The 64281-nt window shown below is 34.3% G+C and overlaps 1 protein-coding gene and 1 long non-coding RNA gene across 3 annotated transcripts; both read right to left on the minus strand.

Annotated features, from left to right (window-relative positions):
- Positions 1–31000: 31000 nt before the first annotated feature.
- Positions 31001–33074, minus strand: LOC127148416 (uncharacterized). Of its 2 annotated transcripts, XR_007819407.1 has the most exons (3): positions 32797–33064; positions 31551–31710; positions 31001–31320 (listed from the first exon to the last, which is right to left on the minus strand). It is a non-coding gene; the product is annotated as an uncharacterized LOC127148416 (long non-coding RNA). The 2 variants fall into 2 exon arrangements; XR_007819406.1 differs by lacking the exon at positions 31001–31320 and having other exon boundaries at positions 31431–31710; positions 32797–33074.
- Positions 33075–57890: 24816 nt separating this feature from the next.
- On the minus strand, positions 57891–60730 carry LOC127148589 (uncharacterized). Its single transcript, XM_051082671.1, has 8 exons — positions 60638–60730; positions 60457–60516; positions 60122–60202; positions 59915–59974; positions 58995–59054; positions 58534–58884; positions 58103–58165; positions 57891–58022 (listed from the first exon to the last, which is right to left on the minus strand). Exons 1-8 carry the CDS (start codon positions 60728–60730, stop codon positions 57891–57893), a joined length of 900 nt encoding a protein of 299 aa, XP_050938628.1.
- Positions 60731–64281: the final 3551 nt, after the last annotated feature.

Here is a 64281-nt window from a genome sequence, read left to right on the forward strand (position 1 = left end):
CCATTGCTCTTCTTCTTCTTCTTCTTCTTCTTCTTCTTCTTCTTCTTCTTCTTCTTCTTCTTTTTTTTTTTTTCCTGCTTTTGTTATTTTCTAACACTCAAAAACATACAATCTTAATTTTGGTTTTCATTTTTTCTCATAGAAACAGTGTACTTTTTGTGTGTTTGGTTTTGCATGTCTCAAAGTCCTTGTATTTTGGCTTTCAAGGAATCCAGTTACTGGGATTTTTTCATTTAGGTAAACATGTAAACAATATCTTTAATATTTACACCCAACAGAAAAAACAAATCTCCTTTCTCTCAACTTTTTATATTAATATTTTGCATTTTTCGAAGAGTTCAATTTCAAGTTAAATTTTAAAAATTAATTTTTTTTTTTTGTTTTTGTTTTAGTTGCAGTTTTTTAAAGCATCTATGGATAACTAAAAAGTAAAGGAGGAATGAGTATTAATAGATTTGATTTTTTTACATAAAAAATCAAAAGTTTGCCAAATTGGGTTTTAATAATTCAAAATTGATATTTGAAATAAAAATCCAACGAACATGTAACATGTCAAGTTAGAAAATGGATATAGTTTTATGCTAAATGATTACTAAAAATAATTTGTTGTCTACCGGCAAAAATGAGCTTTACTTAATTATAAATATAATTCACATGGTTTCTACAAGTCATAACTTTAATCATTTACCCACAATTATTATACATATATTGATATGTTAATTAAAAACAATATTAAAAGAGTTGAATGACTCAAATAAACTCTTTGAAAATATTAAAATTAATTTGAAAAACAAAAGATTCGGTTTGGTTTCTTTTAATTTCTTACCTTGAATTTACCATAATTTGAATTTTTCCTTGAATTTTTTAACATTGAATTTACATTTAAAAAAAAAATGTAAAAGAAGTGTTTATAATCTAAATTACTAAAAAAGAAAAAGAAACAAAATCATCATAGCCAAAATGAAAATGGATGGATGAAAATAGAATCTAAATTAAACCAAGCTGGCGGGGAAGCAACATATGAGTACAAAGTACAACAACCTTTCTTTTCTCTAAATTATCTAAACATCTGTCCGAACTCAACTACACAAGATTCCCTTCTTCTAAGAAATCAAATTCTTACAAAAACTATTACAATAATGGTTAAATTTTATAGAACGTAACAAAACATTAAAATATTTATGGTTCATATAACAAAAAACAAAAAATTCATAGAGCCGGTAAAATATTTTCATAAATTTCAGATTTACCTTTGATATCGTAGACGATTCGTTACATCTCTTCCTTCATCTTTTTTTGCTATTTATTCATCTTCTTTTCCAAATTTCTTCGGCTCCTCTTCCAAATTTTCTTTCTTCTATTTTTATTCATCTTCTTTTTCTTTCATTCTTCATCTTCTCTTTCTTTCTTCCAGGTTCTTTTCTAGAATATCAAGATTATTTAAATATCATTTTGTTATGATTTAAACGATCGGTTACCTAGTCAATATGATCGTTTAGCATGGTCAACGCGATCGTTTAGATTTAAAGTCCTTTTCCCATCATTTAAAAAGAATTATACGAAGGTGTGGATATGATCTAAACAATCGCTTACTATAGTCAATACGATTGTTTTAACGTAGCTAACACGATCGTTTAGATTTGAAGTCATTTTTTCGTCATTTAAAAAGAATTACATGATTGTGTGGATATGATTTAAATGATCGCTTATCGGGTCAATACGATCGTTTAATGTGACCAACACGATCGTTTAGATTTGAATCAGTTTTTCTATCATTAAAAATAACTAGATGATCAAGTTGATACTACCTACATAATCGTGTATCGTTTCCTACATGATTCCGTATCATGATCGTTTAGAAGAAGAATCACACACACGCTTGTGGCCAAGTAATCACGTGTTGATTGGGGCATTTTTTGTTGTGGGCTTATGAGCTTTTTCCATTTTGAAAAATATTCTAAACAGTGTAAATATTTTACCGGTTTGTTATTTTTTGAAAAACCCTTGAAAAATGGAGTGAGACAATCAGATCAACCTCTAGTTAATTCTAAAGTATTTAACAGTTGTAATAGCTAAAGAGACAGTAGAAGAAAAGAACACAAAGACCTTTGGTAACCAAGTTTGGCAAATGTTGCTTACTTCTGGGGAGCTGCGCACAACCCTAATGAGTAATATTATTATGATTCACAGTAATCAATATACATCAATACAGCAAATGAACTCTACTCAAATATATGACTGTTTTAACATGCTTATTAGCTTAAGACTTCAGGCTCCCCTTGAATATATGGGTGAATCTTCTTGACGATGTCTTCATACTCCCCTTGAGTTTAAGGTGACCACTTTGATCACAACTTCGTCTTTCACTTTACTCATCGTAAGAATCATCACAGATCAACACGTTGCTACCATAGATAAAAGGTCACACTACCTTCTTTAAGCTCGTAGCTTTTGCAACCAAAACCTCAACTAATCTTCTGTAGGAGATTAATATTTTATTCGTCGCACCGAACCCACACGTTCCATGTAAATTTATAAATTACTTCATATATAATCACAAAAGATATTGATACAAGATTCTTAAAATAAAGGAAGATGATAATCTCATAAAATCTTTTTGACAAAAACCCAACAAACTCCCCCTTTTGTCAAAATAAGGAGATTTCTTTTCAAGTTCAAGATAGCGCTTCTCTTATACTTCATCGGTTATTAACTATCCATAATCAGCCTCATAACAGCTCATCAGATTAGCACACATTCAACAACAGAGTAGCCAACCACTTCTGAAACTTATCATTTCATTTCACTATGTTGTAACCATCATAACAGTAAAAAGAAATAAACATCATACTAACTTCAATGGTCTAACAAAACTTCAAAAGAACAAACAACTATTTAAAAAAAACACTTTAAAACAACATCACAACTTCAGCTTTAACAAAAAAACAAACAGCTCCAACCAACAAGCTCCAACTCCTCCTGCTTGTCTTACTACTTCCTCTTTGAACATAAAAGAAATATCACTCTTGATCTTGAGCAATAATGTTGGGGGAAGGAATCAGTATTTTCAAATGACGAACAAATGAATCAACCTCCAAACGCCTATCAGAAAGCAAGTTAATAGAAGTAGAGAGAGCGCGAGACTCAACTGTAAGTGTATTTATAATTTTGGAGGCTAAGTCTCGATGAATGAAGAAGCCTTCAACACTTTCATCTACAGAGGATGGGCTTTCGTGAGAATGAACTGAAGTGACAGGATCAACAGTTTCAAAATGTTCAACATTTAAGAGTAACCCTTTCCTCAACAATCTGACTAAGGGAACATCATCACGCTCATCCGAATCCATCTCAGAAATATGAGACCCAGAAACACTTGGTGCAGTTTCAACACTCTTAGCAGCACTATCGCAATATTCTCATCATGCACAGGAACATGAGAAATTTAAAAAATATTCACCTGAGATTTTTCCGACGGTAGGTGATACAGTCTTCAGGTGGGAGTGCTTTTGAAATGGTGACCCCTCATCCGTACCTTATACATGTTAGTTCGGGAAACAGGGATCTTATCAATGGCTTTGGACGAACGAGCTTGATAGTTACCTTTTCGAGTATTCACCATTGTTGACTTCGAAGGAATAATAACATTCAAGACATAAAAAAATGTGTACTCTAAGTTTCTGAAGATGAACAATCGTCTTTAAAGCTATTGAGTCTTAAAATATCAAACACTTCCCACTCAAAAAATGATGTGCCCTTTATTAATGTCTATTACGACACAGACATGCCCATTAAACCTGATCATGATTTCTTTTCTCCGCCTTTTTCGAAATAATAATAATAAATAAAATTAAATTTTACATACTTCTAAACCAGCTCTCAAATGCTCAAATGAATTCGCATCTAGTGGTTTAGTGAATATATCTGCCAATTGTAGATTCGATCAAACATGTTCCAGCGTAATAAATTTATCTTTGATAAGCTCTTTGATAAAATGATGTCTGATGTCAAGATGCTTTGTCCGACTATGCTGAATTAGATTTTTGGAGATATCAATAGCACTCATGTTATCACAACATAATGTCATAATATTCTACTAAATGCCATATTCTTGCAACATATGCTTCATCCATATAAGCTGAGTACACCCACTTCCTGCTGCAATGTATTCAGCCTCAGTTGTAGAAAGTGATACACAATTCTGTTTTTTTTACTAAACTAGGAGATTAGATTGTTTCCTAGAAACAAACATCCCATAGAAGTGCTTTTCCTGTTATTTGAGCATCCAGCTAAATCAACATCACAATATTCAACAAGGATGGAATTTGTGTCATAAGAATATAGAACTCCAAAACCGCTTGTTCCATGCACATATTTGATTATTCTTTTAACTATAGCTAAATGTAAAGCACGAGGATCAGATTGAAACCTATCACATATACCAACAGCATAAGCAATATCTAGCTTGCTAGCTGTTAAATTTAGTAGACTCCCGATCATGCTTCTATATAACTTGTGATCTACAGTCGCACTAGTAGTATCTTTAGTGATTTTGACATGTGTTGTAGCTGGAGTCCTCTTTTGTTGAGATTTTTCAAGGCCAAATTTTCTAACTATATTCTTGGTATATTTCTCCTGAGTGATAAAGATGCCCTGTTTCCTTTGCTTGATCTGAAGACCTAGAAAACATGACAGTTCACCAACCATACTCATCTCAAATTTTGATTGCATGATATTATTGAAACTTTCAACAAGTTCTTTAAAACCTCCAAATATAATATCATTTACATAAATTTGTGCAATGATAAGATCATTGTCAGGTTTATTTACAAATAATGTTTTGTTAGCACCTCATCTGGAATATCCCTTAAGGCCAAGATAAACAGTTAGATGTTCATTCCAAGCTCTCGGTGCTTGCTTCAACCCATATAGAGCTTTATTGAGCTTATAAACATACTGCAGATACTCAGGATCAATAAAGCACTTTGGTTGGGTGTCATAAACTTATTCGTTCAAGTACCCATTTAGAAAGGCATTATTGACATCCATCTGATATAATTTAAACTTACGAATGCATGATATGTTGAGTGAGATGTATAGCTCTGAGTCTAGCAATAGGTGCAAAGGTTTCATCAAAATCAACTCCTTCTACCTGGGCGTAACCCTGAGCCACTAATTGTGCCTTGTTCTTGTTACATGTCCTTTCCCATCAGTTTTATTTTTTAAAGATCCACTTGGTGCCTATAATATTTTCTCCGTGAGGTTTAGGAACCAATGTCCACACATTGTTTCATTTAACTGGAGTAATTCATCTTGCATTGCGTTTATCCAGAATTCACCTTTAAGAGCTTCATTCACAGACGTAGGTTCAATAGATGAAGTATAGCATAGATCAATAATCATTTTTGTATAATCCACCTTGTCCTTCTTCCTGGTGGTAACCCCCGCTGAAGGATCTCCAATTATAGTACTTGAAGGATGATTCTTTCGAACGTGTGAAGATGGAATAAGTTCAGTCTCCTCAACTGTTACTTCCTTCGGAGTTGATTTTGAGTCATCTTTAAAGTTATTTATACTTGTATTGGCTATAGGAATGTCAGCAACAGTAGCTTCAGGGACTATAGTAACTTTAGGCACTAGTTCATCATCATCATCAGTTCGTTTATATGAGTGCTCATAATCATTCACAACCACATTAATCGTTTCTATAACCATTCTGGTTTTATTATTAAAGACTCTGTATGTCAGACTATTTTGTGTATAACCAAGAAATATTTTCTGTTCCTATTTAGCATCCCATTTTCTGTGATATTCTCTATCAGCCAGGATGTAGCAAGTACTACCTAAAACATGGAAGTATTTGACATTAGGTTTCCTACCCTTCCATAACTCATACAAAGTGATAATTGTTTCAGAATGAGTAGTAAACTTGTTGTGAATATGACACACTGTATTAACAACTTCAGTCCAGAAATGCAACGACAAAGATTTGACATGAATCATGACTCGAGCCATCTCTTGTAAGGTTATATTTTTCCTTTCTACTACTCCATTATGCTGTGGAGTTATCAGAGTCGAGTATTCATGATATATCCCTTCCATTTTATAGAAATTATTCAGTTCTTCATTTTTAAATTCCTTTCGATGATCACTCTTTATTAAAAAAATATTCTTTCCTTTTTCACGTTGCGAACTTAAACTTAAACTGATGTAGACTTTTGCACTATCTGATTTACCTTTGAGAAACCTTACTCACGTGAATCGAGAAAAATCATCCACGACAACAAATACATACTTCTTCCCTCAAAGGCTCTTAGTTTGCATAAGACCCATAAGATCCATGTGTAACAATTCTAAAACTCTATTTGTGCAACACTCTTTCACACTTTTGTGAGAAGCTTTGATTTGCTTCCCAACTTGACAGTTGCCATAAAAGATTTTGCTTTTTGAATCAATATTTGGAATTCCTATGACACCCTCATTTTTTACAACTTTATCAATACTCCTTAAACTAGCATGTCCCAGTTTTCTGTGTCATAACCAAGTCTAATCTTTTCTGATTGAGTGACATACATCACAATTATTGGATATCCAATGGTAGCAATTATCAGCCTATCTACAGCCATGCATAAGAACTCTCATATTTTCATCAATTACTACACAATTGTCTTTGCTGAAATTTACACTGTAACCTTGGTCACATAGTTGACTGATCCTGATTAGATTTGCCTTGAGTCCTTCAACATATCTAACATCATCTAGGTATGGTAGATTATTTTTCATAATATTACCTTTTGCTATGATTATCCCTTTCGCGCCATCTCTAAAGGTAACATGTCCAGATGCATTCTTTTAATTCAGAAAAGAAAGATCTGTTTCCAGTCATGTGTCTAAAACATCCACTATCAAAATATCATGCATCAGTTGAGGCTTGAATAGTTGTAAAAACAATATTAGAGTTTTCTGATAGCTTTACTCTCCAAACCTTATAGCTCATCCTTCCATTTTGATTGAAAGAATTAGATTTATGCCTCTGAGAACGATTACTGACCTTCCATTGATAAAGTTTGTCTCTCTGTAACGAATAACAGAAAGGGTTAATATGACCTCTCTTACAATAGTAATAACAAACCCAACTAGTAACTTTTGATGAAAAGCTAACAACTTTTGTTGCAGCAAGTAGTTCAGATTTGATATTTACTGAAGCAGGAACATACTTGATCCCAGTTGCTTGACTAGTATTTTTTACTGATGAATCAAAACCGAGACCATATCTATTGGAGCTAGACTGTCCTGAACTCAATATTAGATCTAAATTATCAGACCCTGAATTTAACATCTTTACTGATTTCATTGTTTGATCATATTCATTCTAAACTTCCCTAAGTTTTAGCTTTTGAAAAGATATGATAGACAGTAATCGTTCATTTTTTTCATAAGATATTGAATCTTTTCTTTCTGTATAGCTCTGGCTTCGGAATCTTCTTTCCACAAACTTTTATCTCCTCAATCATTTTCCTTACTATCATCAGTATCCTTATCTGATAAAGTAGCACGAAAAATTTTCTTTTGCTTTCTTGAAAACGTGGGATTCAACCCGATAATGACCAATTCCACTACATTCTCTACATCTAAAAATTCTGTCTTCACCATCTCTTTTTCAACCATAGTCACCATCCCTTATGTTTGAGCTTTCATTAAACCTTCTGTTATTATTTTCACAATCTATTCTTCAATAATTTGTCAGATTTCTAAAGTTGGATCCTGTAGCATTCAAATTCTTGAACTTCTTGACTACCTTAGAAAACTGTTTCATCAAAAGGGCTATAGATTTGTTTATATTTGCTTCACTTTTAGATTGATTGACTGTTGTCTCTTCTTCATATATTGATTTAAAAGCAATGTCCTTGTCTTTTAACATTTTTAAGGCTTCAAACTTTGATGTTACCAACTGTAATCTGGATATTTTAACTTTCGTAGTGCCTCTTTGGTTGAACTACAAGAATTTATCAGTTTAAACACATTCAAATCAACACCATTAAATATAACATTGAGAGCTCTAGCATTCCTAACTGACGCTTATTCTTCAACATCAGTCTAGTCAACTTCTGATTTTGGAACTGATACACCATCTATAGTGACCATCGGTGGTTCATATTCAGCCACAAGAGTTCTCCAAGATCTCCAATCTAAAGTTTTAATAAACGAAATCATATGAGATTTCTAGTATGAATAATTTTTGCCATCGAGGACAGAAGGGTGCAAAGCTGAAGGTCCTTCCCTGATTATCTTCATGGATTTGTCACCCGTTCTGATACCAATTGAAAAACGGAGTAAGACAATGAGATAAACCTCTAGTTAATTCTGAATTATTTAATAGTTGTAATAGCTAGAGGGACAATAGAAGAAAAGAACACAAAGAACTTTGGTAACTCAGTTCGGTAAATGTTGTCTACGTCTAGGGAGCTGCGCACAACCCTGATGAGTAATATTATTATGATTCACAGTAGTCAATATACATCAATATAGCAAATGATCTCTTCTCAAATATATAATTATTTTAACATGCTTATTAGCTTAAGACTCCAGGCTCCCCCTAAATATATGGGTGAATCTTCTTGATGATGTCTTCATACTCCCCCTGAGTTTAAGGTGACCACTTTGATCACAACTTTGTCTTTCACTTTACTCATCATAAGAATCATCATAGATCAACACGTTGATACCATAGATAAAAGGTTGCACTATATTCTTTATGCCCGTAGCTTCTGCAACCAAAACCTCAACTAATCTTCTATAGGAGATTACTATTTTATTAGCCGCACCGAACCCTTACATTCCATGTAAATATATAAATTACTTCAGATATAATCACAAAAAGATATTGATACTAGATTCCTAAAATAAAGGAAGATCTTTTATCTTTTTGGAATTTAAATAACTTATTAATAAAAGATAATCTTATAAAATCTTTTTACAAAAACCCAACACCCCTATAATAAAAACCAATTTTAGAAATAATAATTTGGTATATAGTAACATTTTATTAAAAATTGCAAATGTAGTAAAATTTTATAGTTCTTTTGGTCTATCAATGATAGACCAATATTTTCAACATGGTCTATAAGTGAAAGACTCGTTTCATTAATAGATTTGAACAGATTTTGCTATATTTATAATTAAATATTGCTTACATATGTAAATACTTTGAATTTATAGTTGCAGCTATAAAAAAGAGAAAACCGTCAAAATAGAAAAATATTGGATAACAAATAAAAAATAGCAAATACAAAGAATAATTTGATTTATAGCAAAACCGGCTGCTGAATAGTTTTTTAATTTTTTTTGTTCGAATATACCTTTACAAAGGACAATTCCTTGCATACAGATACAATGTATTTGTATAGGTAAAAAACCAGGCAAAATACCACAGAGCACGAAGACAGTGTATTTGTAAACACATTCACTTTTGGTAAATCTTAACTAAATAAAAAATATTCTCTTACTGTAGAAGATTGCACCAACATCCCCTAAAATTATGGCTTTAGTTTCAACTAGATTTGCGAATTATTATGATTTAAATCAATTAATTCACAATTTTTTATATTTCATATTATTTATCAAAACTTTATTAAATAATACATATTACATATTTTTAAGGGGTCTTTTCAAAAATATAAAAAAGCGACAAAATATTTACATTCTATAGAACAATTTCAAAAAACAGAAAAAACCCAGAGGCCCACCGTGTAAAATACCAAAAATGCCCCGTCAACCATGCCGTCAACAACGTGCGCCTAATATATTTGCGATTGTTTAGATTTGGTTATTGATCGTTTAGATATGGCTACAATTTATATGCAATCGTTTAGATATGATTACAACGCGATCATTTAGATACGACTATAATTTATACGCGATCATTTAGATATGACTACAGTTTATACGCGATCATTTAGATATGGCTACAACACGATCGTTTAGATATGGCTACAATTTATAAGCGATCGTTTAGATATGGCTACAATTTATACGCGATCATGTAGATATGGCTACAATTTATATGCGATCGTTTAGATATGGCTACAATTTATATGCAATCGTTTAGATATGAACTTTTCGATTTCATTGTTTAATTTTGTTACACGATCCTTTAGATTTAGGTCTTTAGTTTTGGGAACCCAAATCTAAATGTTTTTTTTTTAAATTTAGTACGCAATTTTTTTAATTCTTTTGGTACACGATCGTTTAGATTTCTTTACACGATCATTTAATTTTTTTTACATGATCGTTTGCTTTTGGCTATTCCAATCCAAATGAATTTTTTTCAATATTTTTTATACACACGATCATTTACTTTTTTTTAAACGATCGTTTACATTTGGCTACTCCAATCTAAATGAATTTTTTTCAAGGTTCTTTATACACAATCTTTTATTTTTTTTACACAATCGTTTACTTTTTTTACACGATCGTTTACATTTGGCTACTCCAATATAACTGATTTTTTTTCAATATTCTTTATACACGATCTTTTAGATTTTGCTATTTTTTTACACAGTCTTATACAAGGTTGTTTAGATTTGGTTACCCAAATGCAAACGCGAAAAAAAAAAACAGAAGAAAGGTGATGGAAAGAAATCGCAACGAAAAAAAGAATAGGAAAAGTAGAAAGATGATGGAAAAAAATCGAATCGAAAAAAAAGAAGAGGAAAAGAAGAAAAACGATGGAAAGATTAAACGACGTAAATAAAGAATTGAAAAATAAGAAAGATGATGGAAATAAATCGCAGAAAAGAAAAAGAGGAAAGAAGAAAGACGAAAGACGAAATCGCAAAGGAAGAACGGAGAAGACAAAATAGAGGAGGAAGACGAATCGCGAGGAAGAAAGAAAGATGGAAGGGCAAATCTGGAATATTTAAAAAATGGCTAACTTTATGGGCTTTGTTACAGAGGCCGTAAATAGTTTGGTGTTTTGTTACATTTACAATGGTTTCCCTATTTTTAATAACAATTTGAATCTACATTTTATATCATCTCTAAAATCGTCAATTTGAATTCAAATTTTACATTGTATTCCTAAAAGAATGTCAAAGATAAATTCAACTATTTCACATTTTTTATTCTTCAAACTATTTATCAAAAAAATAGACATAAATAATACATAATACATAATTGATATTTATTAACATTTTAAGTTTAGAAATATATATCTCACCCTAAAATCGTTAGTTTTAATTCAGATTTTATACCTTAATTTTAAATCCAAATTTTACACCTTAATTTTAAATCGTTTGTTTGAATCCCTAAAATTATGCTAAAAATACCAAACTTAAGTTTGAGTTAGATTATCATCCCTAAAATAATGCTAAAGATAAAAAACTTCATTTACGGCATCTTCATCCTCCAAATTGTTATTTTGAATTCAAATTTTATACATTATCCCTAAAATCATGCTACATATGAAAATTTGATTGAATGATTCAAAAGCTAAAAATAACAATTCAAAATTTATTAATTTTAATTTGTTTCGATAATCTTCAAATTTATTTATTTATTAACAAAAAATTAATAAATTCAATTTATTCCAAAATATTTCATTGAGCCTCTTAAAAATATTTTTATGGTTAGTAAATAAATATATTTAATTAAAGGAAACTTTCATAAATATAACAAACTATTAAAATATTTACGGCCTCGTGTAACAAAGCCCATAAAGTTAGCAATTTTTTAAGTATTCCAAGTTTGCCGCTTTCATATTTCTTCTCCTCTACTAATCGTCTTTCCTCCTTTACCGTTCTTTTTTTTTTGCTGTGCATCGTCTTTCTTCTTTTACTTTTCTTTTTTTACGTCCCAAATCTGATTTCTTTCTATTGTCTTTCTTCTTTTTCTCTTTTTTTCGCTGCATGCATCGTCTTTCTTCTTTTCCTTCTTTTTTTTATGTCGTTTAGATTTGGGTAACCAAATCTAATTTCTTTCTATCGTCTTTCTTTTTTTTTGCTGCATGCATCGTCTTTCTTTTTTTTTTCCTTCTTTTTTTTTCGTCGTTTAGATTTGGGGGTAATCAAATAAAAAAGATCGTGTATAAATTTTTTTTTGAAAAAAATCATTCCAGAAGAATTAAAAAAAATCGTTTAGCTAAATCTAAACGATCGTGTACCAAAAGAATCTTGAAAAAAAAAAAATCTTTTAAGCCAAATTTAAATGATCGTGTAACCAAATCTAAACGACCAAATCTAAAAGATCGTGTAACCAAATTAAAAGATAAAATTAAAAAAATAAATCGTTTAGATTTGACTATCCAAATCTAAACGATCGTGTACCAAACAATAGTCAAATCTAAATGATCATGTACCAAATATATTACGCGCATTGTTGATGGGACATTTTTGGTATTTTCCATTGTGGGCCTGTCGACTTTTCCGTTTTTAGAATTGTTCTATACTGTGTAATTATTTTGCCGCGCTATTATATTTTTTAAAAGATCCCTTTAATTAAACTACTTAAAAATATTTGTTTGGAAAATATAAGGGAAGTATAAATTTGAATATATTTAATTTGTTCATTTTATTTTATTGTTTATTTATATTGTAACACCCCAAAATTTGGGATGATTTAGTTTTAATTATCTTAAGTGTAATTATTGAAATTTTGGGTCTTTTGAATTAATTGATTTTTGAAGATTCGATTTTTATTAGATATTAAGAAAATATCTAGTGGTAGTAGTGTTTGGGAGTTGTGTTTTAATTGGATGTAATTGAGGAAACTTGATTAATCATATTTTTGGTTGTATAATTAATTAAGTTTTGAGGATAATATAATTATTTATTTGGATAATAAAATTGGTAGAGATATTTGTTTGAAGATAAAGATGATTGGGTTGAGGAGAGAGAAAATTGATTTATTTGGTTAAAGATAATGGTGATATTTTATTGGAAAAAAGGTTGATGTGTTTGGTTGATTTTGAATTTAAAAAAGAAGATTTGGTGAAAATTGAGGAGATAGAAGATTTGTTTTGTTGGTTTAAAATAAGGAAAAGGAAAGAGAAATTAATATTGGTTTATTAATGGTGTTTAAATAGGCATAGGGATCCGTGCACAAAAGGAAAAAAAAGAAGAAACCCTAATTTCTCCTTTTAAACCCTAGCCGTTGCGCCGCCGCCTAGCTCTGCCGTAACCCGTAGCCCTAGCAGCGGAGTTGTTCGCCTTCAGCCACCGAACTTCGCGATCGATCTTCTCCGCTTGCCCTTCTGCCGAGCAAAAGGACCGTTGTAAGTAGCCGAACTTTCCATCGTCCATTTTTGCCCCGTCGTAGCCCTAGCCATCAGCTGCCGTCGATCCCCTTCGTTCGTCGTCTGGTTGCGTTACCCAAGCCACGTCGATCGTCACGCCTCTTCACCAAATTTTATTCAACGCGAGTCGTTTCGCCGTCGCCCAAAGCACTGTCGCTTCGTCTGTCATCGTCCGTCGGAGATCACCGCAACCTAAGTCGCATGCGCACTCGACCCGAACAGCCACACCCGCGCTCGTATCCATCAACCGAGCCATTCGTGTGCGCAAGACCGCACCGAGCCGCATTCGCATCCATCTGCCGAGCTGTCCGCGTGTGCAAGTCCGCACCGAGCCGCACCCGGGCCTACTCTCAGCCGAGCCACGAATGCCTCCAATTGCGAGCTGCGTCTTCCATCCAACCAAGCTGTCAAGCTATTTTTGAGCCACAAGTCTATTTTGGGTTTTTTCACCTGTTTTGGTAAGTTAATTGGGTTTTAGAATACCCAATTAAGATTAAATTTTTGGATCTTAAATAATTTAATTTTGGGTTAAATTAAATTACTTTTCTTAAAAGACAGTTGAGACCAAGTGATTTTGGAGCGTGAGATTTTTCCAATTAAGGGTTTATTCGTTACAACCTCGACCTCGGGTAAGTTATTTCAACTGAATTCTTGGGTCCTTGGTCAATTGATGGTTAAGTTATGAAAATTGGTGTTTTCTAACCATTTAGGACTTTGCTGCTTGGAAAGTTTGATTTTTGCTGTTAGAACTCGTTTGAGCAAATCTCCAGGTAAGAGATTCTACTACTAGACCTACGAGTGGAATTAAGAGATCGCATATATTTTGAGTTGTGCATATTGATAACTAGATCGCATAACGACATGACAATTAATAACGATATGATATGACATGATGATGTGATGACGATATGTTACGTGCATGCTACGGTTAGGGTGTATGTTAGCTTATCCTTTTAGAGTCGTACCTGCATGGGTGTCCTTCGGGATCACCACCTTTTTAGGACTGCGTAGTCCGACAGGACCGCCAGTCTGGCATTGACATAGACATGATTTGAGTGATTTGACTGGATCGCTCGCCGCCTGATTGTCTTAGTGTTTCCTCCGGGTACACTACAGACCAGTTTGTCCTAGGTGTTCCTTTGGGATCACCGAAGACCAGTTATGTTCCTCCGGGATCACATGTTGCACGTGTTCGGGAACGTGCCAGTTCTTGGGTACCACTTTTCAGAACTCTAATAGGAAGTTAACAAGCACCTAGCGAGACTAGTAGTGGGTCCCTTACTGAGTATTTTATACTCACTCTTTCCATTTCTATTTTTCAGGTAGAGGCAGAGGTAAGAGCAAAGGCAAGTTGGCGAATGACTAGAAGTGACCGTGGCAAGCCATAGGGATACGTTGCTTCCGCTTTATGTCATAGTTCAGATTTGAATGTTTGCATTTTATTTTATTCTTTATTTGTTATTTTATTTCTTTAAAATTAGATAGAGCTCGAGTTAGTATTTAATCTTTATACTTATCTCTAATCACATTTGTTTATGCTTTAAATGAAACATTTTGAGGTTTTGTTTTATCTTTATCTTAATTTCACGAATTTTATTTATCTTTTAAATTAGTAATGGCTTCGACTTAGTATAAGGAGTTGGGTCGTTACAGTTGGTATCAGAGTCTATGTTCTAGGTTTTGTAGACTGACTTACGATGTAAGTCTTTGTTTTGTTTCGTTCTTACCCCTATGGCTATACAGTCCTTCGTCACTCGCCAGGTATGTTTTAAGACTTTTGCTAATGTTATGATTATAACCTTGCCTGAATAAAAATAGATAGTATGAATGTTATGATTATTGTGGTGAAAAGTTTCTATTGGTGAAATTTAGGAAAAATGCCGCCGCATAGAGGTACATGTCGAGGGGGTGATAAGGGAGGTAGAGGAGCTGGACGTACCCAGCCAAAGGAGCAACTTGTTGTGCAGGCAGCCAACCCTATTGCACCTGTCACTAGACGGATCTTGCCGCGATGGAGCAGCGATACCAGGACATGCTACAGGCTGCTTTAACACCTTTTCATGCTACCCAGCAGACCCAAACCGCCCATCCTCCAGCCCCAGTGGAAGCTCAGCCCGCGTCGGATCAACTGTCGGCAGAGGCCAAACATCTGAGAGACTTTAGGAAGTACAATCCTAAAATGTTTGACGGATCCATGGACAACCCTACCAAGGCCCAGATGTGGTTGACCTCTATAGAGAAGATCATCAGGTACATGAAATGCCCTAATGACTAGAAGGTTCAGTGCGCAGTTTTCTTCCTGGAGGATAGAGGTATCGCGTGGTGGGAGACTGCTGAGAGGATGTTAGGTGGAGATGTCAGCAAGATAACCTGAGAGCAGTTCAAGGAGATTTTGTATGTTAAGTTCTTCTCTGCTAACGTAAAGTATGCGAAGCAGTAAGAGTTCCTGAACTTGGAACAAGGCGACATGACTGTAGAGCATTACGACGCTGGGTTTGACATGCTATCCCATTTTGCCCCTGATGTAGTGAAGGATGAGGAGGCCAAGACCGAGAATTTTGTTAGAGGTCTCAGACTAGACCTCCAGGGTATTGTCTGAGCCCTCAAGCCAACCACTCATGCTGATGCTTTATGCCTGGCACTAGACTTGAGTCTGCATGAGAGAGTTGATCTGTACAAGGCTGCAAGCAAAGGGTCAACCCTTGGTCAGAAGAGGAAGACTGAGTCGCAGCCGGACTTGGTATCGCAGTGAAACCTGAGGTCAGGAGGTGTCTTCCAGCGGCATCGTCGGGAGCTTGCAGCAGTCGGGAGAACCTTGAGAGAGCTACCTGTTTGTCATAGCTGTGGAAGAGTTCATGAAGGTCATGGCTTGGCCGGGAGCGGAGTATGCTTTAGGTGCAGGCAACCAGGGTATACCGCTGACGCTTGTCGTTGGAAACACATTGAGACTACCCCGCACCATCCTCCCGCTTCTCAGCAGGGAAGAGTTTTTACCACTACTCGTCAGGAGGCCGGGCGAGCTGGTACAGTGATGACAAGTACGCTCCCGATCTTGGGGCACTATGCTTTTGTGCTGTTTGACTCTGGGTCGTCCCATTCGTTCATATCCTTTGTATTCGTTCAACATGTTTGTTTAGAGGTAAAACCGTTGAGTGGTGTATTGTCTGTTTCTACTCCATTTGGGGAGGTTTTTTTGTCTAAAGAAAAGATAAAGGCATGTCAGATAGAGATAGAAAACCAGATGTTAGATGTAACCTTACTAGTGTTAGACATGCAGAAATTTAACGTAATCCTAGGCATGGATTGGTTGTCTGCTAACCATGCAAGTATAGACCGTTTCCGTAAGGAACTCGTTTTTAACCCTCCCTCTAGAGCTAGTTTCAAATTTAAGGGGGTAGGAATCGTATGTATACCCAAGGTCATCTCAGCTATAAAGGCTAGTAAACTACTCAGCCAGGGTACTTGGAGCATCTTGGCAAGCGTATTAGATACCAGAGAACCAGAAGTTTTCTTGTCCTTCGAACCAGTGGTAAAGGAGTACCCTGATGTATTCCTTGACAAGCTTCCAGGACTTTCGCCAGAGAGATAGACTTCGCCATCGAGTTAGAGCCAGACACTGCTCCTATCTCAAGGGCCCCTTACAAAATGGCTCCAGCTGAGCTAAAGGAACTGAAGGTGCAGTTGCAGGAGTTGTTGGACAAGGGTTTCATTCGACCCAGTGTGTCACCTTAGGAAGCACCAGTGTTGTACGTGAAGAAGAAGGATGGGTCGATGCGCCTTTGCATTGTGCATTGACTACAAAGAGATGAACAAGGTGACAGTCAAGAACCGCTATCCCTTGCCTAGGATTGATGATTTGTTCGATTAGTTTCAAGGAGCCACTGTCTTTTCTAAGATCGACCTATGATCAGGCTACCACCAGCTGAGGATCAGGGATAGTGATATTCCTAAGATCGCTTTCCGTTCCAGATACGGGCATTACGAGTTCATTGTGATGTCCTTTGGTTTTACTAATGCTCCTGCGGTATTCATGGACTTGATGAACAGGGTGTTTAAGGATTTCTTGGACACGTTTGTTATAGTTTTCATTGATGACATTTTGATTTACTCCAAGACTGAGGCTGAGCATGAGGAGCATCTGCACCAGGTTTTGGAGACTCATCGAGCTAATAAGTTGTATGCCAAGTTCTCCAAGTGTGAGTTCTGGCTGAAGAAGGTGACTTTTCTCGGCCATGTGGTTTCTAGTGAGGGAGTTTCTGTGGACTCAGCAAAGATCGAAGCGATTACCAGTTGGCCTCGACCGTCTATAGTTAGCAAAATTTGTAGTTTCTTGAGTTTGGCAGGTTACTACAGGAGGTTCGTGGAAGACTTCTCTCGTATAGCTAGTCCCTTGACTCAGTTGACCAGGAAGGGGACTCCTTTTATTTAGAGCCCATCTTGTGAGAGTAGCTTTCAGGAGCTTAAGCAGAAGCTTGTGTCTGCACCAGTTCTTATAGTGCTAGATGGATCTGGAAGTTTTGTGATCTACAGTGATGCCTCCAAGAAAGGATTTGGTTGCGTGTTGATGCAGCAAGGCAGGGTAGTTGCTTATGGCTCCTGTCAGTTGAAGAGTCATGAGCAGAACTATCCTACCCTTGACCTAGAGTTGGCAGCAGTAGTTTTTGCACTGAAGATATGGAGACACTTCCTGTACGGTGATAAGATACAAATTTTCACTGACCATAAAAGCCTAAAGTACTTCTTCACCCAGAAGGAGTTGAACATGAGACAGAGAAGATGGCTTGAATTAGTGAAGGATTATGATTGCGAGATTTTGTATCACCCAGGTAAGGCAAATGTAGTAGCTGATGCACTGAGTAGAAAGGTTGCACATTCAGCAGCGCTTATCACCAAGCAAGCTCCTTTGCTCATGGATTTTGAGAGAGCCGAGATTGCAGTCTCAGTAGGGGAAGTTACCTCACAGTTGGCTGTTGTCAGGGCAGCCGACCTTGAGGCAGAGGATTATTGTTGCTCAGCTAAATGATCATTATCTGGTCAAGAAGCGTCGTTTGGTAGAGGCAGGGCAAGGTGAGGATTTCTCCATATCCTTTGATGATGGCCTTACATTTGATGGACGTTTGTGCGTGTTGGAAGACAGTGCAGTCAAGGCAGAGCTTTTGACTGAGGTTCACAGTTCTCCATTTACTATGCACCCTGGAAGTACGAAGATGTACCAAGACTTGAGGCGTGTCTATTGGTGGAGGAACATGAAGAGAGAAGTGGCAGACTTCGTCAGTAGATGTTTGGTGTGCAAGCAGGTGAAGGCATTTAGACAGAAGCCAGCAGGGTTGTGGCAACCTTTGAGTGTGCCAAGATGGAAATGGGAGAGCGTGTCGATGGACTTCATTACATGACTGCCCAGGACTCTAAAGGGCTATACAGTGATCTGGGTTGTTGTCGACAGGCTCACAAAGTCAGTCAATTTCATTCCAGGAAATTCCACTTACACTGCCAGAAAGTGGGGACAATTATATATGATCGAGATAGTGAGATTGCATGGAGTACCTGTATCCATCATTTCTAACAGAGATGCTCGTTTCACATCAAAGTTCTAGAAAGGACTTCAGCTTGCTTTGGGCACGAGGTTAGACTTCAGCACAGCTTTTCATCCTTAGACTGATGGTCAAACAGAGAGGTTGAACCAGATTTTGGAGGACATGCTGCGAGCTTGTGTGCTAGAGTTTTCAAGGAGTTGGGACTCCCATTTACATTTGATGGAGTTCGCCTATAATAACAGTTATCAGGCCACCATTGGCATGGCGCCATTTGAAGCTCTGTATGGAAGGTGTTGTAGATCTTCTGTTTGTTGGGGAGAGGTCGGTGAGCAGAGACTGGTAGGCCCTGAGTTAGTGCAGACCACCAATGCATCCATACAGAAGATTAAAGCTCGTATATTGACAGCACAGAGCAGACAGAAGAGTTATGCTGATGTACGGCATAAGGATCTCGAGTTTGATGTGGGAGACATGTTTTTTCTGAAGGTAGCACCTATGAAGAATGTTCTGAGATTTGAGAAGAAGAGGAAGCTAAGTCCACGTTTTGTAGGGCCATTTGAGATATTTTAGCGGATTGGCCCTATTGCTTATCGTTTGGTGTTGCCCCCATCATTTTCTGTAGTGTATGACGTATTCCATGTCTCCATGCTGAGGAAGTATGTCACAGACCCGGTGCATGTAGTTGACTACGAGCCATTGCAAATTAATGAGAACTTGAGCTACGAGGAGCAGCCTATTGAGATTTTGGCAAGGGAGGTCAAGGTGCTCCGTGATCGAGGAATTGCACTGGTCAAAGTTCTTTGGCGAAACCACGGAGTGGAAGAGGCCACTTGGGAGAGAGAAGAAGACATGAGAACCCAGTACCTTGAGCTGTTCGAGGATTAGAACTTTCGAGGACGAAAGTTTCTCAAAGGAAGGAAGATTGTAACACCCCAAAATTTGGGATGATTTGGTTTTAATTATCTTAAGTGTAATTATTGAAATTTTGGGTGTTTTGAATTAATTGATTTTTGAAGATTTGATTTTTATTAGATATTAAGAAAATATCTAGTGGTGGTAGTGTTTGGGAGTTGTGTTTTAATTGGATGTAATTGAGGAAACTTGATTAATTATATTTTTAGTTGTGTAATTAATTAAGTTTTGAGGATAATATAATTATTTTATTTGGATAATAAAATTGGTAGAGATATTTGTTTGAAGATAAAGATGATTGGGTTGAGGAGAGAGAAAATTGATTTATTTGGTTAAAGATAATGGTGATATTTTATTGGAAAAAAGGTTGATGTGTTTAGTTGATTTTGAATTTAAAAAGGGAGATTTGGTGGGTTTTAATTGAAGAGATAGAAGATTTCTTTTGTTGGTTTAAAATAAACAAAAGGAAAGAGAAATTAATATTGGTTTATTAATGGTGTTTAAATAGGCATAGGGATCCGTGCACAAAAGAAAATAAAAGAGAAGAAACCCTAATTTCTCCTTTTAAACCCTAGCCGCCGCGCCGCCGCCTAGCTCTGCCGCAACCCCCAGCCCTAGTAGCGGAGCTGTTCGCCTTCAGCCACCGAACGTCGCAGTCAGTCTTCTTCGCTCGCTCTTCCGCCGAGCAACAGGACCATATAGGTAGCCGAGCTTCCCATCGTCCGTTTCCACCTGGTCGTTGCCGTAGCCGTCAGCTGTCGTCGATCCCCTTTGTTCGTCGTCTGGTTTCGTTACCCAAGCCACGCTGGTCGTTACGCCTCTTCACCGGATTTCCTTCAACGCGAGCCATTTTTTCGTCGCCCAAAGCACTGTCGCTTCGTATGTCGTCGTCTGTCGGAGACCGCTGCAGCCCGTGCTGTACGCACATCCGACCCAAACAGCCGCGTCCGCACCTGTATCCATCAGCTGAGCCGTCCACGTGCACAAGTCGGCGTCGAGCTGTGCCCACGCCTACTCCAAACCGAGCCACGCTTGCCTCCAACCGCGAGCCGCGTCTACCATCCAACTGAGCCGTCAAGCTATTTTTGAGCCACAAGCCTATTTTCGGATTTTTCATCTGTTTTGGTAAGTTGATTGGGTTTTGGAATACCCAATTAAGATTAAATTTTTAGATTTTAAATAATTTAATTTTGGGTTAAATTATATTATTTTTCTTAAAGGACAGTTTAGACCAAGTGATTTTGGAGTGTGAGATTTCTCCAGTTAAGGGTTTATTCGTTACAACCTCGACCTCGGGTGAGTTATTTCTACTAAATTCTTGGGTCCTTGGTCGTTTGATGGTTAAGTTATGAAAATTGGTATTTTCTAACCATTTAGGACTTCGCCGCTTGGAGAGTGTGATTTTTGCTGTTAGAACTCGTTTGAGCAAATCTCCAAGTAAGAGATTCTACTACTAGACCTACGAGTGGAATTAAGAGATCGCATATATTTTGAGTTGTGCATATTGATAACTAGATCGCATAACGACATGGCAATTAATAACAATATGATATGACATGATGATATGATATGATATGATGATATTATATGACATGATGATATGATATGACATGATGATGTGATGGCGATATGTTACGTGCATGCTATGGTTAGGGTGTATGTTAGCTTATCTTATTAGAGTCGTACCTGCATGGGTGTCCTTCGGGATCACCACCTTTTTAAGACTGCGTAGTCCAACGGGACCGCCAGTCTGGCATTGACATAGATATGATTCGAGTGATTCGACGGGATCGCTCGCAGCTCGATTGTCTTAGTGTTTTCTCTGGGTACACTACAGACCAGTTTGTCCTAGGTGTTCCTTTGGGATCACCGAAGACCAGTTATGTTCCTCCGGGATCACATGTTACACGTGTTCGGGAACGTGTCAGTTCTTGGGTACCACTTTTCAGGACTTTAACAGGAAGTTAACAAGCACCTAGCGGGACTAGCAGTGGGTCCCTTACTGAGTATTTTATACTTACTCTTTCCATTTCTATTTTTCAGGTAGAGGCAGAGGTAAGAGCAAAGGCAAGCTGGCGAATGACTAGAAGTGACCGTGGCAAGCCATAGGGATACGTTGCTTCCGCTTTATGTCATAGTTCATATTTCAATGTTTGCATTTTATTTTATTCTTTATTTGTTATTTTATTTCTTTAAAATTAGATAGGGCCCGAGTTAGGATTTTATTTTTATACTTATCTCTAATCACATTTGTTTATGCTTTAAATGAAAAATTTTGAGGTTTTGTTTTATTTTTATCTTAATTTTACAAATTTTATTTATCTTTTAAATTAGTAATGGCTTCGACTTAGTATAAGAAGTTGGGTCGTTACATATTCTTTCTTAATTTAACAAAATTGATTTATTGGTTAAATCAGTAAGGTTTGATTGTGTTGATTTTCTATAGAGTCACAGTTGTACATATTACATGACAATATTATTCTTTTCATATTAGATCCACAATATTTGATAGAATGTATAGCATATGTTACCGGCACGATTACATTGTAATTTATATTTTAAAATAATTTGATAAAGTATTCGTTGTATATCATGATCACATATTCAAATATTAATATTTATTTACTCATATAATCATATGCTTTTCAAATCCAAAAAACTTAACATTAAGATGGATTTGTTACAAAATCATAAATAATAATTATTTTCTAAATAGTGTCATTGAATCATAATAATGGTTGGTTAACTAAACGAACTTTAGAATAACCAATAGAATTAAGATTTTCCAAACATGGTATATGTTGAGTATGAATAATGTTATAAACAACGTATTTGGGACACACGTAAAAAGGTTAAAGATTTGGTCATCAAGATATAGTATCGTTCCCCTGAGTATAGGATAATTCATATATTCCAAATACAATGTATTTCAATAGCTAAAAAAAATGAGACAGTATTGGAAATAGCACGAAGACAATGTATTTTGCAAACATCATTCAAATTTGGTAAATCTTAACCAAATCTTCTATTTTGTTGCTGGACAAGATTGCGACAACTCACCCTATAGTAATGGCAAATATATATACAAGATTTTCAGTTTTGTTATATTTTAAATAATTTATTGAATAATACACAAGAAATATTTTTAATAACAATTTGAACTTAAATTTTAGATCCTCTAATAAAATAATATCAAATATAAATACAAGATTTTCAGTTTTTTTTTTTTTATATTTTAAACAATTTATTAAATGATGCATAATATATATTTTTAATAACAATTTGAATTTAAATTTTAGAATTTTAATTATGTCTCAATGGCGTTTTTGTAATTATTTGAATATTTTTATTTTAGGTTTTATTTGAAAAAAGAAAAGAAGGAGATTGAGGGGAGGGAGGTAGCTGACTCAAGAGACAAACATTAGAAGGAGAGTTTTTCTTGCAAACAAGAGAGGAGAAATGTGTAGCCAACGGAGAGGAAGATGCCGGAGTTTCGACGTAAGCGATGACAGACTTTTCCGAGCAACGTTTGATGGCGTCCAAAGTTGGTCGTGGGTTTGTGAGGTGTTTCACGGTGAGTTTCATTGTGGGTGTTCTATTTTTCAGTCATGGTTCTTCTTGGGGTTTGCAGTGGGTTTTTCGACACGTGAGTCTTCGATCGGAGGAGTTGACAAGAAGATAATCCCTTGATTTATGCCAAATGTATGAAGACTCTGAAGGATTTGAAGGAGACAAAGTTGGAAGCTAGCTTCAATCGTTTCTTTCTGAACGCGCACGATTTGAAAAAAAATATGAAGTGACTATAGAAATTATGTGGAGGTTTGAAGGTGATAGGTGTTGATTGTATGTTGGAAGTTTTATTCAATTATAGGGTATTTGGGGTTTATTGAACAATTGTATTTAGGATACAAGTTTGTCACTTAGGTTGGGGCATTTAAGACATTGCTCCTGCAATTTTCTTTTCAGATTTTTCTATTTTGCTATTTTGTCAATTTAAAAATAAATTTGTCATTTATGCAAAGTGGACTTCTTATTTTGCCATTACTCTTGTTAGCCCTTCTTATATTCCACAAGGTAAAATCGTGGGATGACCAGAAAAATAGCAAATTTACAGGTTTACTTTGGATAAATGGCATATAAGCCTTCGTTCATTTCTCCTTTTATTTATATTAATATTTCCTAAGATGTAAAGAAAAAGTTTGATTTTTTAAATTTAAATTATTTAGAGATTTGATCTCCTTTTTAATTCTTTTTTAGCACTAAATTATTTGGGGTGAAGGATTTAGAAATTTTATTAAGTTTTTGGAAAGAATGAAGATAAAGAGAAGTTAAATTAGAAGTGAGGACAACATGGTGGTTTCGTTTTTCTTCTCTTTATATAAGTTTTTTTAATCATGAAATTAGTAATAATAATAATGAAATAATAATAAAAGAAGAAGGTTTGTTTCTTCTTGATCATTCTTCTTCTACACACCTCATGAAAGGAGAAAGAAAAGTGCTCCACCCTCATTCCCATTCTCCTTCACGCCAACACCTAATACCGCCATCAACAATCATTTGAGCCACTTACTGTCAGCCGAACTGAGTCGCCATCACTCGCCCTCACGCATTGTTCCCTCCTTGCTCGTCGTCCTTCAGCTGCCAACTGTATTTGGTCGTCATCAGCTGCGTCCGACAAAGGTGTTGCGAGTCACTTGGATTGCAGATCAACCAAGTTGAGCCGTGTTCACTCAAAGTTTTCGTGCCACTCCTCATCTACAGCTCCTTACATCGTTAGCTTGTCGAGTCTATTTTTTTGGGGTAGGTTTGATGCTTTTCGATGAGTTTTATGGGTTTTTCTTAAAGATTTATACTACCCATTAAGTTTAAGCTTTGATTTTGCAATACCCATTACATTTTGTTGTTAGATGTGGAGTATTAGGACATTTTAACCGCTATTCGTATCTGTTCTTCATTCAAATTCACCACTTAGAGTAAGATCTTTATGGTTCGAGGTTGTCTTTTTGGGTGATTTTGAATACCCATCAAGTTTAGACTTGAGTTTGACATTACCCATTACTTTTCGATGCTAGATTTAAGTTTTAAAAGAGGTTAAGTTGCTGTCCAGCCATTTGAAAGGTCGAAATTAGGCATGTAGGAACAACTTGGGTAAGATTCTAAGATTTATGGAGTGAGTCTTGAGTACCCATCTAATTTAAGTGATAATATTAAATAACCTATGACGTTGGATGATAGATTTCAAAGTTTGATGGTAGTTATGGTATTGTCCATTAAAGTTAAGAGTACCTTGATAAGTTTTAGAGTAATTTTGTTGAGTTTTTTCTAGAGTTCTTGAATGGCCATTAAGTTTAAGCGTTAAAATTGAATAGCCCATGATGGTGGATGCTTGTTTTTGAAGTAGAAAGTCGTTAGGGTGACGTCCACTAGGATTAAGGCTACTTTGATAAGTGTTTGGTAAGATTTTGGGTAACTTTAGTAAGTTTCGTAAATACCCATTTAGTTTCGACAAAGTATCGATAAGGTTTTAGATAATTTTAGTGGATTCTCTCTTAGTTCTTAAATACTCACTCAGTTTTCACACGAACTTGATTTTACCTATATTGTTTGTATGAGAAATTGAAGATTTGGAGAACTTGGAAGCATGTATCAACATGTTTAAGATCGTTTTGGACAAGTTTGGGTAAGTTCCTAAGTATTTGACTCGTTAAATTGGTATTAAGATTGTTAATGGATCTAAACATCTAAGGTATGGATATTGAATATAAGAGTGTGGATTTAAAAGATGACTTAAGTTTGAGTGCTTGTGGCGTTAAGAGTTTAAGTTGAAGTTTAATGGTCAAAAAGTAAAGTTTTAACCTAAATTTTACAGCACTTGGGGAATAGTTCAATCTAAATCTTAGGAAGTGTTTAAGGTTATTGGTCTCTTGTTAATATATTGGGATATAAATCCCAAAACATCATCAATAATAGAGATAAAAGTGTATCCGCATAAACGATCCATTGAGCTTGATGTATCTATATAAAAGACCCATTGAGCTTGAACTAAGTTGGATGCTCATGAGGTTAAGTACCTAGATTTCAAGTTCAAGGGTTTTTAGGTGAAAGGATTAATCTAATCCTAAGCGCTTTGAAAATTCGAGGACCTTAGAAACATAAAATGGATTTAGGTGGCCTCAAGAAGTGTTTAAGGTTAGTTGACTCATGTTGATATAGTTTAGTTAAATCTAGATATCCAAATTTGAGATTTAAAGGTTTGAAAGTGGATTTTTAGTCTAGTCTAAGGAGATTCGAGAATGTAAGGACTCAAAACAGGTAAAATAGCTTGAATGCTCATAGTGAAGTATTTTTAGAGATTATTGTGCTGTCTTGCTAAGTGAAGATAACTGAGAGACCTTAATATTTGTTTCAGGCCAAATTGAAATGGAGAAAGTGTATAATCTAGGGGGATCGAGTCATTGATAGTGAGTGGTTTATTTTTGAGTATTTTCATTATGAATTTATATTTGTTATTATGGTATGCCATGATTGTCAAAACTTTGAGCATGATTGTTTTATGAACTATGTGTTAGAAATGCTTTTCTTTTAAATATGATTTTCGGTTTCCATGGACTCTTACATTTTGAAAGCATGGTTGAACTCGAACTTATTAATCACGAATTATATAGTAACTGGTTTAAAGAATACTCGAGCTGTTATTAAATGTGGATGGTTTGAATGGAAGGTTATTCTTAAAACATATATTGATCGCTAAGGATTAAAATAATTTTATGAAATGAGTTTCTAACTATGTTTGACTTTTAAACATGAAATATGTGATTTTTATGAATGTTGGTGATTATCCTAAAGGCTTCGTGAATGTGTTTTCGTAGTGCCACCTATGGTTGTCATGGGATTTCGGGGCTGAAAGAGGTCGTGATCGGAGATCCGGGAACCTGAGCCTAGGTGAGGACACGGATGAAGGACTGTGATATGGCTTTGGGCCTAGCTTAACCAATGGTGGGTGGCTCTATGTGCACATAGGAGCGGATATGGAGGTTGGTATTGTGGTAGGTGATAAGTATGTGTGAGCTCCATTTGGCCGCGTATTTCCTTGTGGATATGGATCACATGTGAGTTATTCCGGGCCGTATATTGAGTATACTATCATGGTTGGATTGGATCAAGGTTGTTACCGTGGTAGGTGCTAAGTATGCTTGAGCTCCGTTTAGCCACTTCTTTCCTTGTGGATATGGATCCACATGTGAGCTATTCCAGACCGTGTATTTAATATTCTACCATGGTCGGATTGGATGGAGGTTGCTATCGTGGCGGGTACTAAATACGCGTGATCTAGATTTGACCGCATGATTTGGTCATGTGCGAGCTATTTTTTGCCGTATATTTAGACGCCTTGCCATGGTTGGATTGGGTACAAATTTGTTGGCCTTACCTATGGTTTATGATAATATATGATTTAACATTTTAATTATTATTTTGATATAGATGTCATATTTAAATAGTTTGAAAGTATGTTTTATGAGCTTTTAAAGACTTGCCACTCACTGAGTTTTAACTCACGTTTTCAATGTTTTCTCCTCACCAGGTAGCGGTAAAGGACCAAGCATTGGTTGAGCTTTCCCGTCATTGATTGTAGATTCTCATTGATTTTGTATGTATATACTTAAGTTTTGTATTGCATCATTGGGTGATTAGAAGAAGCTAGAGTCTCAATCATAAAATATGAAAAAAAGACTGCTGTAAAAATTTCTTAAATGCCCTTACTCTTGTAAAAAAACTCACATCTTAAATACAATTATTCCAAAACCCAAAGTACCCCATAATTGAATCAGGATCCCCAACCACGATTATTTTAGCTATTCCCTAATTTTACCCTACCAAAACAATCAAAGCACTTAAAAACATCAAATCCTCAATTTCCCTCAAACTCGTTTATCTTCTTCATCCAATTTCAAAACCTTCCTTCGTTCGTCTTTTTCATCACCATTGACGTTTACCATTGAAAAGCAACAGCCGTTCACAAAAAATCCTTTCAACTAAAAGAAAGACCTCCACCGCAAAAACGAAGTTTGTTTTGCTTCTTCTTCTTCCATTCAAATTCGGTTTCTGCAACTTAGTTAAATTGATGGTTAATAAAACATGGTCAATTATCTTAACGACATCCTCAATCCTTGATAGACCGATGCAAACAGTCATTTACCTCCATTAATTGGTTGTGATAGTATCTTGATTTTCTCATCTAAAAAATATCAACATACCTAAAAAATTTTAAAATGCCAAAAAAGATATTTTTAATAAAAATTTAAATTATTAGAAAACAGAAATACCATCACAACAGAAAACTAAATTACAATTTGATTAAGACAAATCTCAAATTTTTAATGTTTCCCTGGGAACTTCTATAGTAAATGGACTATACAGAATTGTCATCAGTCAAATATTGCAAAGCCCTGGTATCTATTACCGGTCAGAATTGGACCATAACGGAATTTCGATCTATACCGGCACCATAATATCTGATTGGGGAGGAAGATTAGAATTAGAGATTGATCGAAAAGCAAGGATATGGGCTCGTGTGAGTAGGAAACAGAAAATATCTATTCTAGTTCTATCATCAGCTATGGGTTCGAATCTAAGAGAAATTCTCGAGAATGTTTGCTACCCTGAAATTTTTGTCTTTCCTGATGATAAGGAGAAAAAAAATTAGATCAAAAGAAAATGCCATTTTGGAGTTTTATCAACAATTTTCTTGTGTAGGCGGAGATCCGGTATTTTCTGAATCCTTATGTAAGGAATTACAAAATAAATTCTTGCAATAACTAAAAAGTGTATCATGCCTGAATTTAACTGCGGTTCCCAGTGATGGAGGAACTTGATCGGAAAAAAGAGGGATTCCAATTGTAAGATATCTAATGAAACCGTCGCTGGAATTGAGATCTCATTCAAAGAGAAAGATATCAAATATCTGGAGTTTCTTTTTGTATATTATATGGATGATCAGATCCGCAAGGACCATGATTGAGAATTGTTTGATCGTCCTTCTACGAGGAAGAGGCGAAACATAATCAACTTGAATTCGGGACAGCTATTCGAAATCTTAGTGAAAGACTGGATTTGTTATCTCATGTTTGCTTTTCGTGAAAAAATACCAATTGAAGTAGAGAGCTTCTTCAAACAACAAGGAGCTGGGTCAACTATTCAATCAAATGATATTAAGCATGTTTCCCATCTCTTCTCGAGAAACAACTTGGCTATTTCTTTGCAAAATTGTGCTTACTTTCATATGTGGCAATTCCGCCAAGATCTCTTCTTTAGTTGGGGGAAGAATCTGCATGAATCGAATTTTTTTAGGAACATATCGAGAGAGAATTGGATTTGGTTAACAATGTGTGGTTGGTAAACAAGGATCGGTTTTTTAGCAAGGTACGGAATGTCTTGTCAAATATTCAATATGATTCTACAAGATCTAGTTTCGTTCAAGTAACGGATTCTAGCTAATTGAAAGGATCTTTTGATCAATCCAGAGATCATTTCGATTCCATTAGTAATGAGGATTCGGAATATCACACATTGATCAATCAAAGAAAGATTCAACAACTAAAAGAAAGATCGATTCTTTGGGATCCTTCCTTTCTTCAAACGGAACGAACAGAGATAGAATCAGACCGATTCCCTAAATGCTTTTCTGGATATTCCTCAATGTCTCGGCTATTCATGAAACATGAGAAGCAAATGAATAATCATTCGCTTCTGAAAGAAATCGAAGAATTTCTCGGGAATCCTACAAGATCCATTCGTTCTTTTTTCTCTGATAGATGGTCAGAACTTCATATGGGTTCAAATCCTATTCAGAGGTCCACTAGAGATCAGAAATTGTTGAAGAAAGAACAAGATGTTTATTTTGTCCCTTCCAGGCGATCAGATAATAAAAAAATAGTTAATATATTCAAGATAATTACGTATTTACAAAATACCGTCTCAATTCATCCTATTTCATCAGATCCGGGATGTGATATGGTTTCGATTAAAAAAAAAACAAATTTAAATCTCAACAACTTCAATTGAATAACAAATTAAATTATTAATAAATACTTTGCTGATAGATAATAAATTACCATTGAAATTTCTTCTTTTTGAGTTCGTAGGAGGGGAGCGATAAATCATTATTTCAGAAGATAGCTGTTGACTTGAGAAATTCTTCCACCCTTTGATCCGAAACCTTCTCTTTCCTTCTCTTGAGTTGCTAAAAAAACCGCCCTCTCAAAATTCTTTGATCCTTAGTTGAAAGAAAAAGACTACTCCTCCCCCTGTTAGTTTGAAGACCTATAGTCGTAGTCTGAAATCTACACTAGTTCATACTTGTGAAAAAACATCAAATTCTTTGCTTAAGTCCAGACGATGACTCAAGAGGAGCGGAGCGACTTAACTGGAGCGTAGCGACTGAATCAGTTGTTGAAGTAGAAGTTCCTTCCTTGTTTTATATGAAAAACAAAGGCTTCTTAAGAAATTGAATCCACTCCGGAGAAAAAAAGTGGTTTATGATTGTCCGCTTCGCTCCTTTGAAAGACAGGAGAAAGAAAGTGGTTTACGCTCTGGAGAAAGACAAGAGAAAGAAAGTGGTTTACGGCTATCCGCTCCGCTAAAAAAAAGTGGTTTACGGCTGCCATCTTCAGATGTACATTTTTTCTACGTTTTTCATACTTTTATGTGCTAGCGCCTCAACGTATAAAGACCTGTTTTATGCGCTATGCACCTCTTCTTTGATTTAAGAATAACGAATAGTTTGGAGGACCTGTGAAACTAATGAAAATAGGAAAGATTCGACTCAAACTTCTATCTTTTGTACTGCTTCGCTATGGTCTCATTCTCTTCTTTACTGTTTTTTGCTCGAACTTACCCTACTATTTAGTTATAGCTTCCTCTTGTGGTGCCACAACCCACTCTCAACCTTCACTCATTCTCGCTGACTCTCTCTGTCTTCAATTGGTTATGTCTCATTCCTCTTTCCGTTACACAACAACTTCCCCTAATCTTTCAAGCATATGATATCCTATCCCTCTTCCTCAACTCTTACTACTTAAACAACTACCTCAATGAACAAGGGTTGACTTGCTCAGCAGACTCAACGGGGACAAGTACTACTTTTGTATCACATCCCCTTTGGACTACCTGCTAGCTTAGATCGAAAGACAGTGTGAAGTCGACCAACAACACTTTTCTCTACCAATATCCGTCAACTCTACTGAATCCATTAACATGATAAACTTGCTAATTTAGTATAAAAACTATTCTACATGCAACACAACATAGCAGAACCTAGACTAATCATAAACATACATGAAGTGTAGCCTGAAAATAACTTATTGCGCAAGTAAACATAGGGACACCTTAACCAAAACATAACCCACAAAGGTTTACACAACCGTAGCTCCTAAACTTACCCAAACTGTAAAGTATCTATATCATACAAAGATATCTACATCATAACACAACAGACTTTATGCACAACTCTAACCACGTACTGGCAATCAATATCGAAGCTTCAGAAGACTAAGGCAGTCTATCAGGCACTGGGAACTCGATCTCTACCTGGAAAGTGGGTAAAACATTATGGAAGGATAAGCTATAAAGCCTAGTGAGTGACAATACTTTAAAACTGTAATTCAGAACTCATGATAGTCATCGAAAACTTATAAATCTAACAAGCAAAGTGTTAACTATAAATATTTCCAAAAACAAAAATCCTTTAAACATTTAATACATATAACAAGCAAGACATTTCCTATTTATAAACTATTTAACTAACATAACTTCATTACGTTGTGTAGGGCACGTCCAGTACAACCGACGTTTATTAGTTCTACGATGTAGTGGAGCCCGTCCAGCACTTCCATTGTCTTTGTCGTAATAGGGCTCGCCCAACACTCATAATAGCATCGTTGTCATGGAGTACACTCAACATCAACAACGGAACGTAACCTGTGTGAACACGGTATCCTCTAGCCTCAGACTCAAGATCTCAGTCATGTAGTCAATGGAAATATTATAAAGTATATGAAAACATTAAAACATGTATGCTTATCTTAATCTTGCATAAACTCAAACTTACTCAGCTTGTTTGTGGAAAAACCAAGAATCTTAAAATAATTCTTGCTTAAACCATGATTTACTTAAACAAATGTCATTTCAACTGCTTTTCAGAACTCATTAATTATGTGCTAACATATGAATTCCATTACGAAATCTAAGCTCGAAACTCATACTTGAAAGGTAAACATAGAAATCAAGTATCATTTATAAACTTGTAGTCAAGCACGTTAAACATTTAGTTATAAGAAACAGTTTTTTTTAAAAGAATCATTTTCAAAACTTGTTTTTGTCACTCACAGTCTTAGACTAGATTCCCGGTGTGTAGACCCAACCTATTTCCTCTTGGCCTATCAAACAATCAAAATCGAGTATTAGAAACCTAAATATTATGATCTTCAAATGTTATGCTTGATATGGCTCACTAAAGATGATGCTTAAGAAGTCTAACTTTAAGAAATAAAACCATATTCCAGACATTTCTCAAAATTTTCCAGATTCGCAGCATGATATTCAAATGATCATAACTCTTCCACTACTTATCCAAAATGAGATTTCTTTATTTCAAAATCTTTATTTTGAGATCCTCTAAAACCTACATGAAGACATGAAATTCTGATTCCTTGTGTATAATCTCAGATATCCCTCGAAATAGAACTACTCCAACAATTACATACACCACGACCCCTTTAATTTGTCCCTACAATTTAACTTATTTTTAGTCATTTTTGGTTTACAATTTCTTCATAAGAGTTGTAGTAAATTAAATAAGCTTTCCAACCATATCAAATAGAGATCCTAACTCCACCAGTACACCCTGAAATACTAAAAAACACTAGAAGTCTCCTAATTTCGCGTGAAAACAATCTGCCTTGTCTTGTATGTCAAAATTCACTTAATGAACATCAGAATTCGCTCAAGCTTTCTTCATAAAATTTGTCTAAAAATGAATTAACTTTCAGTAAATGTAAACCTCACCTCTTAATTCTTTTTTTTTTTGTAGCTCAAACCGATCAAAACACCAGAGATGTGTTTAATGAACTATAGAGAAGTTTGTCTTGCAAACTCCTTGTCTTCTTCAACATACATCTTTGAACATCTTCTTCTTCCTTTCTCAGCTTTCTACCCTTTGAAATCTCCTCTGAAATTTGGTGCAAAAATGTTGAAGAAAATGGTGAAGAAATGGACGAGGGAAACTTGGCGGTGGAGGGAGAGAGAAGAAGAAAAGAAAAATGGAATTTTTCTTCCTTTATCTCCTTTCTTTTCTCTTCTTGGTTTTTTTCCTTTTTCTTTTTATATAAAAAAACCATTAATTATATACTTAATTTTCAATTTCTTTTATTCCTTTGATATTAAAAAAATATCCAAAGAAAAATATCGGTTTTACATTCTACCTCTGTCTTTACTGTGATCCATAAATAAGGAAAGACGCGCACACTCGACTTTGAAGATACTTTAACATTATTAGTCAGCCTCATAATATATAAGATTCAAGTCCTTCGCCTAATTCATATGGGGATCTGAACGCTTTGGAGGAGGCTCAATGAAATATGAGTGAAAAGTAATGGATTTCTAGTAGTGGGCTTTGGTTTAGGACCCACTCTCCTTATTAAGAAGCTCTTTTCTTTCCATACCTTTCCTTAGGTTGATCTCTTTTATAGAGTCGTTCTCAATATTCTTTGATCCGCTCAACTACTCAATATTCTTTTGAAATCTTCTTTCTTAATATTCTTTGAGCCTTAGGAGCAGCAAATTGAAAGGTAAAAAACTCCTCCTCCTATACGGTTCAAAGGACTCATCCATTAGACTTTAGGAGTTTGAAGATCAGTCTGGAGGACTATCCATTAGATCCATACGAAGGACTGATTAAGGGAACTAAAAAAGGAAGGAATAATTATCTTCGATAATTCTTTGAGCTTTTTATTCAATGATCTTAATGATCTTTAAGCCAAGCTCGAATGAATATGAATTCAACCTCTTGAGGCTCTTTGAATATTGAGAGGACTTGTTTTTGTCCATATTAACCTATCCTTCAGATGTCCTCTGGACCATCCATATTAACTTGTTATATGTCCTTTGAGCCTCCTCTAGAGTGTCCTTTTTTTCCGGTGTTAATGTTGAAGACTCATCTGGACCATTAAAAAGCAAACTTTCAATCGCTTCTCAAATTCTTTGAGCGTCACCTAGACCTTTGTTTTTCATATTAACCTGTTTGGAGGACGGTCCTTTTGACTCATGAATTCCACATAAAAGAAGATGTTAGGAGTTTGAAGACCGCTCTGGAGGTTTCAACGTTGTTTCTGACTCATCTTGACCATTAAAAGGTAAATTTTCAGTCGCTTCTCAAATTCTTTGAGTGTCCTCCGAACTTCTGAATTCCACTAAAAAGCTGAAGGACTGATTTATGGAACTAATTAGGCCATTTTTAGGGTAGAAAACGTGTCAAGAAGAGCGAAAGCAACTTCACTTTAAGGAGGGGAGCCGTAGGTAGGAGTCTTAGGGTGGCTCGACTTATAGGAGAGGAGCGAAAGCGACTCGATTGTAAGGAGAGGACGAAAGCGAGAGCAGTTTAATATGTAGATCGGGAGGGGACAGAATGACCTTTTTTAACCATCTGGTCTTTAATACTCCAGAAATAAAGCTCTAGATGAGGTCAATGAAATATGAGTTCGTTTATTCGTTTGTTCCATTTCATTTCTTCTTTCTGAGAGTCATCTGGAGTAATTGAATGTGACTTCTTTATTGAGGATCCCTTCTAATTTCTTGTCATTGACTCTTAGCTGGAGGACTTGTTTATTGGAAGGAAAGCCTCCTTTTGATGGAAGGAAAGAGCTACCTTTACCGCGGAGTGCGATTAAAGGGTATCTGACATTGAAAATATGATGAATAATCCTTACAGACGTTTCTTATCAATGATCTTTGCTCCTCAATCATTTGTTTAACTAGGGCGGATTGGGTCTCTTTTCGAGTACAATTTGTACAGGGGTGTATGTCTTCCCCCTTTTCATTCGATCCTTCAAGTCGTCCTCTTGTTTTCTTTCATCCAACACTAGGGCATTAAATTACTCAGATTTTTCCCATGCCTTGATCTAATCCTGCATAAATAGGTCATGAAAGAGAGAATAATGATTCCCACCGAGTCGGAAGAACCCTATGACTTCTGATCTCTACTTCTACAACGTAGTACGACGGAGTTGAGTTGCTTCGATTATGTTCTTATTTGTCGAGAAATATGAAAAAACCCTTTCTGCCTCTTTCTCTAATAAGAAAAACTCATATAAGAAGAAGGGCGTAGCTTATGTTCTTATTTGACTCTCCTTATTCATGAATGTCTAGTTCACGCACTTTCTTTCTACTCACCCTGTGATATGAAATGTGCCAAAGCAATCCACTCCTGAGAGATCATTATCAGTACTCCTCCTCTTCGTTGAACTCCCGCCCTATTTCCCTAAAAGGCTAGTGAAGTCCCCCTCTTCTTTACGGACCTGAAAGTTATTTCCAACTCTTCATCTATCCCCTACTACTAGGATACACCTACTTCATTGTGTATCAGCCACGCTAGTTTGCTTGCTATACCTTTTTTATACCCAAAAAAGATACCTAGTAAAGTCACCCACTTTCGTGCCCTAGGGATATTCCATAGCTATCGTGGCTCACCTCCCAAACTCTTGCTTATCAGCTCACCAACTTCGTCCCCTTACTGACGACCTTCTTTGCTCGACTCTTTCAGTAGCTTACGGAAGGACCAAGGATTGTGAAATGAAAGGTAGCTTGTTAAGGCCTATGTTGTATGTCAAACTAGTATAGAACACGTCCATTCTTTATTGAGAAGGACCTTTCTACTTTCATCTTTCCTAGAGGTAAATTCATTGGATTATTATAATAAAGAGTTTCAATTCGCACCTAACTCACGTAGCGGCTACAAGATGATCATTTCTGAGATTGAATCTATCTGATATATAATGTAGTGAATTGGAATATTTCTTTGATAAGAAGGCTAATCATCTCAGACTTCAATAGAAGTAGATAAAAAGGTGATGAGCCTATGACATTGATTTATACTAGGTATACAGTTACAACAGGCATTGAGGCAGACAGGTAGATACTTTATAGCGAGCCGAGTCATGTTCATAAAGAAATGAAGAACGAGGGCAGTCCTTAACACCCTTCTTCTACGCTCTTGTTTTGTCCTTTCTTTCATTTGCTCCTCTTTTTGGATAGAAAAGAAAGACCCATACTCCGGTTCCCAATCGATATAAAAAAAGAGTGAATGTTGGGTCTCCAATTTCTAGTATGCAGCCTTTAAGTCGGTCTTTTCGAGCTTTCCTTCCATAGCTACCCCTACTCATGCATTTCAAGGGAAAAGTGATACGGGAGATGCATGCTAGCTTCACCAGGGCAAAGAGCTGCTACCTTTATGCCTGTAGTCTGAGTTTACAAAATGCAAGCAAGACTTAAAAAAATAATGATTATTCAATCGGAGTAAGATTTAAAATGAAAAAATAACAAATGTAGAGTTAAGGTAATATAGAAAAATTGATTCCCGGACAATCAATTTTTCTTAAATCACCACAAATTTACTGAGAACATTCCAAGCAAATGTTAAAGAAAAAAAGCAATAATATAACAAAAATAAAACAAACAAATTTCCGAATTATTAAAAAAAAGAAATAGAAAAACCAGAGAGGGAAACCTAGTGAGAGAGGATAGAGTTATGGGGTTGTGTGTTGTTAGATTTCGAAACGATGACCAATATTAATCGAAATTAAATGCCCAAAATGCATGTAAATTTCATAAAAATCCATAATGCAAAAATACAAACTAAAAAGATAATAAATCTAAATTATAAAATGTCTTATAAAAAGACATGCATAACAAAGGATAAAAAAAAAAAGAAAAAAAAAGAAACTCAACATTTCAGAACAATCAATAATACAAATTTCAAGTAAGCTAAAAAATAATAAATCTAATTAAAAATGCCTCATAAACAAACATCGCATAACAAATGACCAAAAAGCAAAAGGCAAATACAAGGAAGCTAAAAGATAAATAAATCTAAATTAAAAATGTGTCTTAAAAACACATCACACAACAAATGACTAAAGAAGAAAAAGAAACTCAAAATTTCAAAACAATCCATAATATAAAATGTAAATGAGGTTTAATATAATAATGATAATTATTCAATTGGAGTCAGATTTAAAATAAGAGAATAAAAAAGGACCTAACTAAAGTGAAACTAAAAGACACACACGTGTGTCTATTAAGGTGGAATTTAAAGTAATATTGATTCTCGAACAACTAATTTTTCTTAAATCACCTCAAAGAATTACCAGAGACGCTCTCCAAAATCAAAATAAATGATAAAGGATAATAGCAATAACATATACAGACAAGCCAAATGTCAATATGTGTGTGTGTAAATATATATAAAAGAATAGAAAAACCTGAGAGTTGTGGTGCTGCAACAATGTAAAGAACAATTTTTCTAATTTGGAAGCTTCATTTACTTTTCATATTTAGAGAAGTATTTCACATCCAAATTAGCATGTGGTGCTGCAATAATGTAAAGAACATACAAACATATCAGCGCATAGATGACAGTTATTCATACCCTCTGTTTTAGAATCATCAACGCTCTTTGCAAACTAGAACTGTTAGGCATATCATCAAACGACATATATGAACAATTAATTGGTTCCATTTTCCAATTCCTTATTTTCCATCACGAGCTCTACACCAATTGCAATCAAACATCAAAATTTTCAATTAAATAAATCGATATGCAAAACAAAAAAGAACAAGGAAATCACAAAAGGCAAACCTCAACTATTAGAGGAAAAAACCTTTGCCTTCATCAACGATTTAGGTACTCAAGATCTATCACCATTCAAAAACTCCTTAGTTCCTTCGACCTATATGAAGAGCAAATAAAGAAATATTTAAATTAACTTTCAAAATCCCTAGAAAAATCTTATTTACTTCATAACATAGTAGAATTATGTTATACGCTTCAAAATCTTTAGAATCACAAGATTAAACTACATAATCAATAATCAGAAAAATGATTCACATTCTCAACAAGAGACACAGTTCTAAAAAACAAATCTTGAACAAACAATCCAAAATCAAAAGATGAACACTACAAGAAAAAAGATGACTCACGGATTGAAGAGCAGCAAGAGCGTCGGCCATGTTGACATTAGTGATATTGGCCGGAATCTTATTCCTCTTACAAAAGGGTTGGAGCTCTCTCCTTGACTATTTCATAATTAATGTGAAATTTCATCTATTTCATATTTATATATGTGTGTGTGTGTCTGCACATATATAAGATATTCCTTATTTTTTAATTCCTTATTTTCACGGGTTCTACACTGATTGTTATCAGTCATCAAATTTTTCAACTAAACAGATTGATATGCAAAACAAAAAAGAACCTAAATTGCAAACCTCAACTATTAAACCTATCACAAACGACATGTGGATAGTAATGGTTCCATTTTCTGATCTTCCCCTAAACTCAAGTTGCACTACGACTTGATCTAGTAGTTAAATTTAAACCTAAGCCATCTAAATTTGGAATATACAATGAGTCACTTTTAGATTAACAGATTGTGATCTACAAATGTTACTGGTCTATCAGACATAAAGCAGTCTGATCATAACACTATTCTCAATAACAATTTCTATACTAATGTTATAGGATCGTTGTAGTTGCATGATAAATGTTTATTAACCTTAATCAGAGGAACACTTTCTTAGTATTAACTAACAACACCATCAATTTTGCATCCATAACAAGTAGAGGTGTTTTGATTTATCTTACTTTCCCTGAGACTTTGCAAAGAGCGACAGAGTTGAAGTAATCAACTCAATATTGTTAGATTGTATGGAATATTGGTATTTTATTGATAATAATCAAAGATTACAACCCTATATATACCTAAATTAAAAGACACTAAAGGAAAGAATATATAAGAATAATATTTCCCAAAAATACTCTAATTATGTCAATACCCTCCCTCAAACTCAAGGTTATCAAAAAGATGAGTTTGCTAAGAAAACTTCTTAATCAAATTAGTAGATCTAGGATAGAATCAGAAACCCAGGAAAAACAAAAACAATGAACTTCTAGGTAGATACAGACCCATGAAGAACAAAACAAAGAATTTTTGGGATAAAAACATAGATCCTCATATAGAGATCTATAACAAAACCTACAACGAACAAAACGAAGAACTTTTGGGCAAGAACAAAGATTCTCATAAAGAGACCTACAATGAAATCAAAGAACTACTAATTCAAAAGAAAAAAAACTACTATTTTTTTTAGAACAAACGAAAACAGTTAAACCCAAAACTAAACTAGACTAGATAAAATGAATTTAACCAAAATATTAAGAACAATATTTTGTGAGGAACACTGGAACAGATCTGGGCAGAACTGAACGAAATCAGAGTGAATCCTCATGAACACTTAAAATTGAGCAGAACAGATCTGGGAAGACGTCAGAAACTGAGCAGATCTGATGGTCGAACATGGATCTTGCGACGGCAGACATCGTCGGAGATGTGCGGTAGAGTTGACGTCAAATACGATGGAATGGCAAATTTTCAAAAGGCAGACGACGAGGGAGATTTGAAGCTTCTTGGGAAATTGCCAAAAATAGGTTAAAAAAAGAGGTTCAAATGACTTTAGGGACAAGTTTTCAAAAGAAAGACTTTTAGGACAATTTGGGTATGAATGGACAAAAATGCCCTTCTTTTCCTTTTCCTTTTCAACGTTTGCTTTCCCTTCTCTCCACGATCGATTCCTTCTCTTTCGCGTATAGTTCCCTTTCCCTTCTCTTTTCTTTCGCATAGAACACCTCAACCTACTCTGCCCATCGTCGCTTGCCCTTCGTCGGTCGTTGTTCAGTGCATTTCGTCGCTCCTCTTCGAACCATTCAATCAACTTCGAGCGTTTTCTCTTATTTGGGTAAGTTTCATGTCTAACCAATTTTCAATTTATCTGCTGTAAGTAAATGTTTGGTTGGGGTATTTGGTGCTATTTTCATCCGTAATTGTCTGGTTTTTGGAATTGGACTTATTTGCCATAAATTAGTTTAGTCAAAGTTTGGTTTTAGGTTCTTATAAAGTTCAATGGGTAGTGAAAAATGAATTGAACTAGAGGATGAGGATTTAGTTGGATCAAATAGAGGAGGAGTAAGCAATAGGAATAGAAGGAATGAAGGTTTTTTTTTTTATCTCGCACGTATCTCGCACATATCTTGCATGTATCTCGCGCACATCTCGCACGTTCCAAACTTTCACTATTTATTTCAAAATGAAATTCGTACACCTCTTAATCCATTTAGAGCTATTTTTTGCATGTTTAGTAACTCTCTTAGGCCCTCATGCTTTATCTCGCACGTATCTCGCACGTTCCAAACTTTCACTATTTATTTCAAAATCAACTTGGTACACCTCCTAATCCATTTAGAGCTATTCTTTGCATGTTTAGTAACTCTCTAAGGCCCTCATGCTTTATCTCGCACGTATCTCGCACACATCTCGCACGTATCTCGCACGTTTCAAACTTTCACTATTTATTTGAAAATCAAATTGGTACACCTATTAATCCATTTAGAGCTATTCTTTGCATGTTTAATAACTCTCTTAGGCCCGCACACATCTTGCAGTTATTTTTGTTATTTCTTTACATCTTGCACGCATCTTGTAGGTTCTTAAGTTCAAATCAATTTTTGAAGATACAAAACTACTTAAGGTAGTTTAAGGATGGCACATGTTCGGATTTTAGTGCGTCACAATGGTGCATGGCATGAGGGACGAAGAAACTATGAAGGAGGAGTGTTAAAAGGCATTGTTGTCAGTAAAGAAATAACGCACAAAGATTTACAGTATGAATTATATGACCTTGCAGAAGTTGACCCTACAAACTTCGACATAAAGATAAGATGTATATATGAGATCAAAGGGGAAAAGGAAGCTCCTCCATTTGAGTTAAGCAATGACCGTGATTTGAAGTTTTATATTCTTAGAGAAAATCCATTGGAGGTCCCCCTATACCTATCATTTGAGCTTACAAGCAACCGAAGCATGAAAGTGTTAAACAAAGATTACAATTCAGTATCTGGGAGCAACCAAGTTCAAAATTTAAACCCTCATCCTCCAATTGGAATGGATACATTAGATGAGAATGAAGTTGATATTTGTGAAGTTCAGGTTGGCTTGTGTGATAACATGATAGAGACCAATTCGGCTATATGGGAATCATATGAGTCATATCATTCAAAAGATGATACTTTTACATGGGAGTCAATTGAGATGTACAATGAATTATTTGACATCCCAGAAAAAAGAGATGCTCCTACAAAAGATTGCAAAGGAAAAGGTAAAGTTGACTACAGCTCCTCTAGTCAGAAGTTGAAGACAAAAGGAAGTGGCTGGTCCGAAGAAAGCTCTACAAGTGAAGAGTTAGATGTAGGACAAATCTTTTTTTGCAAGAGAGATTTGTCAATGAGATTAAGTGTGTTGGCAATGAAATTTTTTTTTCAGTTTGTAGTAAAAAAGTCTACAAAAGAGGTTCTTTTCGTTATATGCATCGACAACAAGTGTGGTTGGAGATTGCGAGCGGTTAGACTGAAAGATTCAAATATATTCAAGATTAAAAAGTATGTGAAAGTTCATTCATGTTCTCTTGAGTTTTTGAATCGTGACCATAGGCAAGCAAAATCATGGGTTGCTGGAGAATTAATAAAGTCCAAATTCAAGGGAGCCGGTCGCATATACAAACCACGTGATATCATAGAAGACATGAGGCAAGACTATGGCATAATATGAGTTATGAGAAAGCATGGCGTGCCAGAGAAAATGCATATGAACGAGTGCGAGGGTCTCCTGAAGAGTCATATAATCTTTTACGTAGATATGGTGAAGCACTCAAATTTACAAATCCAGGTACAATATTTCACATGGAACTCGAAGATGATCGTTTCTTTAAATATCTTTTTATGGTTGTTGGTCCATGTGTTAGAGGATTCTTAAATTGCATTAGACCGATTATAGTCATGGACGGAAGATTTCTTAATAACAAATATCGGGATCAGTTGATAATGGTCGTTTGCTTAGATGGTAACAATCAGATCTATCCTCTAGCCTTTGGAGTAGTTGATAGAGAAACAGATGACTCAATACAGTGGTTCTTAGAAAAATTGAAAAGGTGCAATAGGGGAGGTGCCTAATCTAGGCTTCGTGACAGATCGAAAAACATGCTTCTCCAAGGGTATTTCATCAGTTTTCCCCTCTGCATTCCACGGCCTTTGTGTCCAACATTTGAGTCAAAATTTGCATGATAAATATAAGAATGACACGGTTGCTACTTTGTTTTATAATGCATTGAGAACATATCGTGAATCAATGTTTGTAGAAGCGTGGAGACACCTTCTTGCATTTCCTAATGGTTCAGGAAAATATTTAAATGATGTTGGAATAGCACGGTGGTCTCGTGTTCACTGCCCTGGAAGACGATATAACATGATGACAACAAATATAGCAGAGTCAATGAATTCTATACTGAAAGAACCTAGAGATTTGCCTATTGCTTCATTCCTTGAAAATGTTCGAGCTTTGCTACAACGTTGGTTTTGGGAGCATCGAGAAGAAGGCATTAAAATGACGTCTATATTCACCAAATGGGCAGAGTTAGTTATTCAAAAGAAACAAGAAGGAGCTTTGACAATGAAGGTGTTATTCAAAAGAAACAAGAAGGAGCTTTGACAATGAAGGTCAACCCAATTGATTGTTACCAATTTCATTTCAAAGATTTAGATAAGAAGGAGGTCGTAAATCATCGGACCAAAGAATGCACTTGCAAGGAGTTTCAAGCTGAGCAACTACCATGCTCACATGCCATTGCTGCAGCACGGGATCGTAATATAAATGTTTATAGTTTATGTGTTAATTATTACACTAATGAATGTTTGTTGGCTGCATATGCGGAGGCCGTCTACCTAGTTGGGAATCAGTCAGATTGGAAAACAAGCGAAGACTACGTACATATGACTGTTTTACCTCCGAGAGTAGTCAAAAGAGTTGGTCGACCGAAGAAAAAGAGGATTCCAAGTGTTGGTGAAGCTCCGAAATTGCATAAGTGTGGTCGGTGTAAACAAATAGGCCACAGCAGATTAACGTGTACCAATCCAATTTCATATACCGACAAGTCGAGCATACAAGATTGGAAATTTCTCTACCAATGTACTAATGATTACACTAATTAATGAATGTTTGTTAATGATGTATTTTCTTAATGATGTGTCCTTACATTCTTACTTTCTGTGCTTCCAGATGGATGAAGAAGACGAAAATAACAATTGGCTTATTCATTTAGGAACACAAGAAACTAGTTTTAGGATCGTTTAAAATTAACTAAACGTTCGTTTAAAAATATTTAAATGATCGTTTAAAAATAACTAAACGATCGGTTAAAAACAACCAAATGATCGTTTGAAAACAACTAAACGATCGGTTAAACAAAACTAAATGATCGGTTAAACAAAACTAAAGTAAACGATTGTTTGATAACAACTAAACGATTGGTTGAACAAAACTAAAAGATCGGTTAAAAACAACCAAAACATCGTGTAAAACAACCAAACGATCGTTTGAAAACAACTAAACGATCAGTTAAACAAAACTAAACGATCGGTTAAACAAAACTAAACGATCGTTTAAAACAACCAATCGATCGTTTGAAATTGACTAAATGATCGATTATAAAAAATTAAACGATCGTTTTAGTTTTAAACGATCTTTTCAAAGAACGAAACACACCCGCGAATTGTTTACAACCGTGATTCAGCATTTTAAAAAAAGTACGCGAATTTACAATATTACCCCTTTGGTAAAAACAACCGATATATACGTTCCGTCTTCTTCGTTCGTTTTTCGTCACTTCACAATACACAACCGCACTGATCACTCACCTTTTTTTTCTCTCAGTCCATTGTTCTCTCAGACCATTTTTGTTCTCTCAGTCCATATTTTTCGTCAATGTTAAAAGGTATTTTCCCGAACTTTTCCTACTATAACGTTACACTTTTCCTTTCTTTATATTTCAAACGTTTCGACTTCTGTCTTGAAAAACTATCATTGTGTTCTTAAATTATTATTGTGAAGCGTTTAAGGTTTCGAATTCGACTTCTGTCTTCAATATAGTTCTCCAGATTGTTAAATTTATTACTTTCCGATTAACTATATTTTTCAGGATGGTTGTACCTAGCGACAAGTATTTCCCTGCCACTGTGTCATGCCAAGTGCACAAGATCGGCAGTCTTATTAAGGATAAACTAACCAAGGAACAGCTGTAAATGTTCGACAAAACAATTTTTGGTTCATTGCTGAATGGGAACATGGTCTTCAACGGCTAGTTGATCCATCATTTCTTGTTGAGGCAGATACCTGAAGACGGTAACGAAGATGGAATCTGTTTCTCAGTTTTGGGGAAGAACGTCCATTTTACCCAAAAGGAATTCAACATCATAACTGGATTGTGGCCAACAAACAATCCATTGGAGAAAGATTGCGATAGCAAGCGCCTACAAAGTCTTCTATTCGGATCAGAAAATAAGAAACTAATAACATGCTTGGAAATTGAGGAAATTTTCAAGAATTTTGAGTTTACAAATGATGACAATGTTGTGAAGGTCACCTTGGCTGTCTTTATAGAAACTGTGATGGTCGGGAAGGATAAGAAAACACAGTTTGACAGTAAGGGATTAATCCCTAGGATATTGAGATGGAATTGTACGCAAGCTCCATTTTACAAAATGTTGCAAAAGAACATATTCGACAACAAAAATGTAAGTAAAACTTATCAGCGATCGTTTAATACAATTATACGATCGTTTAATACAATTACATTGCAGACTGTTGTTCAACCTAAACTGAAGATGTCAACCCAAGAGATAGCTTTCATGGAGAGTCGAATTCGAGGGGTTGATAACATGGAAATGGAGGACGATGAATCCATTGGAGCAATGAACAACAAATTATTGGAGCAATAAGACTCATCTCCACAACTGTCACCCCAAAGAGAACAAAGTCAAACAGTGGCTGACTAGTCTGAAATGCATCCAATCACCAAGAAGAAACATTGTAGATCAAAGAAGTCCAATGACAAAGAAGAACAAAGTCATTCAAAATCCTACAAGAAACTGAAGAAGGAAATAAAAGAAGTTCGTAAGGATTTATCCACACTGACTTCTATAGTCTGTAGGATGGATGACACAATCACAAAGCAGTCATTGGAGCTGTATGAAATGAAGCAGATGCTCGAGAGATTGGTCCAGGTAAAATTTGTTTTCGTAATACATTAGTTACACGATCGTTTAACTTTGATAGACAATCGTTTATCAAAGTTACGCGATCGTTTACTTTTATATACACGATCGTTTAACAATACATTATTTTTTTAATTTTATGTTCATTTTTATTTGTTTATTAGAATCAAACTGAAAATCAAGGGAATGATCATACTCATCAGAATGACAATGAGTATGTTGTTCTTGAACAACAACATACTGAACATCAAGAGGAAACCCAAAGGTTAACATTTCATTCATTGTTTACTAGTTTATAAATACCTAACAATTGTATTTTTTTTCTTATTCTCATTTTTTTTCTCATTTTGTTTAGGGAACATCAACAGCAATGTGGTAGTGATATAAGCATAGATGGCAGGGATGCAGACTTGCTAATGACTATAAGAGATATATCGGATAATCTAACAGCTAAAATTCAAAAAGAAACAGACCTGCCACAAATGATTACTACCCTTCCACTTGTGAGCCAACCTCTTGCACTTTGTGAATTGGCTCCATTGGATCAAACTGTACAAATTGTAAATGAAGAATCTCAACTAGTATGTATACACAACAAATTTGTAGTCGTTTGAATTAATAGTTTGTTACGTGTTTAATACGATTACATTACAGGAAACAACAAAACAACAGGTTGAGATTCAAAAAAATGATGAAGCAGTTACTTTGGTTGAAAAAGAACCAGTAACTGTGCCTGATAAAGATGAACAAGAAAAACCAATAAAGAGAAGAAAGTTATGTAAAATAGAAAATAAAAAGGTGCAAGATGAAGATGAACAAGGTAATCCACCCACAACATCTACTAAGATCATGTCAGAATCTACAATACCTATCCCAGATGTGAAAATCAGAGAAGTAGATAGATATAATCTGATGTGGCAAGTGGATCCAAAATTATGGAAGGAATACTTACAATGGAAAAGATCAAGAAAAACAACCCATGAAGAAAGGAAAGTAGTCTCCACAACCAGAAAGAAAGACTTTTTCAAACAGCTTGAAGAAAACACATGGGTACATGGAGACGTAAGTACTCTTCCCAAATTTCATTTTATATGTAAATGATCACTCGTATTTTCTAAACGATCGCTTCTATTAACTAAACGATCGTTAAGTTAATATTACACGATCGCTTAGTAAGTAAACGATCACATGTACATAAACGATCGTTTATTTTTTCTTTGTAGACATTGGATTTGCTATTATCCCACTTGCAGAAAAAAATGTTGCATCTCAAGCAACTTTGCAAGCGTTCTTTTAGAATATTACATTCCTCGTTTATAGTAAGTTGTTATTCTTTAATTTTTTTTTGTATAGAAGTTAAACTGCATCATTATATTCTAACTAAATTTTTTTACTTGTTCTTCAAGACTGGAATCAATAAACCAGACTGCACTGTTTGGAACCATATTTTCGATACTCATTTGGTGACACCAGATAATAACAAAGCTAAATGGACAGATCCAACAGCACACCTAACTATATGGACAGAAAAAGATGTGGAATACTATTTCAACACAGCTGTTGATGATTACGAACAAATACCAGGGTGGGGAGATGTCAACTACGTGATTAGCTGCATCAACATAAAAGAACACTGGTTGGCTATTGCAGCTAATATGAGAAAATGCAAGATCTACGTGTTCGACTCAATGTCATATTATGTTTAGCAGAAACTTGTTGATGAAGCTCTTCAAATGCCTGCACGATGCATCGCCTCACTCGCAATTGCAATTGGAGTCAACCTCCATTCAGATCATTTCACATATGGCCCTTGGCCAGTACGCAGATCAAAGGCCACATTACAGAAAGGGCGTTCATTGGATTGTGGAATTTTCTGTTCTAAATTTATTGAATGCCTTGTAACTGGTAGTGACCTTAGTTGTCTAACTGTGCCAAACATGAAACTGTTTAGACAACAATATGTGCTGGAACTTTGGGCGAATAAATACTTTTGGTAAATAAAAAATATATATTTGGTTCTTGTACTTTTGAGTTAATATTTGTATTCGTTTAGATACATATCACAAAACATTCGTGTAGATAAATACTCATCGCACACATATGTTTAAGCGATCGTTTAGTAAAGTCTAAACGATCTTCTTAATAAACATCAAAATATTAAGCAATCGTTTAGAGAAACCACATTGATATCTAAAAGAATATTAAGCGATTTCCTAAACGTTCAGGTGAAGAGTATTAAGCGATCGTTTATATGTATGACACTAATATAAAAGATCTTGCACATATCTTTACACGATCGTTTAGTAAAGTCTTAACGATCTTCTTAAAATCATAAAAAATATTAAGCGATCATTTAGCTACAAGTAGTTTTGCAACATAGAGAATAATCGATACTACTAATTGAAATGCCAATTGATACTAATTAAAATGCAACATAGAGAATAATCGAAAAGCCAATTGATACTTGTGATTTATGTAATATTTCAATACATAGGAGTGTTGGTCCATAATTGAAATGCTAATTGTTTTCTGAAGTAGGACATGTTTTCTTGACATAATGTATCTAAACCAACACCAGCAGCTATGTACTTAAAATACTTAATTGTGAATACGCCACAATCACTATTATTTCGTTGAAGTGGAATTGAGTCAACAATGACAACTGGCCAAGGTTCCTTGTATGTCGATGATCTACCTCTCCTATCAAAGAAGCCAGTACTATCTAACAACTTTGGCACCAACTCTCGAATGGGCAGTAATATGTTTGTCATCTCTTCGGCAGTTGTAACTGACGGAAGCGAATCCCATACATTCACTTGACAACTTACCAAATCCAAGCATAATAGAACCTAATAGTTGGCATGGACATTGAATGGAGAGTAAACGTAATCAACACTTGCCCAAGGATCTTGGAAGTCCTCTTTTGACCCGACAACATAGTCAACCAACCTATACTCTTCCTCTCAGTCAAACGGGCGATTCTCTTTAATACATTCTTTGTATATGGGCCACTTCGCAACTAAAATGCGCTGCAAAGAAAAACATACAAACGCAAATATCAGATCGAAAGACAGATATCAAACGCAAATACATACATAAAGTAACATGACGATTCCAAACCATAAAGATTGCGTCTGCAGTTGTGAAGTTCTAAGAAGAAGGTATCCCGGCTGCCTTAATCTTCAAGCGAATGAAAAAAAAAAGTGCATCTAAATGCTAATAGAAACAAAAGTAAGCAGTAAATGTATAGAACCATAACAATGAAAAAATTATAATGGCATAAATGATAAGATAATCTCTTACCTCATCCGCCAACCACCGGCGACACATAAACAAGTCTCTGAAAAAAAACCTTCAATTTTTTCCCATGAAAGGTTTCACGCACCTCATTGTCTGTACGCTTGTCTGTAATCCAAGCTCGAAGTCTATCTAAATGGACGTCAAGTATTTTGTGCATAGGATCATAAACAATTGGTTCAGACTGAGAGGTGGTGGTGGTTGATGTCACAGACCGTTTAGGTAGAGTTGTGAATGGGGTTGATAGGTAAACACTTGCACGCTTCCTACGGGTGGGCCGAACTTGTGGTCGTTGAGTGGGAAATGGTTCTATCTCTGTGACGTCTTCATCAAAATGAGTACGAAGTTTTTTCCCACTGTCCTCAATTTCAACCTCATCGTCAACGACATCTATTGGCTTCTCTAAACCAATATCAATCTTCTTCTCCAACACATCGGTTGGCTTCTCTAACTCAATATTAAACCTCAACCAAGGAGGTGTACCGACGGTGTGAACATCTTCGTCGCCCTATGGAAGCTCATAATGCATTAGTGTGGATAATGATAGAAATTAAACATCAATATTAGCAAGAACATGGAACCAAACCTTCTTTTTAAGTTCAATGTGTTCATCCTCCTTTGGCATCCTCAACCAATTAGGGGTACCGCCTGTGTCAACATCTTCGGTCTTAGCATTATCCACTTCTTTACTTTCTAATGTATGATCTACTAAGCCTTCAGACACCTTGCGGTCTCCTTCGTCACCCTATGGAACCTCAAAATGAATTAGCGAGAACATGCGACTTAACGTATGAGTAATTACCAAATATGAAACAACTAACGTCAATACACTTAACAGTTTCATTCCTAACCTTTCTTTGAAGTCCAATGTGCTTCAATATGGTTGACATCATGCCCTTCAATTCGTCAATATCTGATTTTATACTAGTAAGTTGCCCTTCAACAACCGCTACTCGATCTTGGAGATTTCGAATAGCCTTTTTTATCTTAGTCTTGGACTTCTGTTTCTTACACTTTTTGAAGTCATCTTCATCATTAACTTCTCTTCCTCTTTTTGAACCACCATTCTTCGACTGAACAATGGTAGATGAGCGGAAGTTTTCAAAAAGTTCACCTAAAGCAATTTTCAACTGCTCCTCTTCAGGTGTCATCTCAATGACCGCCTTAATTATCAACTGCAAATAGAAAAAGGCAAATGTATTTAGGACAAATAAATAAGCACAAAATCATGCGATCCTTAAGTTAGTTACTATTGCTTGCTACTTACCATTGGCGAGTCAAACACCTGGCTTATAATTTGGGACTTTGGTGATTGTTGGCACACCCACCTCAACATTCGTGGTATGGCATGATCGTTTACTTTATCTACACCACATCCAATGATGGTTGGTATAGACTCATATGCCCAAACCTATTCGACATTTGACAAACAAGTTTAGGAAGTGCCACAAGATATATATAGATATATAAACAAGTGGTTTCACAATCGTTTGAAAATAACTAAACGATCGTTAAAAAACAACTAAACGATCGTTCAAAACAACTAAACCATCGTTTAAAAAAACTAAACGATCGTTTAATTTTAAATGTATGCATAAGTTTTGAAGTAAGAAGTAAGAAGTCACATACCTGTAATGCATGCGGAAATCTATTGATAGTATATTTTTTTGTCTGTGTTGATTTCTTCTTTCCCTTGGCATATTGCTTGTCCAAGGCTCTTTTCAAGGCATTTAGCATGCATCCAAAAACAATCCGACCCCAATCATAATTATTAAATGTATTCCAATCATCAGCAATCTTGAAAAAACCAATGTCGACTTTGGTTCACCTATCTTTTCCCAACAAAGATATCTCTATAAAATAGACTAAAGCTAATTTCACAATATCATCGTCATCACCCTCGTATTCCAAAAATATATCATCTAAGTCGCTAACATAAATACACTCCTTGTCTTTGAAAAACTTCTCCAACAGTCGACTATTCCCAACCAACTGAATATAGTCCTCTTTAGGACCCCATAGTCCAGTTATGATGTTAAACTCTCTCCTACCGAAAGTACAAACAACGCCCCCGAGTAAGAAACTTATAGAATCCTTTCCTTCATCTTCCACCTCCCTTAACAGTAAGTAGTGGATGAGTGGCCCATTAAAGACAATATTTAGGTCCAAAAAGTGCCCAAACTTTGTTTTCCTAAATAAGGCTAATTGATCGGGTTTGAGTTTGACCTTAATATTATGTGTTGTCTTTTCTAAATGAGACAAACAACTTACTAGGGAATAAAAATGATGGGAAGGATTAATCTTGTACAAGGGTCCGTCAGTCGATGTCGATATCATGATTGAAGCCTGAAGAAAAAGGAACAAATTCCAGCAAATAAGTCGATTCCAAAACCAAACATTTACAGAAAATATATTGAAAATGGGTTATAGATAAAACTCACTGAAATAAGAGAAAACGCTCAAAGTTGATTCTTAGGTTCGAAATGGAGAAGCAACAAAATGCACTGGAGGACCGACGAAGGAGTATCTTCGAAGAGCAGAGCAGGAAATTTTAAAAGCCAACGAAAGGAGATGTTTTTTTTTACTTCAGGTGTTCTACGCGAAAGAGAAGGGAAAGCGAACGTGGGTAGCCAAAAAATTCAATGAAGAGGGATAGAAATTTAATGAAGATCATTTTTGTCCATTCACACCCAAATTGTCCTAAAAGTCTTTCTTTTGAAAGCTTGTCCTAAAAGTCATTTAAACCTCTTTTTTTAACCTATTTTTGGCAATTTCCCAAGCTTCTTCAGCATGGTGTCAAGTGAGATATGCGACAGCAAGGTGAGAAGTGGGGGTGGCATATTTTTAATGGAAAAGGAGACAAAATTAACCCTAAATTAATAGCTTTGTGGTAGGTCTTTTTCTTTCTTAAGTGGAAACAAAGAGTGGAAGTGGTAGATTTATACTTAGGTCTGCCTCTGCCTATGGCTAGTCATTGACAGAGGCAGAGGTCGAACAAGACTAGATAAAACTAAAAGCTCTGGTACCATATTAAACTACTAATTCACCCAAACGCTTAAGCTGGTGGTTGAAGGCAAATTTAATTATATATCATCAACACTCCCCCTTCACTTGTGGGCATGAAATATTTGACAGGCCTAACAAGTGGAAATCAATTTTACCTCACTTGTGGGTTTGAAATATTTGAAAGGCCCAACAAGCGAAAATTAATTTAATTGGAATAATAAGGGATATAGCATGATTTTTAGGGGTCATTTTGGAAAATGGCAAAACCACTTTTTCTTTTGATTTTTAGCAAATGACATTTTTTGCACGGGCATAGTATTTTTACAAAAATACCAAAATACCCACATTTTTTAAATGTAATTATTTTATCTCTACGGTGTAATTAATCTAAGTTATGCATTTATAAGCCTTTAATTATTTTTCAACGTGGTAAAGATATAGCAACCCATATCATAACTTCTTCCTAATATCTTGGTACTCAACTAATTGATTCAACATTTTAACAAATTTATTCAATCTTACTCGTTTCAAAATAACCAAATTATTAATTTTTAGTTTGGAGAATATCAACGATAGATTTTATATTAAAATAACATTAATTGGTTGAATCTCAAAATAACCAAATTATTATTTTGAATTTCGAGAATCTCAACCATTGATTTGTTTACCAATTACCTTACTTGAATTCAAAATAACAAATTATTATTTTTTAAAATTGGAGAATCTCAACAATAGATTTTATATCAAAATAACATTAATTGAGAATCTCAAAATAACAAAATTATTATTTGAATTTGGGAGAATCTCAACCATTGATTTTATTTCAAAATATTCTTACTTGAATTTCAAAATAACCAAATTATTATTTCTTTTATCAATTTTTGAATTTCTAAATAACCAAATTACTATTTCTTTTATCAATTTTCTTTTGTCATGTGTTTGTTGTTTAAGTGAGAATTTGCCATTTTGTTTCTCAATATTTCTTATTAAATTCAAATTAACTTATTCTAAAAATATAGCATTATGTGTGTCTGCATATATAATTAGTTCAGTACCATTAATTCATACAATGGTAGAAATGAATTAAAACAAGAAAACTATTGCATTAATTGTGTTTAGAAAGACTTTTAAACCAAAATATGTTCATTTGACTCAATAACATTAATTAAATTATAATTTCTATCAATATTGGTTTGATGTCTATAATTAAATGTTCATGTGATTGAAGAAATAACATACCAACTAACATGATTTTAGAGTGCCACACATTCATGGTATTTTATACAATACCAAAATACTCACATTCGCAAACTGTAATTATTTCAATGTGTGTTCTTATAAAAAGACTTTCTAGTGTAATTAATTGGTGATATACATTTATGAGTCTGTAATTAATTTCGATGTGTTAACAAGGTATACAACCACTATCATAACCTCTTCCTAATATCTTGGGGTTCAACAATTTTGTTGAAGATTAAAACAACTCTATTCATTTTTTTTATTTCAAAATAACCATATCCTTATTTTTTTTATTGGCTAAATCTCAATCTTTTTTATTTCAAAATAACTTGAATTTTTCGACCCTTAATAATTTAGAAATTAAAATTAGTTTTCTTATTAGATCTTAATTAATTTTTAAAATTTGAATATTTAATTTGGAAATTAAAATTAATTTTCATATTAAAATCTTAATTTATATTTTAATTTTTAGTTTTTTTCAACAAAATAGGCTAAGATATTGTGTTTTTTAGATAAAATCTCCTAAATTCCATCTACATTTTATTAATAAAATAATATAAATAATTTTTAAAAAATCAGCTAAAATTTTCCTAAGAGAAAAAGAAGATACAACTTTTGTATCTTTGTTCTTCCAAGTGAACATTTTTGGTCTTCCACCCCAAGCATGATTACAGATTGTAGACTTGAAAATCAAAGATGGAAGATGAAAAATGAAGATAGTATTTGCGTGCTTCAAATGTTTATATTCTTCTTCACGAAAATGCATGATTGATGAAGTTGAAGATGAAACTAAAGCCAATGGAATGGTAACTTGGAAACGGGAGGGTGGAGATTGGGGCTTGCCCTCTTCAAGGTGGAAAGATTAGGGTTTGTTCGCTTGAAAAAGATGGAAGATGAAGGAAGATGGAGAATCGAAAAACAACAATGAAAAATGAATATCATTGCAATGGGCCTAGAAAATGGAGATGAATGGTTTAATTTCGATTGGACAAGTATGTCGCTATAATTATGTTTTAACTTTAATTAAAGTGTATTTATTTTATTTTAGCTTAACAAAATAGCTTACACTCTATGTGTATAAGGTATTTTGGGTTTTTGCAAATTCTTATTTATTCTATTTTTTTTCATTTTGTCATTTTTTAAAAGAAAAAGCGGTTTTGCTATTTTTCAAAATAACAACTTTAAAATTGATATTCTTCTAGTTGACACAAATTAATTTTAATTGGGGAGGAAACCACATTACCTCACTTGTGGGCTTGAAATATTTGAAAGGCCCAACAAGTGGAAATTAATTTTAAGAAAGATTTAGAGGAAAGGCCTAATTTGGCTACGAAATTTCGGAAATATCCTAAGTTATATATTTTTTACTTAAATAGGAAATCACTTTTTTAGGACCATTTTATCCTTATCGTTAATCATTAATATATATAATTTTCTATTTTAATAAATAGTTATTTCCTTAATTACATTTTATTTATAATAATTGTATACATATAATTTCCTTATTTATATTGACAATTAATATGCAATAATGGAATAATTAAATAACGTTTCTCATTTTATCTTCATTTAATTTCCTTAATTATAATTCCAATATATTTATAATGTAATAATATATGTTTTAATATGGTAATATTATTAAATAAGTATATCTTCATCTAATTTTCTCCATTTTCTCCATTTTTTTCTCCTCTGTCCTCTCTCTCCTCCGTCCTCATGGTTTTTTTTTTTGTTTATATTTCTCACGTTTAATCTTCTCTATTTACATTCTTCATCTCCCGAGATTCAATAATGGTTGAATAATTCACAACCGGTTATATTTCTTCTTCGATTTTGTACACAGTCGGTTATCTTTCTCCACCGTCTTTTCTTTACGATTCCATCTACCTTCACATGTATCCAGTTAATTAAGATTTTGTGATATATACACAATTTTAAGTAGTTAGATTTACAATATTAACGTTACAGTAGTTAGATTACATTTTGTGATATATACGTACATATTCCAGTAGTTAGATTTTGTGATATATATCCAATATACTGTATTTTATATTTAAATCTTACGTTTCTGTAATTTTTTATCGTAAATTTGTATTGAAATATATACCCGTTCATATTAACAAAGTACATACATTCGTCCGGATTGACATTCTGGAAGTATATTGAATTTGTTATATACCCTTATTATTTTCATTTATACATATATTTTGTCATATAGTAATACTTTCATATGTTTTACAGGACGGCTAAAATTGCAGTATACTTCGATGGATTTTTCAATGAATCACACAATTATGTTAGTTTTAGTGTGTTCGTGATTACAGTTAATGAATATATGTGCTATAAAGATTTGTACATTAGCCTTAGATCCAAGTTAGGCAGTATTATTGATATGAACAATATTGATATATACTTTTGCCCAGGTCCTATAGAATGTGTTAAGAAGGATTTGGCTATAACAAATGATAATGATGTTAAATGGGTTTACCATATAATAACATCGAATGTTGAGCGTCATATTGCCCTTATTGTTCATTCTGTTGGTCCTTTATCTATTTGTTTGGGTTCATTGTCGTTGAGTTCTTTTCATACTCAAATTCATGCTGATGAGGGTAGATTTTTTGAAAACATAGATATGTCTAAGGTAGATTCCAATTTTGCACTGAAAGTCCAAGACATGTGTTCAACTAAATCTTTGTTCAAAAAGTGTGTACAAGTCATTGCTCTTAAAGATATTTCAGTATGTTACTGTGAAATCGAACAAGTTATGATTTTTCAATGTGCCATTGAAAACTACAAATGGTTCTTGTGTGCTTCTTGTTCTATTCATGGGGATAGGTCAATATGGGTTCTTACTAGGTTTGATTCAGAACATACTTGTTCAATAGATGTTCCATTAATGGATCATAGACAAGCCACATTTATTGTTATCAAGGACCTAATTAAGAACAAATTTTTTTTAACTGGTTCTCAATTGTCAACTCTCAAAGATATAGTTCATTTCATTCGTGTTGAACATGGTTTAAGTATATCTTACCAAAAAGCATGGCGTGCTCGTGAGGCTGCGTTAGATGATATTCGCGGATCTTCTGAGGACTTCTACAAGATGTTACGCAGATTTGCATACATATTAGAACTCAACAACCCAGGTATATTAACAATATACTTAAGTATATTGTTATACATTTTTTCTTATATGTTCTTTTTTTTATGTTTATAGGTTTTGTTATTGAATACAAAGTTGATGTCGATGGTAGATTTCTTTACTTCTTCATAGCATTATCTGTTTCCATTTCTGGTTGGCAACATTGTCGTCCAGTCATTTCTATTGATGGAACTAGTATGAGAATAAGTACGGTGGTACTTTGTTATCTGCTTCAACACCTGATAAAAGAATTATAGGTAGGCGGAATGCTGTTGTCATAGTATCTGATAGGCATAAAAGTATATGCAAAGCTATAGAGGTAGTATTTCCCAATGTTTAACATTGCATCTGCCTTGTTCATTTACTTCAAAACCTCAAGTTGAAGTATAAGAGAATAGTAGATACCATATTTCATTCATGTGGGAAGACATTTAATATTGTAAACTTCGAACAAGAAATGCGTTTGTTGGAATCTTCTGCCCCTGGTATACGTGAGGAGCTTGACTCCATTAGTTTTGCTAAGTGGTCTCGTGCCTACTCACCACATAGGAGATATAATGTCATGACCACTAATATATCCGAGAGTTTGAATTCTGCTATGTTGAAGGCTAGGGAGTTACCAATATATTCAATGCTTGAGTTTTTGCGAACGATGTTGCAAAGATGATTTTTTGAACAAAGAAATGAGTTGATTATCAAGTGACTAATTTTACGAAAACTTTTGAGGTATATTAAGGGAACAGATTGAACTTAGTCGATCAATGAAGGTATGGTCATTTTAACAATTATTACTTATGCTTAATATACATCTTCATATCTCATATATACAGTATATATGACTCTTATATTTCTCCATTGTAGGTTAATCCGGTAATAACATGAAATATCAGGTTATATATGGAACATTCCAATATGTTATTTACTTACCTACGAAGGTTTATAGTTGTAGGATGTGGGATATATTGGAAATACCTTGTGCGCATGCATGTGCTGTTTTCACCATGAAACATTTATCAATTAAGTCATATGTCTCCCCTTTTTACTTGAGTAGCACTTTGAGTTCAATATATAGAGGAGTAATAAATCATTTAGGTGATCATCCTCAATGGCAAATACCTGATTATATTATGTCCATTGTCATCCTTCCACCTAATGTAAAACGTGTTGTTGGTCGACCGAAGAAGATTAGAATTTCTTTAAGAATGGAGTTCAAGAGACACATTAAATGTGGCCGTTGTGGACGTGTTGGTCATAATTGCAAGAGATGCAAGTTTTCCTTATTGAACTAGATTACAATATTCATTTTTATTGTAATGTTGTTAAAATTTTAATTTTAATTATAAATGTTTCCTAAATTCTCCTTAATTATATGTTCCTATATACTTCATAATATTGGAAATATATTCTTCATTATTTTCCTTTTTTTCAACCATATGATATTCTTTCCATTTTAATGTATACATTATTTGTCATAGTTTTATACTTGAAATTTTGCAATTCAGAACGTAACAATATTCTATTAAATATTCTACATTTCATTTATCTTTAAATTAATAAGTATAATATCATGATATACAATATTTCATTTCATATATATCATCTCAGTCGTAAAATTTAGGATGATATTGCTTTCAAATTCAATAACTTTACAAACTTGCTTTCAATAACGTTCATTATTGTGATTAACCATAATTGTATTGTTCAAATTATGCAGTTTAGAACGTAACACTATTAGATTAAATATTGTGCATTTCAGTTTAATTTAAATTAAAAAGTTAAATATAATGATATACACTATTTTATTTGATATATATCATCTCAGTAGAAAAGTGTATTATCATATTGTTTTCAATTTTAAAAACTATAAAAAAACAGATACATAACAAATTTCTACTGTGTAAATTAGAAAGCAAATAACAATATCCAAATTACTTTATTCTAAAATACAAATCTGTTCCTTCAGTTCAAGATAACAAAAACAGAAGCAAATAACACATTCTTCTAAAGACCTTAGGAGAGCAATTTAAAGCTTGGTGCTTCAAATCATTGAGCATTGAACTCTATCCTTTCCTTTTTTGGCTCTGTAGATCCAAATTTCGTTGTGTATGGCGATCTCAATATCTGTGAAGGTAAAGTCCCTCTCCTTATGCTCTTTCTGACTGCTTGTTGATAAGCCTGTTATTCCATTCATTAATTATTTAGGTACATTTTCAATATGACGTCGTATATATTATTAATACTAGAAATATACATACATTAGTTGAAGCAGTCCTAACAGGTACAGGTCTTTGAGCAAGTATTTTTCCCAACTTTCTCTTCTACATTAACCACATAATGTTTAATTTTACAACATAACTATATATATATTGAAATATATTAATATTAATCACTTAATTACTTACCTTCATTTTTATTGCTTCTTTCTCAATTTTTTCTACTTCATTCAGTAGAGCAGTGTTTATATGTCATCATCAAACAATTCATTTTGTCCTCCCTATTAATATTCATAATTAGTATGTAATATATAGTAATATACAGTATAAATTACAAATATAAATTACTTATTCTCCGCCATTTTCTTTTTCATTGTTTCCATCCTATTCATTATTATAGTTAGTTTGGAAAAATATACATCCATATATATTTAACACAGGAATGAATAGAATATGTACTTGCTGATTAATACATCCCTCTGAACTTCATGTTCAACATTCTCATTGTGTGTATCCCCTTCACCTTCATCATTATTGTCATCCATTGGTATGTTATCATTATTTTCCACTGTTTGATTTACCTTTTCTTTCAACATATCCTTGAGACTTTTGGCCTCCCTAATCAGCTTGTCCAATTTATTGTTTAAACATTCATTGTTGGCCAGAATGAGTTCTTGAAATTTCAGGAAGTCATTAGGAATTTTCTCATTGGATGTCTCACCTTGTCGTGAGCTTTCACCTCTCTCAAATGTAACATTAGTTTCCTCCCTCATTACATTTTCATGGAACGTCCTTCTTTCCACGAAATCTTCCTCAAACATTGCCTCAAATTTGAATTATTCCAGAAATCACAGTTATATATGTTGGTATAATATTATCATGTGAATATGAAATATTATCGATATGTATAAAATATACAATTGCAAAATCAAACCTTATCATTATCGAAGACCTTCTCGGCCAGATCTTTCCATTTATGATGGTTGTCTACAACCTAATTCAGCATGCAAATCTTATTATCATCAACTTTTTATGCATAGAATATTGATGGTCCGGTCAAGAGTGGGATGCACTCATAGACCCATACTAGTAAGGAGTAAGCAAATCCAGCAATGCCAACAGCTAAAGCAGTAGGGTTTTTTTATAGATTTCTTCATAGAATCAATCAACACATTGTAACCTAACCTACCCCATGGAAATGCATCAAATTATTATTCATCATCAATTAATTTGATGTGTTTCAAATCACATCCCGTTGTAAACTGTTTCCCTAGGAGGAAATTCTCTAAGAAGTATATTTTAACCATCTTAATTCTATTTTCCTCCTTCAATTTTTTCGATTCATTAAATAAGAAGGAGACCCTAAACCTAGGTATCGAATCTTCATTCTTGAAGTATTTTGATAGAAATTTATCCTTCACCATCGAAATATCAACGGTCGGCAATGGACCACAGTTCAATCCTGTTATAGCTTCAAATTTCTTAATGCCAAATTTGGCAATAGTTCCTTCAAAATTGAACCACAACTCATCGTCCTTCGTCAATGTACATTGACGTCTGATTATGTGGTATAGTAGTTGGCTTTGGAATTTGGTGAATTTGATGTCTAGAAAATTTTCAAAAGTTGTTATCCTAAACATTTCTAGTTCCCTACTGCTCAATTTTTTTTTAATATTCCTAATTACATCTACTCTTGCATATATGTTCAACTTTTGCACCCTAGACCATTGACTCCTTTTAGATCAACGATGCATCCTGCACACAACATATAAAGGACAACTTTGTTATATGTATACTTTATATATACTAGTATAAAACAGTACCTAGAATATATTTCATCATAGCTATGAATACCTCATAATCTTCCTTCTGCTCCATTCTTTTTTCTCCCCTTTTTTTATCCTCACTCCTTTTCTGTATCAATATTAGTAACATAATTTCTTAGTGACAACTAAATACAATATAATAAACTACAATATTATATGCATAAATGTTATATATCTTTGTTTTTTATTTTGTTGATCTTGTCTTCTCATTTGTTTTTTTCTTCTGTTTTTCCACCGCTTCTTTCTTATCACTTTTCTTCATCTTCTTCTGTTCACTTGCTCTAACATCATTCTCAAACTTCCTCTTTTTAGATACCTACATTTCATATAAACAATAACAAACTTTGAGTATTATAATGGTAGTTATCTACATATCTACATTTGAAATATACGTACATTTTCAGCAGCAGTTTCCTTTCATTTCCTCTTTATCACAGTTTCGAACAATTTTCTTCTCGCTATTAGTACATTGTCCTGCTTATAATCGAATATAATTAACGTTAGTTTCAATTTATACATAAATTTGAATGTAATATACAATTTTATAATATGTAAAAATCACCAATATACCTCATCAGACTCAGATGAGAAGTTTTCAGGTACATCATGCGATGTTTGTCCTTCATTATTCTACAAACAAATATAATTAAGCAAATCAGCTTCAATATATATATATATATATACACATTTTAAATATTTTTTTAATTATATATACAATATTTAATTGTAATTCAGTAAATATCAAATATACCCCTGCATTATCTTCTATCAAAATAGGATTATCCTTGCTAGATTTAATCTTCTTCAGCCTTGATTCAAGGCATCTTTCACTTCTTCTAACCATATTTTTCCAAACTTATCCTACAGAGTATGCAACCATATAAAGTATGATTGAAGGTATAAGAATTTCCATCACTGAAATATATAGACTTCAACATGCATTACTGAAAAAATGCATGTTTAATCAGGAAATACCTACAACATGCATTATTGAATATACTTTGTTCACGTATTTTTTTTACATTTTTTTGACATTACATTCATAGTAATTGATCAATATTTGAATCCCCTAATCACCGATTTACTGTGTATTTCTGTGCACGAAAAATGGTCCATATGTACCCCCCTTTGTTTTCACTTAATAATCAAAACAAAATAACTTACCTGAACTGTAAAATTATTCTGAATGGGATGTTACAAGGAAAATGGCCGAATATTTAATTTTTGCTGAAGGTTGAGTTCTTGAAAACCCTAAACAAGTTTTCAAGCTCTATCACTGCGCACAAAATACACTTTCATATATACCCCATTTACTTCACAGTAAACAGATGGAAAAAAAATTATTCACCGGAATGGAAGAATGCGGCAGAACACTCACCAAAATCGATGAACGCTGTGGAAGTGATGAAACCCTGACGATTTGTTGCAGAATAACACCGAGGAAGAGGATGAGTAATGCCTTTCTTGGTTCAAAAAGGCCTCAATATACGGCATTAATGTTACACTTTCCTATTTGATTTTTTTATTTGTAAATAATTAAATATGAGTATTGTAGTAATTTGAGTCAGACTTTTATGTAAAATATTGGCCCATTTAGTACTTCAGTGTAATATATAACCAATTTAGGCCCATTGTGTAAAAATATAGGCCTAAATAGGCTATCTGAGTTAAAACCCCTAATTTCAATTGGGGAGGAAATGACAATGCAGGGGCTTGAACACAAGGCCTCCCTGGACCACCTGCTCTGAGATACCATGTTAGATTGTATAGAATATTGGTATTTCATTGATAATAAACAAAGATTACAACCCTATATATACCCAAATTAAAAGACACTAAAGGAAAGAATATATAAGAATTATATTTTGAAGAATAATATTTCTCAAAAATACTCTAATCATGTCAATAAATATCAAATGTGACATTTACCAACTCTACTAACATGCACAATAACATAGATGGCTAAGCTCAAAAAACTATAAAAGATCAAATGTTTTGAACTTTGAAATGAGAAGATATATAATTTTAATTTTTTGATTTGCAAGAATGCAGAATTATAATGATTATGATGTCAAAAGATGAAGACTTACTGCCCAATTATGTAACTTAGATCATCTTCTTGCCGAAGCATGAATGCAATATGCAACATCAGCTCTAGGCTTGGTAGTTGAAATAGCTGCGTATATAGCTGCAAAAAAGTCCAAAACCATCTTATTGTAATGTTATGGTTCTATTATCGTACAATACCGAATAGAAGAACCACAATTATAAAAAAAATGTAAGGTTCAAATGAACAGAAATGTAAAGATACATTCATTTTTGTAAGAATATTACTATCTTGAGAAGGGGATCAAAGAACATACCTTTGATATGTTTTTCCTTCGCAGGATGTTCAACGTGATTTGTTAACTTAACTATAGCAATGCCTAACTCCTGAATTCAACACCACACCAAGAACATGAGATAGATCCAAGCTATTGAGATGCAATTAGAGTAGGACTTATAGTACCTTATAACACTATTAACTTTAGCTAATTACATTTATTGGCATTCTATGTCCTTGTGCCCGAGCAAGACTGCTGAAAGACACTAAGAATTACTTCGGCGTGATGATCAAAGTATTTCTTCTGAGACAAATTTTTTCCCACTCCTATTGTTTAGCCAATGTTTACGTTGCAGTAGGGTTGATAGAGCGGGCTATGGAAATAGGAACATGCCTGAGGATAACAAGGACTTTTCATCAAAATTGGTTGTATGGATTGACTTGCTCACTACATGTCGTTTGGTGAGTGTTGTTTCTTTAGGAGAACAAATAGCAAAATATTTGATTGACATGGAACCTAAGAATGACTCATACTATAGATTGCTTTTGAATATTTATGTTGTAGCTGGGAGATGGAAGGATGTTTCTAGAATCAAACTATTAATGAAAAAAAAAAGACTCGGGACAATGTCGAGTTGTAGACTAGTAGGCCTGAAAGAGATTGTTCACAAGTTAAAACTAGAAAATCATCTGCAAGAGGATGAAGGAGACAAACACAATGACTCATTAACTTGCTAGTGAAGTGAGTATATTGTCAAGCTTTTCTACAGGGCAATCAAATTGTGGAGTTTAGAACCAATTTTCAAGCAAGAAAAAAATGTGTGGACACTACGGTATTCACTCAATCTTGTTGCTTATTATTCAGCACATATTGTTTAAGTATATACAAAATTCACAATATTCAAAAAATGGACAGCATGTGTTCTACTTAATTCTAAGCTCTCAAAGTATGCATCTTCAACATATTTAAGATATTCAAATAACAAACACAATCACAAACCCAAGCTCTGTGCTCAAGGGCTGGACAAACATGCTTTTTTAAGCTAGAAAGCAAAGTAGACCCATGGTATTTATTCCAAGCATAAAGCATTTAGAAAATTTTAAAATTTTGGCATTTTTGACAAAATAAAAATTTTCTAAAGGATATGGGAACATGCAAGGCTACAACAACCCCCCCCCCCCCCCCCTCTCCCCCCCCACTTAAAAAATTGTTTTGTCCTCAAAGCATTTTAAGCATGTGATGCTAATGGATGGAAAAAAAAAAGAAGGGGAACATAAATCTTCTCCTTATAATCCAATTCTTCATAGAAGCTTGCTTGCAAAGGTTCCAAGTTTGGTTACATTTCATTTTCTTTTATTCCTACAAAAAGAAAACAAGAATTCCTATCAAATTTTATTAAAGATGTTCAACTAAAAATTTAAAAAAAAAGTTGCAGAATTTAAAAGAAAGCAGTAAAACTTTACATTGTTTAAGGTCGATTGCACAATCGTACTCTTCTTAATTCAATCTGAATCAATGACCTTGACTATCGATATGTGATTCTTGAAGACCTTCCAAGCTTTGGTTGATTATCGATGGAGGAAGTTGGTGCTAGGAGTGGGTGATCATCATTAAGAGGAAAGCAAGAAATGTTAGATGGAAAAGTTTTATTCCTTGCATATGTTTGCCTTAAAGAGATGCAGTTGATAACATGCCTAAAGTTTGAAGCCTCAATGCAAGAATCAAAGTCAAAGAAATCATTTTATTCTAAGCTTGCATTTTGCTCTAAGCTTGCATTTTCATTGTCTAACCCATGCTCTTTATCAACTTTTTCCAACTAGTTAAGCTCATGCACGTTATAGGAAGAAGAATGACCAAAAGTTTCTACAATGTAGTCATTAACACAATCATCAACTAGGTTCTTGAAAGAATCAACATTATTATTCAAACTTTCTAACTCTAAATTGTTCACATGCAAAGTTTCATCGCTAGAAAGTTTGTCATAAATCACATTTTTCAACTCACTAACATGGGTGGAAGTATTATGAGAGAGATTTTCATGATCAAAATATTCTAAAGAAGCCTTTTCAAT

Source organism: Cucumis melo, chromosome 3 (assembly GCF_025177605.1).
Source record: "Cucumis melo cultivar AY chromosome 3, USDA_Cmelo_AY_1.0, whole genome shotgun sequence".
Classification (NCBI taxonomy): Eukaryota; Viridiplantae; Streptophyta; class Magnoliopsida; order Cucurbitales; family Cucurbitaceae; genus Cucumis; species Cucumis melo.

What these genes read in the sequence shown, in the direction of transcription:
- LOC127148589 (XM_051082671.1), bottom strand. Translation starts at nt 60,730, where the DNA reads ATGGTTAGAAGAAGTGAAAGATGCCTTGAATCAAGGCTGAAGAAGATT. An exon ending in AAAGTGATAAGAAAGAAGCG is followed by an intron (nt 59,975 to 60,121) that starts GTGGAAAAACAG and finishes ATATTGATACAG; the next exon opens with AAAAGGAGTGAGGATAAAAA. An exon ending in AACATGAAGTTCAGAGGGAT is followed by an intron (nt 58,166 to 58,533) that starts GTATTAATCAGC and finishes TGGTTAATGTAG; the next exon opens with AAGAGAAAGTTGGGAAAAAT.